This window comes from Macaca mulatta, chromosome 11 (assembly GCF_049350105.2).
Source record: "Macaca mulatta isolate MMU2019108-1 chromosome 11, T2T-MMU8v2.0, whole genome shotgun sequence".
Lineage (NCBI taxonomy): Eukaryota > Metazoa > Chordata > Mammalia > Primates > Cercopithecidae > Macaca > Macaca mulatta.
This window is the reverse complement of record NC_133416.1, coordinates 59,600,564-59,672,304: the sequence shown is the minus strand read 5'-3', so window position 1 is coordinate 59,672,304 and position 71,741 is coordinate 59,600,564. Positions and strand designations below refer to the sequence as shown.

The 71,741-nt window shown below is 42.0% G+C and overlaps 4 protein-coding genes across 4 annotated transcripts in view; all 4 read left to right on the top strand.

Annotated features, from left to right (window-relative positions):
* KRT5 (keratin 5) overlaps positions 1 to 1,623 on the top strand; it is a 5,824-nt gene extending 4,201 nt beyond the window's left edge. The window contains exons 8-9 of the mRNA XM_015151781.3: positions 296 to 330; positions 922 to 1,623. Of these exons, the coding sequence (XP_015007267.3) occupies positions 296 to 330; positions 922 to 1,256 (370 nt within the window). The 3' untranslated portion in view covers positions 1,257 to 1,623. The remainder of the gene's footprint in view (positions 1 to 295; positions 331 to 921) is intronic.
* Positions 1,624 to 22,820: 21,197 nt separating this feature from the next.
* Positions 22,821 to 28,904, top strand: LOC718942 (keratin, type II cytoskeletal 6A). Its single transcript, XM_028829505.2, has 9 exons — positions 22,821 to 23,433; positions 24,327 to 24,541; positions 24,891 to 24,951; positions 25,110 to 25,205; positions 25,330 to 25,494; positions 25,995 to 26,120; positions 27,530 to 27,750; positions 27,975 to 28,009; positions 28,123 to 28,904. The coding sequence occupies exons 1-9, from the start codon at positions 22,894 to 22,896 to the stop codon at positions 28,356 to 28,358; spliced, it is 1,695 nt and encodes a 564-aa protein (XP_028685338.2). The 5' UTR covers positions 22,821 to 22,893; the 3' UTR covers positions 28,359 to 28,904.
* Positions 28,905 to 43,483: 14,579 nt separating this feature from the next.
* LOC719283 (keratin, type II cytoskeletal 6A) lies at positions 43,484 to 48,828 on the top strand. Its single transcript, XM_015151780.3, has 9 exons — positions 43,484 to 44,108; positions 45,044 to 45,258; positions 45,608 to 45,668; positions 45,827 to 45,922; positions 46,047 to 46,211; positions 46,713 to 46,838; positions 47,457 to 47,677; positions 47,902 to 47,936; positions 48,050 to 48,828. The coding sequence occupies exons 1-9, from the start codon at positions 43,569 to 43,571 to the stop codon at positions 48,283 to 48,285; spliced, it is 1,695 nt and encodes a 564-aa protein (XP_015007266.3). The 5' UTR covers positions 43,484 to 43,568; the 3' UTR covers positions 48,286 to 48,828.
* Positions 48,829 to 65,309: 16,481 nt separating this feature from the next.
* Positions 65,310 to 70,831, top strand: LOC100424162 (keratin, type II cytoskeletal 6C). Its single transcript, XM_015151779.3, has 9 exons — positions 65,310 to 65,917; positions 66,853 to 67,067; positions 67,401 to 67,461; positions 67,617 to 67,712; positions 67,836 to 68,000; positions 68,502 to 68,627; positions 69,470 to 69,690; positions 69,907 to 69,941; positions 70,056 to 70,831. Exons 1-9 carry the CDS (start codon positions 65,378 to 65,380, stop codon positions 70,289 to 70,291), a joined length of 1,695 nt encoding a protein of 564 aa, XP_015007265.1. The 5' UTR covers positions 65,310 to 65,377; the 3' UTR covers positions 70,292 to 70,831.
* Positions 70,832 to 71,741: the final 910 nt, after the last annotated feature.

The following is a 71,741-nucleotide window of genomic DNA, read 5'->3' as shown; positions in this document are numbered from 1 at the left end:
GGCAAAAACTGCTTTTGACATAATCATATTTCCCATATCTCTTGTGCTTTCCCTATGGTGGGTGTAGGAGAATGTGAATTATAATTCTTTCCTAACAACTTGTTTCTAGGTCAATCCCTCTTCATTGGAAAGTCCCTCGGGAGAGTTCTCCCTTCCTTTAACTTAAGCAGCTTTTGGTCATACAGACTCCTGGCTTATGGAATGAACTCGAATCATGAGGATGGGAGTTAGCCACATAGACTAATGCTGTCTTTTTGGGAGCTGTTAACCCTTAATTCAATTTTTCTCCTTTCAGACTCAGTGGAGAAGGAGTTGGACCAGTCAACATCTGTAAGTAGCTTTGAACAGACATTAACAATGACAATAATATGGGATATATTTAGTGCCAACTCAGAATTCTGCTATTTCTAGGTCCAAATCTTTCCCTTCCCAGCATATGGTAATTTATAATAATACACTTAGTAAGGTATGGGTGGTGGAAGGAAAGGACAGATTGGGACAGGAAACAATGTGGTTCATGTCTTATCTCTTAAAGGGTAAGACATGCATCCTATGCTTCTTGGACACTGTTCCCTGACCTGCCCCTAGTACGTAGCTCCCCCTAGTGCCTAGCTCCCCCCAGTACTTAGCTCCCCCCAGTACCTAGCTCCTCCCCTCAGTACCTAGCTCCCTGTAGTACCTCACTCCCCTCAGTACCTAGCTCCCCTCAGTACCTAGCTCCCCTCAGTACCTAGCACCTTGCCTCTTATGCTCACCCACTTTTTTAGGGACCTTAACTAAATGACAGTTCTTCTGGGCCTTGTTTGTTACTCTGTAAAGGGGGCCCTGTAGAGTGCTCCAACACCAGCAGATCAAATAAGTGGGCCATGCAGGATCAGCCTGGCAGACGGTGTCACTGAGTCCTCCCTCCTTTCCCTGTAGCTGTTGTCACAAGCAGTGTCTCCTCTGGATATGGCAGCGGCAGTGGCTACGGCGGTGGTCTCGGTGGAGGTCTTGGCGGCGGCCTCGGTGGAGGTCTTGGCGGCGGCCTCGGTGGAGGTCTTGGCGGTGGTCTTGGCGGAGGTAGCAGCGGAAGCTACTACTCCAGCAGCAGTGGGGGTGTCGGCCTAGGCGGTGGGCTCAGTGTGGGGGGCTCTGGCTTCAGTGCAAGCAGTGGCCGAGGCCTGGGGGTGGGCTTTGGCAGTGGTGGGGGTAGCAGCTCCAGCGTCAAATTTGTCTCCACCACCTCCTCCTCCCGGAAGAGCTTCAAGAGCTAAGAGTCTGCTGCAAGTCACTGCCTTCCAAGTGCAGCAACCCAGCCCACGGAGACTGCCTCTTCTAGGCAGTTGCTCAAGCCATGTTTTATCCTTTTCTGGAGAGTAGTCTAGACCAAGCCCATTGCAGAACCACATTCTTTGGTTCCCAGGAGAACCCAATTCCCAGCCCCTGGTCTCCCTTGCCACAGTTCTATATTCTGCTTCAAATCAGCCTTTAGGTTTCCCACAGCATGGTCCCTGCTGACACAAGAACCCAAAGTATTCCCAAATCTAAATTGTCAAAACAGAATCCCCACCCCAATCCCAAATTTTGTTCTGGTTCTAACTACCTCCAGAGTGTGTTCAATAAAATGCTTTTATAATATAAGCTGGTGTGCAGAATTGTTTTTCTTCTAGGTTTACAATCAGCCTAGAGATACCATGAGGGTCAGTCTACCCAGATGCGATTCTTTTGACAATTCACAGGGAGAATGGAATAACATTTAAGGGAAAGTGGCTATCGGGGGTGGCCCAGAGACTCCAAGAAGTACAGAGATTGTAAAGTCTCTACAATGAAGGAGTCTCTGGAGGGCAATAATGGGCGTGTGCATTGTACTGCAATTTAGATTTTAGAGCCTTTTGTTAAAGAGGGGCCTATGCAAGGTGAGATGATTTGCAAGTAGCAGCGTATTTGGGCTTAAGTAAAGTTTGTAAATGAAGAATATGTTGCCTTCAGGACCTCAAAAGACCTAAAAGATGTTGGGCCTTTTCTAAAAATTGTGGGTACTAAGATGCTCGATAGCTATTTTTTGACAGTGTCAGGGATAGAGTAGCTCTTGGTTTACCAAATAATTTCTGAAATTTAATGGAGGTGGCAGGACTTTGCATGACCTGTGGGACAATGGCACACCCTTTTTTTCTGAGCTCCTTGGTATCTATATGTCCTGAATGAGTGTATCAAATGCATCTCTTTGGAGGAGGATTCAGCAATATAAATCATATCTGTGCTCCTGGAGAAAGTCAGATGCATTTAAGAGCTTGACTGCAAAAATCGCATGACATGGCAGGCTCATTGAGGCACTTCCTGAGTATCTAGGAAAGCTGCATCATGCCCCTTTGGTGGTGAAACGAGTTGTGACTGAGAGGCTGTTGCAATGGGCACTCAACAGAATATTCGACAGCCAAATCCGTAAGAAGGAAGTATCTACCAGCTGCTGATTGGATACATCAATAATTCCAATAATGTTGGGTATGGAGCCTTAGTAGGCATGACCATGACATTATGGTTGTGGTAATCCACTGTGAGGCACCATTCATTTTTTCCAAGTTTAAAAATAGGCCAAATTAGCTTGTTGATGGAAAAAACAATGGACATAAACAACCCTTCTCGAAATAGATCCTATTTAATGGGCTTCACTCCTTAAAGGTCCTGTTTTAATTCACACTGGGGCATATTAACTATTTTAACTAGGGGTTGGGGAGGCCCATGGTGTTCCATTTTGTCAAACCAACTTATAAATGCCAAGGATTTGATTTAATTTTAATTTATGACTTATTGGGTCAGACTGTCCATGCCCTTTACTTTAGAGGATGCTATGTGGGATACTTTAGAGGATTCTATGATTGTGGGAAATCTAAGCAAGTCAGTAGTTTTGCTATTAAAGTGAGGCATGCCTGTTTGTTCTCTATTTTGTATTCAGTAACTTCCCCAAGATTACAGGGGTACCTTGTTTAAATTTGATAGGATCCCCAAGTATAAGTATAATTTGAGCTTCAGTATGGATTAAAGCCGTGAAGAATTGTCAATTATTGTATGTCAGCAGATGTGAAAGAAAGAATTTATGTGGTGAAGACACCAAGACAAGCTGCACGCCTTTTTATCTTTTAGATGTATAAATTATTTAGGCAATTTCGGATTTCCAATTGTATCAAAGTATGGACCTTTGTTTTAATTTTTTGTTTCTTCTCCCTGTTTTCAGGTTTCTCTGTCTCTCTCTCTCTCTCTCTCTCTCTCTCTCTTTCTTGTGGTTTCTGAATATAATTTGGCAGGCAAGGAATTCTCTCTACTCTGCTCATATTTATATATTTATTCCTCCAAAGAGCCTCAAATCTGTATTGTCAGGGTTCAAGGCCTGGAAATATGGAAATAGTTGAATTAACCCTTTGGCTGTGCCATGCATGTTTTTCCATAGAGCCCAGAGGATAAGGATCTTTTCTGGTAACAGAGGCATAGGCGGCGGCAGCGGTGGCAACAGGAGCAACAGCAGCAACGGCAGCCAAGACATTTTACAGGACACTAGTTAGTAAGCCCTCTGGTTTTTGGTTTTTTGTTTTCCAACAGAGTTTTGCTCTTATTGCCCAGGCTGGAGGGCAATGGCGCAAACTCGACTCACCACAACCTCCACCTCCCAGGTTCAAGCGATTCTCCTGTCTCAGCCTCCCAAGGAGCTGGAATTACAGGCATGCACCACCATGCCCAGCTAATTTTGTATATTTAGTAGAGACAGGATTTCTCCATGTTGGTCAGGCTGGTCTCAAACTCCTGACCTCAGGTGATCCTCCTGCCTCGGGCTCTCAAAGTGCTGAGATTACAGGCGTGAGCCACCGCACCTGGCCGCCATCTGTTTTTAGGAGTGTGGCTTCAGCATGCCACATAGTAACTGTTCTTCTTCCACATGAGTGACCACCAGAAGGGACCACATATTAGTCTTTTCCCTGAGAACTCCATAGAATGAGGGCCAGCACCTGCTGGAGACACACAATCAATAGTCACGGGGTAAGAGCCACTCCCCTGAGCTTAGCATCAGTCCCAGTTTGTGCTGGAAGCAAGAAATACAATTCAATATGGGACATACAGATAGGTCTGGGCTGATGAACATGATCCAGGGCCTCCTTAAGAGAGCCCCCAATCCCATACTCCTGTCCTTAAATGCCAATTTTTGAAACTTCTGATTTGGGTCAGTTAAATCTATAACAGAGGCTCAGCAGAACTCAGCAAATGCAGTGCAAAGCAACACAGCTCAAAGTGCAAGTTTGCCAGCAGGCAGCAACACAACTCAAAGGGCCCCCTAGTCAGCACACAGCAGCCCAGAGCAAGACAGCAGAGCTAGACTGGAAGCCAAAGCAAGAAAGAAAAGACTCTGGTGGTAGCAGTCATCATCTAGACATCTAGCAGGCTCATAGTACCGATTGTCATGTCATGACCACCTTCCAGAGGCAAGATGGACAGCCACCCAAAATTTCATTTAGCTATTGAGACTAATGGCATCACACACACACACACACACACACACACACACATACACACTCTCCAAGAGGGGATGAATGGATATTTAACTCAAATAATAAAGCTTTCTGAGGGAAGCAAGACAGGACTTCCAAGCTGGTCCAAAAGTGGCTTGAGTGAGCAGGGATTTTTATGGCATCAGGTTTTTTTAATGGTAATTAGGGGTGGGGCCTGCATGTGGTTTGAAGGTGGAAGTTGCTATCAGTGCCAAAGGATGGAACACCTGGGTTTTCATATCAGCTTTTCCCAGATATGAGCATAATAGGAAAGAGAGGCAAGGGACTTGCTTAGAAGTTGTCAGCAATCAAACATCAGTGCAGTCAAGATGGTTTAATATTTTAAAAAATCATGTAATACACAAAACTATAGAATAAAGGGAGAGAAATCAAATGACCACCCCAAAAAACAAAAAATATTATACTTAATGGTAAATGAAACTTTTCCATTGAGCAAAAAGGGGGTAAGGATAACTATTATCACCACAATTGTTCAACTTTATACTGGAGATCTTAGCCATTGCAATAAGGCAAGACAAAGAAATAAACATCTTCAGGATCAGAAGAAAAGCAAACTGCAGGTGCTCACATATGACATAATCGTATATATAGAAAATCAAAATAATCTACAAACTACTAGAATTAATAAGTGAATTTATCAGGGTCACCAGAAAATCAACATACCAATATCAATTATGTTTTTGTACACTAGAAAACAACAATTAGAAAATGAAATTTGAAAGATATTTTTAGCAGCATGAAAAATCTAATACCTAGAAATAAACCTAACCAAAGATAAAACTAAAATGATCCATTGACAATATTAAAGAAGACCTAATGAACAAAGGTACATAATATCTTCATGGATTGGAAAACTTAATAATGTAAATACATCAGTTTCTCCCAATTGAACTCTGGGTTTAATGCAATTTCAATCAAATTTTAGCAGATGTTTTGTGGAAATTGATAAGTCTATTCTAAAATTTGTATTGAAATGCAATGATTTGAATGTATTGCCTCCAAAATTTGGATATCGCAATATGATGATACTAAGAAACGGGGCTTTTCAGAGTTCAGAGGCTTCACACAGGGTTCAGTTAGGTTGCTCTTCTGCTCTTCTGCCATGTGAGGAGATAGCATTCCTCCCCTCCAGAGAATGTAGTGCTCATTAGACAACCAAACCTGTCAGTGTCTTGATCCTGGACTTCCCAGCCTCCAGAACTGTGAGAAATAAATTTTTGGTTTTTTAAACTACCCAATCTCAGCTATTCCATTATAGCAGCACAAAATGAATTAAGACAGGAAATGAAAAGGAGCTAAAATAGTCCAAACAACCTTAAAAAAGAAGAACAGTTTTTACACTGCTGTTGGGAATGTAAATTAGTTCAGCCATTGTGGAAGACAGTGTGATGAGTCTTCAAAGACCTAGAACGAAAAATACCATTTGTCCTAGGAATCCCATTACTGCGTATATACCCAAAGGAATAGAAATTATTCTATTATAAAGACACATGCACATGCACGTTTACTACAGCACTATTCACAATAGCAAAGACATGAAACCAACACAAACGCCCAACAATGATAGATAGGAAAAAGAAACTGTGATACATATACACCACAGAATACTATGCAGCCATAAAAAGAAATGAAATCATGTCCTTTGCAGGGACATGGATGGAGCTGGAAGCCACTATCCTCAGCAAACTAACACAGAAACAGAAAACCAAACACCACATGTTCCCACTTATAAGTGGGAGCTGAACAGTGAGAACACATGGAGACAGGGAGGAGAACAACACATGCTGGGGCCTCTCAAAGGGGTTGGGGGAAGGGAGAGCATCAGGATAAACAGCTAATGCATGTGGGGCTTAAAACCTAGGTGATGGGTTGATAGATGCAGCAAACCACTGTGGCACATGTTTACCTATGTAACAAACTTGCAGATCCTGCACATGTATCCCAGAACTTTAAATTCAATTAGAAAAAATGATGAATAAAGTTGAAAGACTTATAGTTCCAGATACTGAAACTTATTAAAAAGTTGTAGTAATTAAGAAAGTATGGTACTTGGGAAATGATTGACAAATGGACCTATGAGATAGTATATAGTATCTAGAAGCAAACTACATATTGACTCAATTGATTTACAACAAAGGTACTATTACAGTGCAATAGAGAAAGGATAGTCTTTTTGATAAATGGTACAAGGTTAGTTGGCTGTCTATATGGGAAAAATCTATTATGATTTCTACTTCATCCCACAGAAAAAAATCAATTTCAGTTGTATTATAGTCCTATATGTGAAAGGTAAAACAATAATTCATTCAGAAGAAAACAGAAGATATCTTTATGCCCTGAGGATAGGCAAACATTTCTTAAATGAGATAGAAAAAAAGCTTACCTTAAAAAATTGAAAAACTTTGTTCATAAAACAACATGAAGAGAGCAAAACAGTAAGCCACAGCCCTGGAAAATTTTGAATATATAAAAATAGTGTATTATATATAGACATAATTTATATATATATATGAAATTGTATTCAGAATATACAAAGAACTACAAAACACTACCCACAACAACGTTATTCTCAAGTGTACTTAAGACATACACAAAGATAAGTAATATGCTAAGCCATAAAACAGTCTCAATACACTTCAAAATATTGAAGACATATTGACTATGTTCCATGATTATGGCATATTAAATTAGAAATCAGTAATGAAATATAGCTCAACAATTCAAAAATATTTAGAAACTGAGCAAAACTTTTAAGCAACCTATGGGTTAGTTAATGGGGATGATTTGGAGGAAGGGTCTTAAGCTTGGTCCTTGTCTATTGTCTGCCCCTTATAGGAGAAATCCAAAGCAGTAGCCCAACAACCTGTGCCCTTGCCTGTGATTCCACATAAAGGCAGGATGACTTCACAGTCAGGGTTGACAGATTTAGCAAACAAAAATATAGGATGTGCAGTTCAGATTGAATTTCAGATAAACAACAAATAATTTTTTAGTATAAGTATGTTCCATGCAACATGTGGAACATACTTACTCTATATTTCTTGTTGTTTTTCTGAAATTTAAATGTAACTGGGCATTCTCTATTTTGTCTGAACAACTCTATTCACAAGTGACTTGGATGGCAATGCCTTCTTCAAGTCTCAAGCCAGCTGGTGTCTAGTTGGCCTCTCAGAGCTGACCTTCACTCGAGGCTGGTGAGGTACCTTGCCAGTAGCCTGCTGTCTTGGAGCTTTTCAGTTGGGGAAGGAGAACAGACTTTGCCTGGCACACCGGAAACTTGTCCTAACAGCTTTTGGGGCTTATACAACATTGGTGATCGTCCACCCAGAGTGTCCTACAGAATCTCTGACTGACAGAGGAGGGTGTGGAGCATGGTGAGTTGTCGGTGTGGAGAGGGGCAGTTCCTCGAAGATGAGGAATGTTTGTGGGATGAGAATGTTTCTAAATCAGCACATGGTCAGCAAGGCAATCTAACAGAAAAGTTCATATTCTCAATCTGCTTTATTCAACAGAACAAAAGAAGGCAAAGAGAGCAAAGAAAAGCAGTGCAGAAATGCAGAATGCATCAGAAGGTACGTCACACTCCATTCAGGGACACTGCAAGGGAAGATTAGGACAACTTATTTGTCAGATGGGAACTCCTGAGTGTAGTTATGATGGGCAGGACTACTGGGAATTGAAGAGAGGACTCCTCCTCTGCAGGTGGACCCAGACTGAGCTTCAGTTTTTAGTGGGGGGCATATGTCATTTTTGTCCCAGAATTATGGCAGACTCATGTATCTGTAATAAGATGGAAGCATGAGAAGGACATTTGCATGTCTGCATGACGATAACTGTTGGTCTTTTGATGGTGATCAAGGGGAGCCCCGTGGAGCAGGTATCGGCAAGGAGGGGAAACAAAGGGCAGAAAACCTCAGCTCCGACTTAAAGAGCAAGAGAGACCAGAGGGACTTTTAGTTTGGGGTCTGGCACGTCAGGAGGTTGAAAGCCATCACTGCATTCTAACAGAAAGTAAAAAACTGAACAAATGAAAAGCAACAACTCTCCTCCATCTGTCCGAGAACTGAGGTTACAGGGCAAACCACTCACTGCCTTCCAACTGGAGAGTTAGAGAGGCAATTACAGAGAATCCTAACTTACTAGAGTAGTAACCCATGAGGAGAAATCCCCACAGGAACCAGTAGTTGGGTAGAAAACCCTCAGCTGTAATTGGTAAATTGCCGGAGGCTCCGGGTGAACAAGTCTGAGTGCTGAAAATTCCAGGGGAGCCCAGTCTTAGAGGGGCATACTTTCTCATTAGTTTTACCTCCAGGGGCTCCACCAGGTCCTCACAGAGAAAACGTGAGAAAAATCTCATGCTTCCAGTAGAGGGAGTAGAAAAAGAATCATTTTGAAATAGCCAGAGCATTCTGTTCTTTTTTTTTTTTTATCACACAGGCCTTTTTTTTTTTTTTTTTGAAATTTATTTGACTTTATTTGCATCTGCATTTCCCAATTTTTCTTACATTTCTTACAAATTAACCTCCAGGTTTCTATAGCAGCGATTCTCAAACACGAGCATACTTTAGAATCTTTCAGAAGGCTGGTTAAAACACAGATTAATGAGCCCCACCCGCAGAGTTTCTGGTTCAGTAGGCCTGGGATAGGCACAGGGAATCTGTATTTCTTTTTTTTTTTTTTTAATTAATTAATTTATTTTTTATCATTATTATACTTTAAGTTCTAGGGTACATGTGCATAACGTGCAGGTTTGTTACATATGTATACTTGTGCCATGTTGCTGTGCTGCACCCATCAACTTGTCAGCACCCATCAACTTGTCATTTACATCAGGTATAACTCCCATTGCAATCCCTCCCCGCTCCCCCCTCCCCATGATAGGCCCCAGTGTGTGATGTTCCCCTTCCCGAGTCCAAGTGATCTCATTGTTCAGTTCCCACCTATGAGTGAGAACATGCGGTGTTTGGTTTTCTGTTCTTGTGATAGTTTGCTAAGAATAATGGTTTCCAGCTGCATCCATGTGCCTACAAAGGACACAAACTCATCCTTTTTTATGGCTGCATAGTATTCCATGGTGTATATGTGCCACATTTTCTTAATCCAGTCTGTCACTGATGGACATTTGGGTTGATTCCAAGTCTTTGCTATTGTGAATAGTGCCGCAATAAACATACGTGTGCATGTGTCTTTATAGCAGCATGATTTATAATCCTTTGGGTATATACCCAGTAATGGGATGGCTGGGTCATATGGTACATCTGTCTGATTGGGGTGCCTGAAAGTGAGGGGGAAAATGGAACCAAGTTGGAAAACACTCTTCAGGATATCATCCAGGAGAACTTCCCCAACCTAGTAGGGCAGGCCAACATTCAAATCCAGGAAATACAGAGAACGCCACAAAGATACTCCTCGAGAAGAGCAACTCCAAGACACATAATTGCAGATTCACCAAAGTTGAAATGAAGGAAAAAATCTTAAGGGCAGCCAGAGAGAAAGGTCGGGTTACCCACAAAGGGAAGCCCATCAGACTAACAGCAGATGTCTCGGCAGAAACTCTGCAAGCCAGAAGAGAGTGGGGGCCAATATCCAACATTCTTAAAGAAAGGAATTTTAAACCCAGAATTTCATATCCAGCCAAACTAAGTTTCATAAGTGAAGGAGAAATAAAATCCTTTACAGATAAGCGAATGCTTAGAGATTTTGTCACCACTAGACCTGCCTTACAAGAGACCCTGAAGGAAGCACTAAACATGGAAAGGAACAACCGGTACCAGCCATTGCAAAAACATCCAAAATGTAAAGACCATTTAGGCTAGGAATAAACTACATCAACTAATGAGCAAAATAACCAGTTAATATCATAATGGCAGGATCAAGTTCACACATAACAATATTAACCTTAAATGTAAATGGACTAAATGCTCCAATTAAAAGACACAGACTGGCAAACTGGATTAAGAGTCAAGACCCATCAGTCTGCTGTATTCAGGAGACCCAACTCACACGCAGAGACATACATAGGCTCAAAATAAAGGGATGGAGGAAGATTTACCAAGCAAATGGAGAACAAAAAAAATCAGGGGTTGCAATACTAGTCTCTGATAAAACAGACTTTAAACCATCAAAGATCAAAAGAGACAAAGAAGGCCATTACATAATGGTAAAAGGATCAATTCAACAGGAAGAGCTAACTATCCTAAATATATATGCACCCAGTACAGGAGCACCCAGATTCATAAAGCAAGTCCTTAGAGACTTACAAAGAGACTTAGACTCCCATACAATAATAATGGGAGACTTCAACACTCCACTGTCAACATTAGACAGATCAACGAGACAGAAAGTTAACAAGGATATCCAGGAATTGAACTCATCTCTGCAGCAAGCAGACCTAATAGACATCTATAGAACTCTCCACCCCAAATCAACAGAATATACATTCTTCTCAGCATTCTGTTGTTAAGGCAGTCTGCGGTCGGGAAAAACTATTTAACCACAGCCAGCCCTGCTGAGGTTTTATCAGAGCCTGGTCTAACTGGAGAAAGGGACATACCCAACCCCAGCTCCCTCCAGCTATGCTGGCCCTACTTAAAGAGGTGAAAAAAACCTCAGAAGCACTTGTGAAGTTCACAGCCAAGGGGCACAGGCTCACTAAAAGACTAAGACCTAATCCTAATCATAGAACACCTCCCCTCACCTCATACCTCATCACTACATTACTAAAGCCTTATTTACCAGTTTCTTCCACCCATTTTCAACAAAAAAATTACAAAGCATACTTAAAGGTAGAAAACACGTATTTTTTTGCGGCGCTATTCACAATAGCAAAGACTTGGAACCAACCCAAATGTCCATCAATGATAGACTGGATTAAGAAAACGTGGCACATATACACCATGGAATACTATGCAGCCATAAAAAAGATGAGTTCATGTCCTTTTGTAGGGACATGGATGAAGCTGGAAACCATCATTCTCAGCAAACTATCGCAAAGACAAAAAACCAAACACCGCATGTTCTCACTCATAGGTGGGAATTGAACAATGAGAACACTCGGACACAGGAAGGGGAACATCACACACCGGGGCCTGTCGTGAGGTGGGGGTGGAGGGAGGGATAGCATTAGGAGATATACCTAATGTAAATGATGAGTTAATGGGTGTAGCACACCAACAGGGCACATGCATACATACATAACAAATCTGCACATTGTGCACATGTACCCTAGAACTTAAAGTATAATCATAATTTTTTAAAAACACAGTTTGAAAAGACAGAGCAAATGCCAGAACCACACTCAGTTATGGCAGGGAGGTTGGAATTATTAGATCGGGAATTTAAACAGCCATGATTAACAAGCTAAGAGCACAAATGAACAAAGTAGACAACATGCAAGAACAGATGGGTAATGAAAGCAGAGAGACAGAAATTCTAATAATAAAAAAAAAATGCTAGAGATAAAAAAACATTATAACAGAAATGACAAACGCCTTTGATGGGCTCATTAGTAGACTAGACACAGCTGACATTAGAATCTGAGCTTAAGGGTATGTCCATAGAACTGTTTTTTCGAAACTGAAAAGCAAAAATAAAAAAAGGCTGAGAAAAAAGAACAGAGTATGCGAGAACTGTGGGGGAAACTATAAAAGATGTAACTTACATAAAAGGAATACTAGAAGAAGAAATAGAGAAAGGAACAGAATAAATATTGGAGACAGTAATGACTGAGAATTTCCAAAACTTAGTGTCAGACATAAAAAAACACCCTGTGTATATTATGTTCAAACTGTAGAAAATGAAAGATAAACAACATAAAATCTTGAAAGAAGATTTTCCCCATGGGTGGGGGGGAACAGCTTATCTATAGTGGAACAAGGATAATAATTAAATCTCACTTCCTCACAGGAACCTTGCAAGCAAGAAAAGACTGGAGTGAAATATTTACTGTTGGGTGAGAAAACACCAACACAGAATTCTATATCTTGCTAAATTATCCTTCAAAAGTGAAGAAAAAATAAAGACTTTCTCAAGACAAACAAAAATTAACAGAATTTGTTGCCAGTAGTCCTGCCTTGTAAGAAATGTTAAAAGAAGCTCTTCACAGAGAAGGAAAATTATATAGGTCAGAAACTTGGTTCTACATAAAGAAGGGAAAAACATTAGAGAAGAAATAAGATCTAACAGATAAATGTTTGTTCAAAATAATAATAGCAACAATGTCTTCAATGTTTGTACTTTATGGGTAAGTGAAATGAATGACAGCAATGATACAAAGGATGTGAGGAAGGAATTAGCAATACGGTCACCCCTTGGTATATGCCAGGGATTGATTCCAGGATCCTGCACATATACCAAAATCCTGGCATAGTCAAGTCCCACAGTCAGCCCTGTAGAATCCTCTACATGAAAAGAAAAGTTGCCCCTTCATGATACTTGGATATTGCATCTTGTGAATTCTACATATAAGTGGATCCATGAAGTTCAAACCATGTTGTTCAAGGGTAAACTGTACTTGGTTATTACAAAGAACTTGCAATACCCATGAAGCAGTATAGTGTTATTTGAAAGTAGACTTGGATTTGTTGTAAATGTATATTGCAAACTCTAGGGCAACCACTGAAAGAGGTTAAAAAAAAGAAAAATAAGAAGTATAACTAAAGATACACTAAAAAGGAGAGAAAATGGAATCATATAAAATGCTCAGTTAAAACCACAAAAGGTGAAAAAAGAGTGGGAGACAAAAAAGGACCAAAGAACAAGGGTAACAACTAAAAACAGTAAGAAATATGGTAGATATTAATCCAACTACATCAATAATAACTTTAAATGGTGATGGTCTAAATACACCAATTTAAATATAGACATTGTCAGAATGGATCAAAAAACAAAACCCAACTGTATGCTGTCTAAAAGAAACCCATTTTAAATATAAAGACATACATGGTTAAAAGTAAAAGGATGGAGAAAGAACATACCACGCTAACGCTAATTAAAAGAAAGCTGAAGTAGCTGTACTAATTTTGGACAGGACAAACTTCATAGCAAGGAAAGTTATCAGTTCGAAAGAGAGGCATTACCTAATGATAAAGGTGTCAATAACAATCCTTAATTCCAAGATATAAATATCCTTAATGTATATGTGCTTAACAACAGAGCATCAAAATATGTGAGGCAAAAACCAATAGAATGGGGTGGAGAAACAGATGAATCCACTATTCTAATCAGAGACTTCAACACTATTTTATATTAGAACATATTTATATTGATTTTTTATTAGAAAATCAGTAAGGACATAGTTGAACTCAAAAACACCATCAGTCACCTCGATATAATTGACTTCTTTAGAATACTTCATCAAACAAGAGCAGACTACACATTCTTCTCAAGCTCACATAGAACATTCACCAAGATTCTGGCCATAAAACATACTTCAAAACTTTTTAAAAATATATAAATCATACAATGCATGCTCTCATACCACAATAGAAGTAAGGTGGAAATCAATAACAGAAAGATAGTTTAAAAGTCCCCAAATAAGGCCAGGCATGGTGGATCATGCCTGTAATCCCAGCACTTTGGGAGGCTGAGACGGGAGGATCACAAAATCAGGAGTGAGAGACCAGCCTGACCAACATGGTGAAACCCCATCTCTACTGAAAATATAAAAATTAGCTGCGCGTGGTGGCGCTTGCCTGTAATCCAAGCTACTCAGGAGGCTGAGGCAAGAGAATTGCTTGAACCCAGAAGGCGGAGGTTGCAGTGAGACGAGATCGCGCCACTGCACTGCAGCCCAGGTGACAGAGTAAGACTCCGTCTCAAAAAACAAAAAAACAAAAAAACAAAAAAAAAACCCAAAAAAGTAAACATACTTTTGCCATACAATCCAGCAGTTTCACTCCTTCATATTTACTCAAAGAAATGGAAAACTAATGCCCACATAAAAATTTGCACATATATATTAATAGCAACTTTATTCCTAATTTTCAAAACCTAGAAGTAACCAAGATGGGTGCTTAAATAGATAATTGGGTGAATAAATAGACAATTTGTGGTACATCCATACAATAGAATTTCATTATTCAATACTAAAAAAAATGAGCTATCAAGCCGTGAACAGACCTAGAGGAGCCTTAAATGCATATTGCTAAGCGAAAGCAGCCAATCTGAAAAGGTTACATACTGCATGATTCCAACTATATGACATTTTGAAGAAGGCAAAACTATGGAGACCATCAAAAGCCCACTGGCTTCCAATGGTTAGGGCGGAAGAAGAGCTGAGTAAGTGGAACAGGAGGATTTTTAGAGCAATGAAACTATTGTGTATGATACTTTAATGGTGGATTGTTGCAGGCAGAATGAGTGAGGGTCGTGATCAACTCAGTATACCACTGGAGGCTATATGAGTAAACAGCAAACTGTTCTCATGAATGCAGGTTGTTGGCAAACTGACAAACAGCATCTGCCACCCAGAAGGAATGCTGAGGGCAGTCAAACCCCAAGCGCAGTGTTTCTTGTGATTAGGCATAATTGATGCCTGTTAACAGCAATGTGAACCTGTGATAAATTAAGCAGCTGATCAATCATTACCTCCTCCTCCCTGCTCTTTCTACCCAAAAAATACGAAGGACTGTGGAAGCTCAGTGGGCTGCCTTTGCTCACTAGAAGTAGGGAGCTCTCTTCTTCTTCCCTGGACTCCTTCTTTAAAACAGTTTCTTTTGTCTTAAGTTTTCATTTATACATTTGTCCCCCTTCATTCAGTCCCATAGTAACTGTGGTAAACCGCCGCAGTGGATACATATTATACATTTTTTAAAGACCCATAGAATGTACAAAACCAAAAGTGAACTCTAATGTAAGCTATGACCTTTGAATAACAATGACACATCAATGTAGACTCACCAGTTGTAACCAATGTGCCACTCTGGTGGAGGATGTGGATAATGAGAAAGCCATGCATGTATGTGTGGGTGCGGGGGTTATATGAGAACTCTTTGTACTCTGCTAAATTTTGCTGTGAACCTGAAGTTGTTCATAAAGTCTATTTTTAAAAATTGTACAATTAATTTGGAAAGCTAAAACACACTGGCCCTTGATGTCACAATTCAATTTCTAAGTACTTGTTTAAGCAAAATGAAAACATCTGCCCACAGAAATATTCACAAATATGTTCATAACTGCTTTATTCACAGTAACCCCAAACTGGAAATATCCCAGGAACTCATCTGTAGGAATGAGTAAGCAAACTGTGGTATATTCATACAGCAGCACACCACTTAGCTGTAAAAAAGCATAAACTACTGATGCGAACAACAACCTGGGTAAATTTCAAAAACATTTTGTTGAGTGAAAAAAGCCAGACACACACAACATGTATATACATGGCACATGTGCATTATGTATACACTGTATGATTCTTTGCTGGCAAAATCAAAACAGTGTTTGCTTGGTGCAGTGGGATTCATAGGGAAGGTGCACAAAATAATTTTCTGGAGTAATGGGAATATTCTATACCTTGATAGTGTGTGATTTATAGAGATGCATGAATTTTTCAAAATAGATTGAACTCTATACTTAAGAGCTGTACATTTCTCTGTATGTAAATTCTACCTCAATAAACGAAACTGTTTTCTTAAAAAGAGAAAGTGGTTGGGCAAGGTGGAACTTCCCTTTAATCCTAGCACTTTGGGAGGCTAAGGCCAGGATCACTTGAGCCCAGGACTTGGAGGCTGCAGTGAGCTATGACCATGCCACTGCACTTCAAGCCAAGCCACGCAACAGGGCAAGACCTCCATCTCTAAAAAATGAAATAAAATGATATTAAATAAAATAAAAATAAAGAGAGAAAGAAGATTTCGCTTTTCCTCTTGCGATAGTGGAGATAGCAAAGAAAGACGTGTGTTAGGAATGGAACTTCCGTTGGATGGATTAGCCAATCTACAGTTTCTGCCACAGGTCCAAACTTTCCTAGCCATGTTGTGTGTGCTTCTGCGCCTATCTGGAAAAACCCAGGCTATTTCCCTGAAACAGCTGAAGGAAGGGAAGAGGAAAAGGAGAAGGAAGTTAAATTTATCAGATCCCCCTGAGGCCTCACTTGCAACATGAGTTCCACAGACTTCTGCCAGAATATCAATGATCTGTCGCTAATCCTGCCCCTAGGCTTAAAGTGAAATTATATAAGATTAACAGATGGAAGCAGCCATGAAATTCCAGGAAATCTCAGAGGAGACTGGTTTGCTTTCTAGGGTATTTGTACTCTAAGAGTAAAATGATTTGAAAGTAAATTTTATGGGTGTGAATTACTCCAAATCACTCCAAATGTGGAGGAATTACCTATTACCTCATAATTAATCAGATATTTTTCTTGAAATATTTTCCTGAATTCACCAGATATTTTCCAGAAATAAGGGTTGTTTGACCAGAAGGCCAATGGAGTGAGACAACCCTCTATAAGATTGCACTTCATCCTATCTCTTACATTATTTAAGCCAGGCCCTGGGTATGTTACAGGGGGATAGTTGAAATATTTTTTCCCAATTATACTTTTAAAAAATTACACAGTATAGTGAGGGGAGCCATGAAGGGTGAGGAAGTAGAAACCAGAGTTCAAAGTGGAGATGGATAAGAAGGGAGATGGGAACTGGGGAAGGCAGTGGAGAGAAAAGGAAACTAGTCCATTGGAAACGCTTCTTGGAGATTTTACTGGTCTCTCTGGAATGCTGGCAGGGCTCCCTTCAACCTTGTTCTTATCAAGGACCTCAGCCACGTGACAGAAGGAGAGCCTGGTCCTTCACCTGCACACAATCCCCTGCTCATCGAGGAGGGCCCCTGCCTCATGCAGTTGTGCAACCTGTCCCTTTCCCACCTTCTCATCTTCCCCGAAGCACTTATCTGCACCTCCAACCTCCCTTCTTGCCTCCCATCATCAAAATGTCTCATTCATAAGATACACACTGCTCTTCCTCCTCTAACTAGCGTTCCCACATGGATCAGGAAAGCCAAAGGTTGTCTCCTTCTTCCAAATATGCCTGCCAGTGCCCAGCCCAGTTGTGCACTTTCCAATGATGTAAAAGTCCAAGTGCACCTACTTACCCAATACCAGCATGCACAGGGTAAATCAAGACGGATTGGGCACATGCAAAATACATCACTTGGTAACCACATTTTCTATGAACATGCGTCAAACTCAATGTGTAGGGAGTCATCAGAGTCATTTCTGTAATTGTACAAACACTCAATATTTGCCCCTCGAAGCACAGAACATGCATCAATCGTACAGGCTAATGATTGTTTCCAGTTCACTCCAGACTCCTTGCCAAAATCTCCTCTTTTTCTTTTTTTTTTTTTTTTTGACACAGGGTTTTGCTCTGTTGCCCAGGCTGGAGTGCAGTGGCATGGTCATAGCTCACTGCAACCTCTGGTTCCCAGGCTCAAGCAGTCCTCCCACATCAGCCTCCCAAGCTACTGGGATTACAGGCATGCACCATAATCCCCCACTAATTTTTGTACTTTTTGTAGAGAGTAGAGATGAGGTCTCACTGTGTTGCCCAGGCTGCTCTCAAACTCCTAGACTCAAGTGATCCACCCGCCTCAACCTTCCAAAGTGTTGGGATTACAGGCGTGAGCCACCGTTTCTGGCATATAATCTATTTTTGATGGTTGAAGTGGCAGCTATAATGCTTCCCTCCATCCCTCAAGTCTGTGAGAAAGAGGTTCTTGATGTATCCTCAACGAGAAAGTCACATGACGTCACATCTGGGGATTTGGGACCACACTTTTAGGGGCAGGTTGTCTTGTGCAAAATGTTATTCAAGTGACCTCTGGACTGCACAATTGACCTAAGGTAGAGCCCTGTCCCGCTGGAAAATAGAGTTGTGAGACTTCCTGTGGCTGTAGAGAAAGCCACTCATGGATCATGTTCAGATATGCAATGCTGTCAGTGTTCTCTGCAAAAAAAAAAAAAAAAAAAAAAAATACACAGACCATGTGTGTGAAAATTGAGAAACAGAAGGGAAGCTCCAGAGCTAGGTGCATATTGCATATTCATAAACAACATGATTACTAAGTAATACAATTTTGAGGCTTTCAAGACTTTCTGAACCACTAGGTCTACCATAGAAGGCTGCACGTCTCACACCAGCCTTCGTGCTACTGTCTATGTTACTTACATGTGTGGCTGCTGGTGTTTCTCTTTCAGTGGGTGCTCCCTAGGGACAGGCCTAGCTCCCTGGGATTCCCTCTGAGAAGCATCATCCTGCAATGTGGCTTGCAGGATTAAGCACTGAGTCTTAAAGCTTTTGATGATGATGACAATAGCCTCTCCCTCATTCTCATCTGCCGACTCCACCCTGGGAGGCAGAACGCCTAGGCAAATCCTCTTTGAGGCAGACTTTCCAGGAGCTCAGACTTCAGGAGCTCCCTCCTGCCCTCCCTGCAGACTGGGAACAACTCAAGAGTGCAGGTTAATCCCTGGGCCTGGAACAAAGGCATTCTGCATTCCAAGGCAATCAGAGGCAGCTCCCACCTGAAGGGAGGCTCTCCCGGCAGAGGGAAGAGGCTGGGTTCAGCTGTCCCCTGGGGAGGAGTCTGGCTGTCATCCTGCTTACTCATACTGCGTGCTTTGGTTTCTCTCACATAGTTGCCTGAATGATCACCCTTTGTTGTAATCTTATTATGAAGGTTGTGCCTTCCCCACTCGGCTCCTCTAGGGAAACAGAACACCTCTGGGCACCACCATGGGACATAAGCCATGGTCACCAGAGAGGTTTCATCTGAGAATAACCATCCAGGGTAGATGGGGTGGCCTGCCTATGAACATGACCCTTTCCTGGGTGCTAAGGCAGAGAAAGAGTAGAGAGGGCGGGACTCACAGGGGAGAAAAGAAACAGGGCCCAGCCTAGGGCAGCTGTCTGAAAGCAGGCCAGGAACAATAGGCACCTCCCACACCCGGACAAAGAAAAGACAGAGACAGTCAATGGCAAATAAGCCAGGTGCAAACTACCCTTTAGGGGTGGTGGGGGCTGGGAAGAAGTGGAATCAGAAATAGATCTTCCGGGGCAGCAGGATTCCCTCCTCTCTAACTCTCCCTCCACTGCAGGCCGGGCGCGGTGGCTCAAGCCTGTAATCCCAGCACTTTGGGAGGCCGAGACGGGCAGATCACGAGGTCAGGAGATCAAGACCATCCTGGCTAACATGGTGAAACCCCGTCTCTACTAAAAAATACAAAAAACTAGCCGGGCGAGGTGGCGGGCGCCTGTAGTCCCAGCTACACAGGAGGCTGAGGCAGGAGAATGGCGTAAACCCAGGAGGCGGAGCTTGCAGTGACGGCCACTGCACTCCAGCCCGGGTGACAGAGTGAGACTCTGTCTCAAAAAAAAAAAAAGAAGCCCCTCATCACCTCTCATGAGTCCTCCCAGCTGACCTCACTCTCTGGGGTCACTGGACTTGGTTCCCAGAGCATGCCTGGCAGGTGGGAATGGGGATTTTTTTTTTTAAAAAAAAGCTCTTAGTAGATACATTAGAGAATGTCATATAAATCTAGCAAAAGGAGATACATTTGTGTCAGGAAATTAAACACGGCACTTTGTATCGCTGGTGCTGTCTGATGTACATGACAAGGCTGCGATTGAATAAGAAGTTGAAGTTAAATCGTCCTCCAATAGACTGAATGAATTACACTACATGTTTTATTCAGGGATGAGTTCACCCCCACACTTAAAAAGACAGGAACACATTAGTGAAAAAGGAACTGATGCAGTTGGGTGTGCTGGTTAATGGCAGCTGCCCCTGTGTGCATACCCCAGAGAACAGCCTGAGACCCAGCAGAGGATGGGAGGGGGAGCCTGACTCCAGAAGAGGGAGAGCAGCCTTCTGGGCTCCCGTCAAGGACTCAGAGGTTGGATCCTCTCTCCAACCACGTTTCCTTCCAGTTACTCAGACAACATGCTGCCTCCCCCACCGGGTGGAGCTCTGTCTGTCCCACGCTGCTGCTCAGCAGAGTGGCTGCAAGCTTGCAAATTGCTTTTCTGATCCTGTTGCTCTTCTGCCTTCTGCGGCTCTGTGTGGCCTCTGGGAGCAGGGCAAACCTCTATACATGGCTTCCTAAGTCCTTACTAACGTGGCACAAGCCTGCAATGTTGGTTTTATTTCTCTTACCGTTCTCTAAACCACCTCCTTCCCCCACACACGTACCCTGCACTTGTGTCCCCATTCTTGATGCTTCTTGTGGGCCTCTACGTACAAAATGTCTTCATACTTCCCTATGATAATATTAGCTCACCTTCGGTGAGAAATTATATGCCAGACACCATGCTAAGACCTTCAATTAATTATCTCACTTAAGCCTTACAATAGCACTCTGAGGCCAGTGCTATGTTCACTCCCAGTTTACAGGTGTAAAAACAAGGCACAAAGGGGTTAAGAAAGTGCATAGGGACACCCAGGCGCTTGGTCACCAGCCTGAGCACTCTGACTCCAGAGTCCATGCTCTTAACCGGGGGTTGGCAAATGTTTTCTTTAAAGGGACAAACTGACTATTTTAGGCTTTTCAGGGCATACAATCTCTGTTGCAACTACTTAATTCTGTCATTGTAGCTTGAAAGCAACCGTGGACATTGGACATTGACACAGACATAGGACACTGGGTAAATGCATATAACTCCCACCTGACTTGCCAACCCTTCTTACCCATCCTAGCATCATTCATGCCAACCCTAAAGCCTCTATCCCAAGAGAGTGGAGTGGGTCGGAGCACATACCAGAAGGAACACTTCTTTCCCAGAACTGGGTGGAAGCACATTCTTGGTCAACCATTGTGCAACCAGGGTGGAGGGAGGGGAGCTGCTTCCGTTGTCTTGAGAAGGTATCTCATTCTTGCCAGACGCTGAGTTAGCACCTCCTTTAGACAGGGAACACCCTGTTCTCCTGGATGCTGTGTCCCCCCCTCTAAATGTTGGAGAAATGGGACTGCTTTTAAAATAGTAACAAGAGCTTTCCTGAGGCTCTTCTTAGCGTGGGAGTTTGTCCTTCCTCCTACGGTTGCTCATTTATCCATAGGTTCTCACAGAACAAGATTGCCCAGGATTGCTCTCCATTCTCCTCATACACAGTGCTTCATGCATGGACTGGACAAAGTGAAGCTCATTCCTCTCTAAACCAAGCACACTCACCTTTGACGGTCTGCCCACCCTCTCAGAAGGTGCATATGGATTTGAGATTTCAAGCACTGAGATCAGAAATTAAAATGTGGAATTGACATGTTACATCATCACACTTGTAAGGGCACATTTTTATGATTCACTGCTTCCATACGCCCCTCGACTTTCCCTACACACCCCATTCAACGGTCTGACTCTTGATTCTTAAGAAATGTCAAAATCTGTGGGAATAAAAATCCAGTGAATTCCTTAATGATTTTTGTTCCACTCATTTTCAGTTGTTTAAATTAAGCTCTATGTAAATATTCCAAAACAGCAGGTGCAGAAGGTGTCTATGAATTTCAGCTGGAAAGGCAGATTTACATGAGACTAAGCTCAATGGGAAAGCAAGCACTGGAGAGGGAGGTGCAGACATGGAAAGAAACTCCTTGCAGATGTAAGGTCTCTGGGCACCGTGGGCAATGTCTTCTCCCATCGTCTTAGGTAAACGCCACATGGGCAGGTGATCACACAGCACACAGCGCAAATGCTGCTGCTACAGTGTAAAGACTCAACACCTCTGTCCCTCTTGCCTGACAAAGGAGGGTTAGATCTCCAAAGTAGACCCCATTCCTATGTCCAGGATGCCAGGGAGGACAGCCAGGAGCTCCAGAAGAACTGGTCCAAATGCAATGGAAAAAACACAACAGGCCACTTCTTGCTCAGGCCATCGGGCAAATGCCCATACGCCCTCAGGAAGGATCCCACTCAGTGGGTGAGGCTGGTGCCAGTGGAGGAGAAAACCTGTGTGGGAAGGGGGCACACAGGGAGTGTCTGATGAAGAAGAAGGAGGGGACAATTATCACAGATCAGCTCCTTGTCTCCTTTGTTTGAGGACATGACTAACTCATGACTTCAGTGAATGTATACCCAGGCTTATTGCGTTAGGATCAAGTCAAGGCTGGAAGGCAGGAGAATTTCTCTATGACTAAAGGAAGCCAAAAAGCAATCTTCATATTTCATACCTTTCTAGAAACTGGGTGTGATCTCACTGTTGGTAAAGCCCAGCCCTTCCCAACCTGCAAGCTCACCTTCCAGGACTGGGCCCAGCCCATGCTCTCCATATATAAGCTGCTGCCCGGAGCCTGATTCTTAGTCCTGCTTCTCTTCCCTCTCACCTCCAGCCTCTCACGCTCTCCTCAGCCCTCTCATCTCCTGGAACCATGGCCAGCACATCCACCACCATCAGGAGCCACAGCAGCAGCCGCAGGGGCTTCAGTGCCGGCTCAGCCAGGCTCCCTGGGGTCAGCCGCTCTGGCTTCAGCAGCGTCTCCGTGTCCCGCTCCAGGGGCAGTGGTGGCCTGGGTGGCGCGTGTGGAGGAGCTGGCTTTGGCAGCCGCAGCCTGTATGGCCTGGGGGGCTCCAAGAGGATCTCCATTGGAGGGGGCAGCTGTGCCATCGGTGGCGGCTATGGCAGCAGAGCCGGAGGCAGCTATGGCTTTGGTGGCGCCGGGAGTGGATTTGGTTTCGGTGGTGGAGCCGGCATTGGCTTTGGTCTGGGTGGTGGAGCCGGCCTTGCTGGTGGCTTTGGGGGCCCTGGCTTCCCTGTGTGCCCCCCTGGAGGCATCCAAGAGGTCACCGTCAACCAGAGTCTCCTGACTCCCCTCAACCTGCAAATCGACCCCACCATCCAGCGAGTGCGGGCCGAGGAGCGTGAACAGATCAAGACCCTCAACAACAAGTTCGCCTCCTTCATCGACAAGGTGAGCCAGGGCCATGCCCTCCATGGGGCACTTCAGGGTCCCCAGACCAGAGGACCAACACATTCTTGCCAGGGAGACCTAGGAGGGAGGGAGAAGGGGACTCAGTGCAAGTGGCTGCCCGTGCACAGCAGGTATCAGGGATGGGCATCACTCCCACATGGGATCTCCAGATTGGTTCTCACTCCTGCCTAGGGAGAGCCATAGCTTTTCATAACCCTGAAGCACAGATGATGCCATCAGAGAGTGGAGTAGGGTAACTCTTCCCTCTGAAGTATCTAAGAAAATGCCAGGAGTACACGGGCTAGTAAATTACACTCTGTGGTCTGGGTAAGATGAAAAAAAATTGGAAACAAAAAAGGATATTTTGGCTAGATTAAGAAAAAAGAGACTTCAGACACTTACACGTTATGTGGAAATGTTAATTAATCCTCAAAACAAAGAATGACCATAACATCAGGATGTTTCAGAGGAGACACTTGCACAAATGGGTAATGAGACTGGAATCGAATCACTGGGCAACATTTAACACATCTTCTAACTGAGGTCCTATCAGTAATAAAAACTGTGTTAAATTTATCAGATGAATAATATTTTATAACTATGTTTGTGGTTGTGGCTGGGAAAGGAAGGAAAAGACATGTTGAAACTCACTAATATGTTCAGTAACTTAGAGAGTGAGAACATCTCAAAGGTCCGTGGGACAATTTCTCTAGTGAGATTGGTGGGGTGCAAAGGAGAAGGGATTGGGGGAGCAGAGCCCAGCCTGAGCCTCTCTACATGCACTGTAGTAGCCCAGCACCATGGGGACCTCCTGGACCTGCCAGTAAACCAGGTATCAGACACTTTTTCTTCCTTCCTTTGCCTGGAAAATGACCGTCTTGCTTCCCCTCCAGGTGCGGTTCCTGGAGCAGCAGAACAAGGTTCTGGAAACCAAGTGGACCCTGCTGCAGGAGCAGGGCACCAAGACCGTGAGGCAGAACCTGGAGCCATTGTTCGAGCAGTACATCAACAACCTCAGGAGGCAGCTGGACAGCATCGTTGGGGAACGGGGCCGCCTGGACTCGGAGCTCAGAGGCATGCAGGACCTGGTGGAGGACTTCAAGAACAAGTGAGTTAAATAGGAGAAATGGACTCAATTTCCTGCAGCACACACTTCAAGACCATTGGGTGACCAGGGCCAGATGGGGGTGGCATTCCTAACAACCCATGTCCATGGAAACTGAAAGCACAAATTAGTCCCTAGGAGCAAACCTGCAAGAACCACAAATGGTTATGAGAGGATGGCGAGATTAAAGAAGTGACAAATTTAGGAGAAGCAAAAATCGTCCCTTAGGTGCTCTGTGTCAGGAAAGCTCAATTAGAATATATTCCATTTTGGAAAATGTTGGATCCCAGGCTGCTTTTCTGTTTCATCCTACCCACTGGCTCTAATATATCCCATGCCTTCCTTCCTGCAGATATGAGGATGAAATCAACAAGCGCACAGCAGCAGAGAATGAATTTGTGACTCTGAAGAAGGTGAGCAGATGAAGTCAGGGGTTCAAATTCACTTAGAAGGACAGAAGTGGTTCTGTGTCGTCACTCACCTGGGAGAGGAGAATCAGTAGGGGGACTAGAAGATGGGTAGATTGGGAAGCTGTGCTCAGGTAACTCCAGATTGTTGGCTCTTTCCCCAGGACGTGGATGCTGCCTACATGAACAAGGTTGAACTGCAAGCCAAGGCAGACACTCTCACAGACGAGATCAACTTCCTGAGAGCCTTGTATGAAGCAGTAAGCATCTCCACCGTCCTTCTGTTTACTCTGATGGGGTCTGCAAAGGGGAGAAGATGTATAGGGCTGGGTATCTCTGTAAATGTCAGAAGTGAAGTTGATCTTATGACCTTCTGTTCTGCAGGAGCTGTCCCAGATGCAGACCCACATCTCAGACACATCCGTGGTGCTGTCCATGGACAACAACCGCAACCTGGACCTGGACAGCATCATCGCTGAGGTCAAGGCCCAATACGAGGAGATTGCTCAGAGGAGCCGGGCTGAGGCCGAGTCCTGGTACCAGACCAAGGTGAGCAGAGGGTGGGTAGCCACTGAGGAATCCCTGTGTCCAGCCCTGAATGCCAGAGAACTGCAGACTTCATTGGGGACATCCCCTTACAGGAAGCCAGGGTCCTCTCACAGGACGTGCACCTGCACTATTAGAGTAGACATTTGCGAAACTTATCCCAAGTCAAGGAGGAAAACGAGCCCAATGCAGGAGGAAAACTACCATAGGCAAGGACCTAGTCATCTCTGCCTTTAGCTTCATCCTGATTGCTGACTTTTAGAAAATGGTACAGAAAATTTCTACTCCCTAAAGAAACTAGGCAGGCAATGGTGCCATAATGAGGATGGTCTGTGACTCTAGTGTTTAGTATCCACCCACCACATAACATCAGCTTTTCCTCAAGTTCCTTGGGGAGAAGCCATTAGGTTCACTTCATGACATGCATGATACACAAGTGAAAGTCATCGCTAGCCAGGTAAGAACCCGTAGACACTGTCTCTCTCTCCACCTCTGGACTGCAGTACGAGGAGCTGCAGGTCACAGCGGGCAGACATGGGGACGACCTGCGCAACACCAAGCAGGAGATTGCTGAGATCAACCGCATGATCCAGAGGCTGAGATCTGAGATCGACCACGTCAAGAAGCAGGTAAGGTGAAGGGCAATGGAGGACCGAAGCATTTTCTTGTCATTTCCTCAGGCAGTCATCAGCCATTATATTAGGGAAAATCCCCCTGGAACTAATGAAAACCAGGGAGAGGAGACTATCAGTTCCTACCCTTAGTGGGTACCCACTGGTTAGGAGACACGGATCCTACCTAGGGCATGACACAAACAGGTGAGAGAACCAGTCAGGGTGCTCAAGCTGCAAAAACATGGTTTACATCAGGAGTGTCCAATCTTTTGGCTTCCCTGGGTCACAGTGGAATAAGAAGAACTATCTTGGGCCACACATAAAATACACTAATACAAACAATAGCTGATAAACTAAAACAAAACAAAACAAAAAACGTACAGTCTTGTCTGTTGGCTCATGCCTGTAATCCCAGCACTTTGGGAGGCTGAGGCTAGTGGATCATGAGGTCAGGAGTGAGAGACAAGCCTGACCAACATGGTGAAACACTGCCTCTATTCAAAATACAAAAAAATTAGCCAGGCATGGTGGAACGTGCCTGTAGTCCCAGCTACTCAGGAGGCTGAGGCAGGAGAATCGCTTGAGCCGCAGAGGCGGAGGTTGCAGTGAGCCGGTATCACGCCACTACACTCCAGCCTTGGTGACAGAGCAAAACTCTGTCTCAAAAAGAAAAAGAAAAAGAAAAACACTCTCATAATGTATTAAGAAAGTTTAAATATTTGTGTTGGGCTGTATTTAAAACCATCCTGGGCTGCATGTGGCCCGTGGGCTATAGGTTGGACAAGCTTGGAAGGAATTGGATGTATTTCCATAGGAAGACTGACTTGGAAACTGCAAAGGAACAAATTGAAAAAGAAAAGGGCAGGTAAGAAAGCACAAGAAACGTTGTTTTAAATCTGCTCGAGACTCAAGAAAAAAGAGAGAGTAGAGGAAGGGCGAAGGACAAAAAAGTGTTACCCAAGTAGATGAGAGATTCTGAGTGGGAGGAAGGCAAGGTCTCAGCAGTCTTATATGAAGACTCATCACCTCACTTCAGGATGGTCTTAATTTCGTGTATGTTAGTGTGGCATCTATATGAGGTAATCATAACTGGTCTTGATTTGACTGTGGAGACAACAATCCAAACAAACCAACAGGTCCATTTCTTCCAGTGTCTGTGTCCACTGCAGTGTCTCCCAGTAGTAAATATCCACATTCTCCTGCAGAGTGGTTCACAAAAAGGGTTATGAGTTTTGTTTTTTTTTTCAAATGAACCAGACTGGACAAAAACTGTAAAATAAAAAAACAATAGACAGGAAGAGTCAGAGCTCATTCACCATCAATTCTGGGCCCCTGAGCCCTTCTTCACTAGAAAAGAACCAGCCAGGTTTAGTCTCCTCTGGAAGACTGGATGATAAGTTCCTTCTATTTCTTTCCTCTTCCAGTGTGCCAGCCTGCAGGCCGCCATTGCTGATGCTGAGCAGCGTGGGGAAATGGCACTCAAGGATGCCAAGAACAAGCTGGAAGGGCTGGAGGATGCCCTGCAGAAGGCCAAGCAGGACCTGGCCCGGCTGCTGAAGGAGTACCAGGAGTTGATGAACGTGAAGCTGGCCCTGGACGTGGAGATTGCCACCTACCGCAAGCTGCTGGAGGGCGAGGAGTGCAGGTGGGTAACTGACGCGGCTTCCTCCAACAGTTGAGTCCATCTTCAAGGTGCCTGGCACTGAGCACAACTCTAGGGTGCACTGCCCATAGCCATAATTGCTTTTCTTGAGAGGAAACTAAAAGAGCTGTTTCCCATGGACTCTTCTACACACCGAGGCTGCCCACACTGGTCCAGGGAAAGAAGGGCTCTCTGAGGTCTCACCCTCCCTGTGTTCCTCTCCACAGGCTGAATGGCGAAGGCGTTGGACAAGTCAACATCTGTAAGTACCTTTGCTTGCCTTCCTCCCCTGCCCTTGCACTCTTCTGACTGGGCTCAGGCTGACAAGATGAGCTCACCGTGGCTTCTTGTGCCCTTGTCCCCTCCCCACCACAGCTGTGGTACAATCCACCGTCTCCAGTGGCTATGGCGGTGCCAGTGGTGTCGGCAGTGGCTTAGGCCTGGGTGGAGGAAGCAGCTACTCCTATGGCAGTGGTCTTGGCGTTGGAGGTGGCTTCAGTTCCAGCAGCGGCAGAGCCATTGGGGGTGGCCTCAGCTCTGTTGGAGGCGGCAGTTCCACCATCAAGTACACCACCACCTCCTCCTCCAGCAGGAAGAGCTACAAGCACTGAAGTGCTGCCACCAGCTCTCGGTCCCACAGTTCTCAGGCCCCTCTCTGGCTGCAGAGCCCTCTTCTCAGGCTGCCTGTCCTCTCCTGGCCTCCAGTCTCCCCTGCTCTCCCAGGTAGAGCTGGGGATGGATGCTTAGTGCCCTCACTTCTCTCTGTCTATACCAGCCCCATTTGAGCACCCATTGCTCACCATCAGATCAACCTCTGATTTTACATCATGATGTAATCACCACTGGAGCTTCATTTTGTTACTAAATTATTAATTTCTTGCCTCCGGTGTTCTATCTCTGAGGCTGAGCATGATAAGAAAATGATATCTGATCCTTTTCATTGCAGAAAATTGCCTGGGGCTTATTTCAGAACAACTTCCACTTACTTTTCACTGGCTCCCAAACTCTCTTCCTTGCAAGTTTGTGAACCCACACCCCTGCAGTATCCATGAAAGCACAAGTGACTAGTCCTATGATGTACAAAGCCTGTATCTCTGTGATAATTTCTGTGCTGTTCGCTCTTTGCAATCGCTAAATAAAGCAGATTTAGAATACAATGTATTCTTTTACTTTGCCTTGCTTTGTGACCCAAGTTTTGGGCTTAAACTTTTTTATCAGATAAATGAATATTTATTTTTAAAAGATAATCCATTCTTTATATACATAACTCACCTCCTTTAGAGAGGGTCATCAAACTTCAGCTTAGTATCGTGACATTTGGAGTGTGTTTCTAGATTAAATTCCATCTAAACTTTTGGCAAATGGAGTGGGAGGCATCTGGTCCACCAGTATTATCCACTCTAACTGTCCATACCAGGAACTAACATCCCATTCCCTCTGCCTTGGTTTCCAGGATCACTTTTCCCCTTATGCCAGGGCTCAGCCTAATTGTCCAGTTAAGAAACATATTCTTGGCCAACTAGAGCAAGTCATTTGACAAAAGAATCAGATATGTGATTAATCATTATAATTGCCCTCATGAGCAAGAAACTTGCCTGACAACATGTATCAAGCATAATTAAAATGTGCACACACTGAACTGTAATTGTACTTCTAGAAATGTATCCTGAGGAAATAGAACAAATTCAGAAAGGTGTACGCACATGGATGTGCATCACAAGAATCTTCACAACAGGGAAAAGTTGGAGACATTCAAGCTCAAAGACTCAGGCCAAAACTCCCAGCTGCTTATTCCCTGAAGAGTGAAGACAGTAGAAGAGGAAAATTTTCTTCTTCTCATAGGAGAAGGCTCTGATAGAGATCCACAGATATTGGGCCTAAGGCTCTGATAGAGATCCTAAGAAACTAAATCCATGTTGCTCAGAAGAGAAGGTCCTATTCCTCTCTTTGGTGTGAACTCTCCTGGTTTAACTTCTATGAATGGGGAAGGGAAAACTCAGAATGAGGTTCAAGGTTGGTCTATTGACTTGTCCTGTCTCAGGGCCACTTCAGTCCTTGTTGCCTCCATGAGTGACAATTATCTTCCTAACTCTAAGATTCTCATATCACTGAAGAAATTTACTTGGATTGTACTGGTGTTTCTGGATCCTGCTGTATTGGTATCCAACAGTGTTCATCTCCAAAAGTTCCCCCAGCAATATGGGAAGCTTCTCACACTGGCACTTCCTCACATTCTCTCCAGAACTTTCCTGACAGCAGAAAGGTGAAGACTGACTTCCAAAATCTAAGCACTCTTACCACATATATATGTATCCTTGAGAAATAATGAAAAAGAAAATAATTGACAAGAAAAATTATCTAGAATATAGCAATACAGCAAAAGGAAGTTACAAATTATCCATATAGGTTTAAATAAAATTAAAATCTTATGGCGCATGGACATTAAAAATGCAATAAAGAAATACTACAAACAACTCTATCGGAAATTTGATAGCTTAGTTTGAGAAGAATTGTTACTAATTCTTCTTTAAATGTTCAGTATAATTCAGTAGTAAGGCCATCTGCTCCTGGGTTTTTCTTTGTTAGAACACTTTTTATTACTGATTCAACCTCATTACCTATTATTGATCTGTTCAGGTTTTCTAATTCTTCTTGGTTCAATCTTGGTAGGTGTTTGTGTCCAGGAATTTACCCATTTCCTCTAGGTTTTCAAATTTATTGGCATATAGTTGTTCGTAAGTAGTCACTAGTGATCCTTTGTATTTCTGTGTTATCCATTGTGACGTCTCCTTTTTCATTTCCGATTTTATTTGCGTCGTCTCTTTTTTCTTAGTCTAGTTAATAGTTTGTCAGTTTTGTTTATCAGCTTTTTGTTTCCTTGATCTTTGGTATTTTTTAATCTCATTTTTGTTTATTTCTGCTCTGATCTTTATTATTTATTTCCTTCTACTAATTTTTGGTTTGGTTCATTCTTGTTTTTCTGGTTCCTCGAGGTACAACATTAGGTTGTTTATTGGAAACCTTTCTAGTCTTTTGATGTAGGCACTTATTGCTATAAACTTGTCTCTATATTAACTCTTCTCAACCTATTCCAAAAAAATTGAAGCAGAGGAAATTCTTCCTAACTCATTCTACAAGGCCAGTATAATCCTGATATCAAAACCAGATAAGGACACAACATGGAAAAGAAAATTAAAGGCCAATATCCCTGATGAACACAGAGGCAAAAGTTCTCAACAAAATACTAGCATACCAAATCCAACAACACATCAAAAAGAGAATACACCATAATCAAGTGGCATTTATCCCAGAAATGCAAAGATGGTTCAACATATGATTAAATGTCATACATCACATTAATAGAATGGACAGAAGCCGTATGATCACCTCAACAGATGCAGAGAAACTTTTGATAAAATTCAACATCCCTTCACAATAAAAACTCTTAATAAATTAGGTATAGAAGGAAAGTATCTCAATATAATAAAGTCCATATAGGACAAACCCATAGCTAACATTTTACTAAACAAGGAAAAGCTGAACGTTTTTCCTCTAAGAACTGGAACAAGACAAGGATGTCCTCTCACCACTTTCATGCAACATAGTATTGGAAGTCCTAACTAGAGCAATTAGGCAACAAAAAGAAATAAAGGGCATCCAAACTGGAAAGGAGGAAGTCAAATTTTCCCTGTTTGCAGATGACATAATATTTTATATAGAGAAACGTAAAGACTACAAAAATGCTTAGAATTGATAAACAAATTCAGTAAAGTTGCAGGATACAAAATTAATAAGCAAATACCAGTAGCATTTCTAAACCCAAAAACAAAGCTAGCTAAAAAAAATCAAGAAGGCAATCCCATTTACAATAACTATAAAAATGAAATAAAATTTCCAGGAATAAATTTAACCAAGAAGGTGAGAAACTTCTGCAAGGAAAACCACAAAACTCTGATGAAATAAACTGAAGAACATACATACAAATGGAAAGATATCCCATGCTCATGGATTGGAAAAATTAATATTGTTAAAATGACAATATTACCCAAAGCAATCTACAGATTAATGCAATCCCTGTCAAAATATCAATGAAGTTCTTTACAGAAATAGAAAAGAAATTCTAAAATTTGTATGGAACCACAAAAGACCACCACCCGATGCCCAATAACCAAAGCAATCCTGACCAAAAAGAGCAAAGCTGAAGTTATTATACTACAAGATGTCAAAATATATCACAAAGCTGTAGTAAGAAAAATAGCATGATACTGGCATAAAAACAGACACAGAGATCAACGGAACAGAATAGAGAACCCAGGAAATAATCTACATATCTATAGCCAACGGATTTTCGGCTAAGTTTTCAACAACACTTGTTAGGGATAAAAAAAACCTTTTCAATAAATGGTGCTGGGAAAACTGAATATCCATATGCAAAAGAATGAAACTAGAGTCCTACCTCTCATTTTATATAAAAATCAACTCAAAATGAATGAAAGAGCTAAATGTAAGACCCAAAATGATAAAACTACAGAAGAAAACATAAGGGAATAATTCAGAACATTGGTCTGGGAAATATTTTATAAATAAGACCTCAAAGGCACAGGCAATGAAAGCAAAAATAAACAAATGGGATTGTATAAAACTGAAAAGCTTCTGTACTGCAGAAGAAACAATCAACAGAGTGAAAAGACAACCTACAGAATGAGACTAAAATATTTGTTGAGTCTTCATCCAACAGTATCCAGAATATATAAGGAACTCAAACATCTCAACAGCAAAACAGCAAACAATTCAATTTAAAAATTGGCAAGTGATCTGAACAGACATTTATCTAAAGAAGACATACGAATGGCAAACAAACATATGATAAAATGTTCGACATCACTAATCATCAGGGAAATGCAAATCAAAACTACAATGAGCTATCATCTCACCCCAGTTAGGATGGTTATTATCAAAAAGACAGAAAAAAAAAAAAAAAAAGCTGACAAGGATGCAGAGAAAAGAAAACTCTCATACATTGCTGGTGAGAATGTAAACTACCACAGCAACTATGGAGAACAGTATGGAGGCTCCCAAAACACTACGAATAGAACTACTATATGATCCAGCAATCTCACTACTGAGAATTTATCCAAAGGAAAGGAAATCATGATATCAAAGAGATATCTGAACCTCATGTTTATTGCAGCACTATTCACAATAGTCAAGATACAGAATCAACCTAGGTGTCCAACAACAGATGAATGGATAAAGAAAATGTGGTATATACACACTATGGAATACTATTCAGCCATAATAAAGAGTGAAATCTTGTCATTCATGGCAACATGAATGGAACTGGAAGATATTATCTTAAGTGAAATAAGCCAGGGACAGAAAGTTAAACACCACACATTCTTGCTCATATGTGGAAGCTTAAAAAACTTGATCTTAGAAAAGTGAAAAGTAGGACAGAGGATACTAGAGGATAGGAAGGGTAGGAGGAAGGGTGGGATAGAGACAGATTTGTTAAAAGAGGTAAAATTATAGCTACTTTGGAGGAATAAGTTCTAGTGTTCTATATCACTGTAGGATGACTATAGTTGACAATGTATCTAGTTTCAAACAGCTGGAAGGAGGATATTGAAAGTTCTCAACACAAAGAAATGCTAAATGTTTAAAACAATAGATATGCTAATTACCTGATCTGATCACTATATATTACATGCATAGAAATATCACTATGTACCTCATGAAGATGTACAATTATTATTCATCTATTAAAATTAAAATTTTAAAGGACTTTCATGTTATAAACAACTTGTAAACTTAGATTAAATGGGCTAAATCTTGAAGACACAAAATACCGAATATCTCACAAGGATAAACTGACAATCAGAATATCCATATATCTATCAGATAAATTGAAACAATAATATATAACCTTTCAATAAAGAAAGGATTGGGATATTTTCATTGGTTCACTCTAGGAGCATTTAAAAACTGAGGTGACAATACTCTACAATCTCTTTCAGAAAATAGAAACAAGGCAGCACTTTCTAATTCATTATATGGAGGCCGGTATAACACTTACATTAAAACTAGATAAAGACATTTCAAGAAAGAAAACCTACAGATCAATACCTATTATAAACATAGACACAAAAATGTTCAAGAAAATATTACCAAAATGAATCCAACCAAGTATATAAAGAATTATATAATACGAACAAGTGGGATTTATTTCAGATATGTAAGCCTAGTTTAACACTGAAAATCAATCAATGCAATTCACTACATCAAAGGAATAAAGAAGGAGAATCAAGTGATTATAACAATTGATGCAAAAAAGGTATAAAACACAACCTAACACTCATTCAAGTTAAAAAAAATTAACTCTCAGAAAGTAAAGAATAGGGACAACTTCCTAAACTTGGGAAAGAATGTCTAGAGAAATTCCACAGCTAATAACATCACACTTAATGGTGAGAGACTGGACCCTTTTCCCCTAGACTAAGAACAAGGCGAGCATGTCCTCTCCCACTGTTACTCATAATGTACTGGAAGTCTAACTAGAGCAAGAAGATGTGAAAAAGAAATAAAAGTTAGACAGAAATGAAAAAATAAAACTGTCTTTATTCTCATATGACGTTATAATCTACGTAGAAAATTCTAAAGAATCTGCCAAAAACTTCCAGGAAATAATCAGCAAAGATGGCAAAACTGCATTCAAAAAGGTTACTATAAAAAGTAAGTACATTCTTTGCTTTTTTGGTTTTGTTTCAATTTTGTTTTTGTTTTGAGACAGAGTTTTGTTCTATTATCCAAGCTAGAGTGCAGTGGCATGATCACAGCTCACTGTAGCTTTGACCTCCCTGGTTCAAGTGAGCCTCCCACCTTAGCCACACAAGTAGCTGGGACTACAGGTGCATGCCAACATGCATGGCTGATTTTTTGTATTTATTGTATAGATGGGATTTCACCATATTGCCCAGGCTGGTTTTGAACTATGGGGCTCAAGCAATATACCTGTCTCGGTCTCCCAAAGTGTTGGGATTACAGGTGTGAGCCACTACACCTGGCCAAAAAGTAAATACATTCTTATATACCAGCAATAAAGAACTGAAATTTGAAATTAAAAATCAATATTATTCACAATAGCACAATTAGATTAAGTACTTAGGCATAAATCTGACAAAATATATAGAAAAGAAGCTGTAGGTAGAAACTACTAAATAATGATTAAAGAAATCTAAGAGGTAAATAAATGAAGGAGTATTACATATTCAATATTATTAATTGAATTGACTCAATATTATTAAGCTGTCAATGCTTTCTAACTTGATGTATAGATTTAACATAATTTCAGTAAAAATCCTAGCAGGCTAGTTTCAACAAACTGAATAAAGATTGTATGTGAAGAAAATAGATCTTTGCAATGTGAATAAGTGAAACAACTGTAGTGATGAAATAATGATATACATTTGCCAAAACCCACAAATTTTTTGTTTTAAAATTAATATTATTTTAATTGAAAAAGTAAGAATATACATTTATGAAGTTCAATATGATGTTTACATATGTGTATACACAGACACACACACAATGTGGAGTGATTAAAACAGGCAAATTAGCATCTCATGTCATTTTTTGTAGGGTGAAATATTTGAAATTTACCCTTCTAGTTATTTTGAGATGTGCAGTATGTTATTACTATGGTCACCCTGCTGTGAAACAGATCTCAAGACTTATTCCTCCTGTCTAATTGACCCTTTGACAAAGCTTGTACCATTTGTACCCTTTGACCCAGTCTCCAGTAACCATCATTCTATTCTCTAGACCTTTGACCCAGTCTCTAGTAATTATCGTTCTGTTCTCTATTTCCATGAAATTTGACTTTTTAAGATTTCACATGTAAGTGTGGTCATGTGGTATTCCTATACCTGCCTTTTTTCATTTACCATGATGTCCTCCATCATGTCTTTTGTATTAGTCCATTCTTATCCTGCTTTGAAGAAATATCCAAGACTGAGAAATTCATAAAGAAAAGGGATTTAATTGACTCACAGTTCTGCATGGCTGGGAAGGCCTCAGGAAACTTACAATCATGGTGTAACGCACCTTTTCACAGAGTAGCAGGAGAGAGAATGAGTGCAAGCAGAGGAAATGCCAGATGCTTATAAAACCATCAGATCTCATGAGAACTCACTCACTGTTATGAGAACAGTATGGGGGAAACTGCCCCCACGATCCAATCACTTCCCACTGAGTCCCTCCCACAATACGTGGGGATTATGGGAACTACAATTCAAGATGAGATTTGGGTAGGGACACAACCAAACCATATAATTCCACCCCTGGTTCCTCCCAAATCTCAGGTCCTCATATTTCAAAACACTATCATGTCTTCCCAAAAGTCCCCCAAATTCTAAACTCATTCCAGCATTAATGCAAAAGTACAAGTCCAAAGTCTCATCTGAGACAAGACAAGTCCCTTCCACCTGTGAGCTGGTAAAAATCAAACACAAGTTAGTTCCTTCCAAGATACAATGGGAGTATAGGCATTGGGTAAATACACCTATTCTAAGTGGGAAAAAATGGCCAAAACAAAGGGGCTACAGGCCCCATGCAAGCCCAGAATCCAATAGGGCAGTCATTAAACTTTTAAGTTCCAAAATGTTCTCCTTTGACTCCATGTCTCACATCCACGTCACACTGATGCAAGAAGTGGGCTACCATGGCCTTGGGAAGCTCTGCCCCTGTGGCTTTGCAGGGTACAGCCTCTCCTCCTGGCTGCTTTCACAGGCTAGCATTGAGTGCCTGTGGCTTTTCCAAGCACACAGTACAAGCTGTCAGTGGATCTATCATTCTCAGGTCTGGAGGACAGTGGCCTGCTTCTGACAGCCCCACTAGGCAGTGCCCCAGTGGGGACTCTGTATTGGGGCTCCAACCCCATATTTCCCTTCCACACTGCCCAGGCAGAGATTCTCCATGAGGGCTTCACCCCTATAGCTAATTTCTGCCTGGACATCCAGGTGTTTCCATACACCCTCTGAAATCTAGGCAGAGGTTCCCAAACCTTAATTTTTGACTTCTGTGAACTCACAGGCTCAACACCACATGGAAGCCACCAAGGCTTGGTGCTTGCATCCTCTGAGGCAATGGCCTGAGTTGTACCTTGACCTTTTTTAACCACAGCTGGAGCTGAAGCAGTTGGGATGCAGGGCACCATGTTCCAAGGCTGTATAGAGCAGGGGGGCCCTGGGCCCAGTCCAGGAAACCATTTTTCCCTCCTAGGCCTCTGGGCCTGTGATGGAAGGGGCTGCTGTGAAGGTCTCTGTCATGCTCTGGAGACATTTCCCCAATTGTCTTGATGATTAACTTTCACCTTCTTGTCACTTATGCAAATTTCTGTAGAGGGCTTGAATTTCTCCCCATAAAATGGGTTTTTCTTTTCTGCTGCATCATCAGGCTGCAAAATTTCCAAACTTTTATTCTCTGTCACCTCTTGAATGCTTTGCTGCTTAAAAATTTCTTCCACCAGATACCCTAAATCATCTCTCTCAAGTTTAAAGTTCCACAAATCTCTAGGGCAGGGTCAAAATGCCTCCAGTCTCTTTGTGAAACATAGCAAGAGGGACCTTTACTCTAGTTCCCAACAAGGTCCTCATCTTTATCTGAGACCACCTCAGCCTGTACTTAATTGTTCATATCACTGTCAGTAGTTTGATTAAAGCCATTCAACAAGTCCCTAGAAAGTTCCAAACTTTCCCACATTTTTGTGTCTTCTCAGCCCTCCAAACTGTTCCAACCTCTGCCTGTTACCCAGTTCCAAAATCACTTCCACATTTTCAGGTATCTTTATAGCAGCAACCCACTTTCTGTGGTAACAATTTACTGTATTAGTCCTTTCTTTTGCTGCTATGAAGAAATATCTGAGACTGGGTAATTCATAAAAAAAGAGGTTTAATTGACTCACAGTTCTGCATGGCTAGGGGGTTCTCAGGAAACTTGCAATCAGAGGCACCTCTTCACAGGGCAGAAGGAGAGTGAATGAGTGCAAGCAGGGGAAATGTTAGATGCTTATAAAACCATCAGATCTCATGAGACTCACTCACTATCTTGAGAAGAGCATCGGGGAAGCATCAACTCCCATAATCCAATCACTTCCCACTGAGTCCCTTCCATGACAAATGGGGATTATGAAAACTACAATTCAAGATGTGAGTTGGCTGGGGACTCAGCCACACCATATTATCTTTATTTCTTAGAGCAGTTTTAGGTTCACAACCAAATAGTCCAGAAGATACAAAGATTTAGCATATATCTCCTGCCCATACAAATTCAGAGCTTCACCCATTCACAACACCAAACAGAGAAGTATATTTTTTGCAACCAATGAATCTACATTGGCATGCCATTATTATCCAAAGTTCATAGTTTACATTAGGGTTCATTCTTAGTGTTGTACATCTTGTGGATTTTGAACAACGTATTATGACATTTATCTACCATTATTATATCATACAGATTAGTTTTGATCTTAGTGTTGTACATTTTATGGATTTTGAACAATGTATTATGACATTTAGCTACCATTATTGTATCATACAGGTTAGTTTCACTACCCTGAAAATCCTCTATTCTAAGCGTATTCATTCTTCCTTCCCCACGAACAGCCAATAATCTTTTTACTGTCCTCATAGTTGTGCCTAAAGTATGCCATCTAGCAGGAATCATACAATACGTAGCCTTTTCAGATTGGCTTTTTTCACTTGGTAACATGCATCTAAATTTCCTACATGTCTTTTCATGGCTTGACAGCTCATTTCTTTTTAGCGTTGAATATTCCATTGTCTTGATAGGCCACAGTTTGTTTACTATCCACCTACTAAAAGACATATTGATTGCTTCCTAGTGTGAACCCCAAATATCTGAGACAGGTCTCAGTCAATGTAGGAAGTTTTTTTTTTTTTTTTTTTTTTGCCAAAGTTAAGGATGTGCACCATGACACAGCCTCAGGAGGTCCTGACAACATGTGCCCAAGATGGTTGGGGAACAGCTTGGTTTTATACATTTTAGGGAGACATGAGACATCAATCAATATAAGACGGTACATTGGTTCAGTCTGAAATATGGGACAACTTGAAGCTGGGAGGGAGGCTTCCAGGTTATAGGTAGCTAAGAGACAAACAGTTGCATTCTTTTGAGTTTCTCATTGGTCTTTCCAAAGGAAGCAATCAGATATGCGTCTATCTCAGTGAATACAGATGGTTGACTCTGAATAGAATGGGAGGCAGGTTCCCTAAGCAGTTCCCAGCTTGACTTTTCCCTTTAGCTTAGTGATTTGGGGATCCCAAGATTTATTTTCCTTTCACACTAGTTTGGGCAATTGGTAATAAAGCTACTATAAATATCTGTGTGTTAGTCCTTTCTCTCACTGCTATAAAGAAATACCTGAAACTGGATAATTTATAAAGAAAAAAGGTTTAATTGGCTCACAATTATGCAGGCTCTATAGGCCTCTGCTTCTGGGAAGGCCTCAGGAAACTTACAATCATGGTAGAAGGTGAAGGAGAAGCTGGCATGTCTTACGTGACTGCAGCAGAAGGAAGAAAGAGAGAAAGGGAAACTGCTACACACTTTTAGACAACCAGACCTCATGAGAACTCACTCTCTATCATGCAAACAGAAAGGGGGAAGTTTGCCACCAACATCTAATCACCTCCCACCAGGTTCCTCCTCCAACATTGGGGATTACCATTCAACATAACATTTGGGTGGGGACACAAATCCAAACCACATCAATCTGTGTGCAGGTTTCTAAATGGGCATATACTTTCAATTCATTTGGGTAAATACTAATGAGTTCAGTAAATGAATTGTATGGTAAAAGTAGGTTTAGTTTTGGGAGAAACTGCCAAACTGTCTCCCAAAGTGGCCATGCCATTTTGTATTTCCACAAGCAATGAATGAGAGTTCCTGTGGTTCCACATCTTCATCAGTATGTGGTATTCTCAGTGCTCTGGATTTTAAACATTTGAATAGGCGTGTAGTGTTATCTCATTGTTTTTTTAAATTTTAACTTACCTGATGACATATAATGTTGAACATCTTTCATATGCTTATTTGTCATTTGTATATCTGCTTTGGTTATGCATCTGTTAAACACTCTGGTCCATTTTACAACCAGGTTTTTTCTTATTGTTAATTTTAAGAGTTCTTTGTATAGTTTCGGTAACAGTACTTTATCAGATATGTCTTTTGCCAACATATTCTTACTCTGTGGCTTGACTTCTCATTCTCTTGGCAGTGTTTTGTGCAAAGTCTCAAGCATTGAAATTTTAATGAAGTTCAGCTTATACACACACACACACACACACACACACACACACACATATATATATATATATAAAGAGATATCCTTTTGGTTATACACACACACATATATAGATAGATAGATGATTGATTGATTAATAGATAAGGGAGAAAGAATTATTATTATTAACAATCGGCTGTTGTTGTCTTGGAGGTTAACAAGTCCCAAGATGGCAATTTGGAGAGCTGATGTTCCAGTTCCAGACTCAATCTCAAGGATTCCAAAGATTTGATGGTGTAGCTTCAATCCAAAACACCACAGGCTTGAGACCCAGAACAAGCAGATATTTTAGATAAAGTCTGAGGGCAGTATAAAAACAAAAATCCAATGTTCCAGTTTGAAGATAGTCATGCAGGAAGATTATCCACTTACTCAGTCTTTGTATTATATTTATGCCTTTAACTGACTAAACAGGCCCACCCACGTTAGGAAGGGTAACCTGCTTTACTCAGTCTAACAATTCAGATTCAGATTTTAATCTCATACAGAAGCATCTAAAGGGATACATCCAGAATAGTGTTTGAGCAAATATCTGGGCACCCTGTGGCCCAGTCATGTTGACAGCATTTTGTTGCCCATTGACATCATTTTGTTGGTAAGGCAAAGAAAGCAGAGAGCCTGTGATTTATGAGCCACTCTGCAGCGATCTTTGTTGGCTTGGTTGAATTGATGTTTAAAAGAATTATTCACACAGCCTTGTGTCATAATGAGAATTCCAACCCACCTGAATATGCCCTTGGTCCCTTCTCCCATAATATGTCCTGTAAATGGTAGCCCCTAGCCCCAGAGGATGCTCATCTCATTAAAAATGAGCACCAGTTGGAAAGGAACCATCCCAGGATCCACAAAAGATCTATGCATTTAAAACTGAAAGGAGTGAGACAAAAAAAGGCACTTAAAGAATGTTCAACAGAAAAAAGGCACGATAAAATGCTAGCAAAAAAATTTCAATGAAATGATCACCTCCATAAAATAAGAGAACTAAGGGACAATATGTTGAAACAATAAAGAACAATAGAAACAAAGACCAACTGAAAGCAGCACAAAGAGGAAAGAAAGATATTGCTGAAGGCACAGTAATTGACATATAGGAAAAGATGGAGAAAAGCAAAGAGAAAAAAAGAGATCACAGAGTGGTAAAAGAATAAAGAGAAAAAAATAGATTTGGAAGGCAAAGTAGAGACAACACAAACTTAATTGGAAGATAATACATGTATATTGTTTAATATGTATATAATTTTAAAATATTTTATATATGTATGGAAATTTAATATAAAAAACTCACAGACAAACCTCTCTCTCTCTTTTGCTATAATTCACCTATATGTACTTTTCAAGGGGGCTTACTCTTTACATATAAAACTCCCCCTCCTCTCTCACCCTCTGTCTTCTCTCTCATACACATATACACACACACACAAATACACACATCTCACATATTCCCCAGAAAAAGCTCAGAAACATATCCAAGTAAAGTTACCAGAAGGATACACAAGGACTTGGTAACAGTGCTTACTTCCACATAAAATGTTTGTGTGACTGGGGAATGGCTTTAGTATGCATTTTCTCCTTAAACATTTATTACATATTCAATTTATAAACATATAAATAAGTGTGTAAATAACAATTTTCAGTATTTTTGTTTTTCATTTTATTTATTTTTTTGAGACAGAGTCTCGCTCTGTCACCCAGGCTAGAGTGCAGTGGTGAAATCTCAGCTCACTGCAACCTCTGCCTCCCAGGTTCAAGGGATCTTCCCACCTCAGCCTCTGGAGTAGTAGCTGGGATTACAGACTTACACCACCACACCGGCAAATTTTTGTATTTTTAGTGGAGATGGGGTTTCACCATGTTAGCCAGGCTGGTCTCAAACTCCTGACTTCAGGTGATTCGCCCGCCTCAGCCTCTGAAAGTGCTAGGATTATAGGTGTGAGCCACAGCGCCCGGCCAATTTTCAATATTTAAATAGGCATTCTATTACATCCACATCTGGAAAGTCTAAATATATGAGAGTCTTATTAAGCTTCAAGTTTTAATGATCAGTTTGCAGGAAATATAGAGGACACAGTAGCATCTTAAATGAAACACTGTGAGTAAGCAATGAGGAAACTCCAAAGACTGAAATACTACTCAGGACAATTAATCTGGTCTCATCAACAAATGAATTGTAAACCATAAGGCAATAAATAAACAAGGACATTGGAGAATTGAATAGACATATTGATGTTAATAAATACATAAATTGGCTGGGTGTGGTGGCTCGTGCCTGTAATCCCAGCACTTTTGGAGGCTGAGGCGGGTGGATCACCTGAGGTCAGAAGTTCGAGACCAGCCTGGCCAACATGGCAAAACCCCATCTCTACTAAAAATACAAAAAATTAGCTGTGCTTGGTGGCGAGCGCCTGTAATCTCAGCTACCCAGGAGGCTGAGGTGAGAGAATCTCTTGAACCTGGGAAGTGAAGGTTGCAGTGAGCCCAGATCGCACCACTGCACTCCAGCCTGGGCGACAGAGCAAGACTCTGTCTTAAAAAAAAAAATTACCCTTCCCCACTGTCCCCTCTACATCCCTTCTCTGTGCTCTTTTCTTCCTAGTCAAGCATTACTTTCTTTCTAGCTCAGTGATGCCACTAGAGGCGATGTCTTCTATCTCCTTTTGTGTTATTTGTCATCTTTATTAGAGTCAACTCCTTGAGGGTGAAGACTTAATAAATACATAAACTTTTAAAATACAAAATAATATTTCAGTTATATTTTTTAAAGACCTATCATTTAGAGATTAATATTGCATTAATATTGAATTAAATCCCAAATATTTTGGGGATTTAAAAAAATTTAACATTGATAAGGGAATTGGGTGGAAATATACAAGATATAAGACTGGACATAACGTAATCATCATGGAAACAGTTAATAGGTATATACAGGCCCATTGTGTTGTTCTGCTACTCTACATGTTTGAAATAGCACATAGAAGGAAAAATAATTACAAGGAAAACGGTAATATTTCTGTTAAGGAATTTGCAATACAGTGCTTGTGATCTCCAATATATCTGCTGGAAGAAAGTCAGACTGGGAAGAGGAAAGCTCTCGGAGCATGTTGATAAACAGCCTAGCATGCAGAACCTTTGCTAGAGACAGTGACTAACTCCAACTTCATGAACTGAGAATGCTCTTATTATGCTGAGATCTCGAGTCAAAGCTGGAGGCAGGAACATTTTCCCTGACTAAAGGAGGTGAAAAATGCAATCTCGGCATTTCATAACTTTTCTAATCCAGGTGTGATCTCACTATTTGTAAAGCCCAGCCCTTCCCAACCTGCAAGCTCACCTTCCAGGACTGGGCCCAGCCCATGCTCTCCATATATAAGCTGCTGCCCGGAGCCTGATTCCTAGTCCTGCTTCTCTTCCCTCTCACCTCCAGCCTCTCACGCTCTCCACAGCCCTCTCATCTCCTGGAACCATGGCCAGCACATCCACCACCATCAGGAGCCACAGCAGCAGCCGCAGGGGCTTCAGTGCCGGCTCAGCCAGGCTCCCTGGGGTCAGCCGCTCTGGCTTCAGCAGCGTCTCCGTGTCCCGCTCCAGGGGCAGTGGTGGCCTGGGTGGCGCGTGTGGAGGAGCTGGCTTTGGCAGCCGCAGCCTGTATGGCCTGGGGGGCTCCAAGAGGATCTCCATTGGAGGGGGCAGCTGTGCCATCGGTGGCGGCTATGGCAGCAGAGCCGGAGGCAGCTATGGCTTTGGTGGCGCCGGGAGTGGATTTGGTTTCGGTGGTGGAGCCGGCATTGGCTTTGGTCTGGGTGGTGGAGCCGGCCTTGCTGGTGGCTTTGGGGGCCCTGGCTTCCCTGTGTGCCCCCCTGGAGGCATCCAAGAGGTCACCGTCAACCAGAGTCTCCTGACTCCCCTCAACCTGCAAATCGACCCCACCATCCAGCGGGTGCGGGCCGAGGAGCGCGAGCAGATTAAGACCCTCAACAACAAGTTCGCCTCCTTCATCGACAAGGTGAGCCAGGGTCATGCCCTCCACGGGGCACTTCAGGGTCCCCAGACCAGAGGAGGAACACATTCCTGCCAGGGAGACCTAGGAGGGAGGGAGAAGGGGACTCAGCCCAGCTCTGCAGAGAGTGCACGTGGCTTCCGGTGCACAGCCGCACAGCCGGCAACAGGGACGGGCATCACTCCCACATGGGATCTACGGATTGGTTCTCACTCCTGCCTAGGGAGAGCCACAACTTTTCACAACCCTGAAGCACAGATGAGGCCATCGGAGAGTGGAGTAGGTTAACTCTTCCCTCTAAAGTGTCTAAGAGATTACAAAGCAAATGCCAGGAGTATATGGGCTGGTAAATTACACTCTCAGGTCTGAGTAAGAGGAAAAAAATTTAGAAAGAAAAGAAAAAGATAATCTGGCTGGATTAAGAAAAAATGGGCATAGAAACAACTATAAAACCTGGAGAAATGCTAATTAATTTTAAAAACAGAGAATGATCATAACATCAGAATATTTGAGTGGAGAAACCACACTAAATCGGAAATTAGACTGGAATCTAATCATAAGGCAACATCTAATATCCTTCCTAACTGAGGTCCTATCAGTAATAAAAACTGTACAACACATCAGGTAAATAGTATTTTTAAACTAGATTTGTGACTGTGCTTGGAAAAAGAAAACGAAGAAATGTTGAAACTCACTGATACAATTAATAGATTACAGTGTGAGAACACACACCTCAATGGTCTGTGGGACAATTTCTCTAGTGAGATTGGTGGGGTGCAACGGAGAAGGGGTTGGGGGAGCAGAGCCCAGCCTGAGCCTCTCTACATGCACTGTAGTAGCCCAGCACCATGGGGACCTCCTGGACCTGCCAGTAAACCAGGTATCAGACACTTTTTCTTCCTTCCTTTGCCTGGAAAATGACCGTCTTGCTTCCCCTCCAGGTGCGGTTCCTGGAGCAGCAGAACAAGGTTCTGGAAACCAAGTGGACCCTGCTGCAGGAGCAGGGCACCAAGACCGTGAGGCAGAACCTGGAGCCGTTGTTCGAGCAGTACATCAACAACCTCAGGAGGCAGCTGGACAGCATCGTTGGGGAACGGGGCCGCCTGGACTCGGAGCTCAGAGGCATGCAGGACCTGGTGGAGGACTTCAAGAACAAGTGAGTTAAATAGGAGAAATGGACTCAATTTCCTGCAGCACACACTTCAAGACCATTGGGTGACCAGGGCCAGATGGGGGTGGCATTCCTAACAACCCATGTCCATGGAAACGGAAAGCACAAATTAGTCCCTAGGAGCAAACCTGCAAGAACCACAAATGGTTATGAGAGGATGGCGAGATTAAAGAAGTGACAAATTTAGGAGAAGCAAAAATCGTCCCTTAGGCGCTCTGTGGCAGGAAAGCTCAATTAGAATATATTCCATTTTGGAAAATGTTGGATCCCAGGCTGCTTTTCTGTTTCATCCTACCCACTGGCTCTAATATATCCCATGCCTTCCTTCCTGCAGATATGAGGATGAAATCAACAAGCGCACAGCAGCAGAGAATGAATTTGTGACTCTGAAGAAGGTGAGCAGATGAAGCCGGGGGTTCAAATTCACTTAGAAGGACAGAAGTGGCTCTGTGTCATCACTCACCTGGGAGAGGAGAATTGGTAGGGGGACTAGAAGGTGGGTAGATTGGGAAGCTGCGCTCAGGTAACTCCAGATTGTTGGCTCTTTCCCCAGGACGTGGATGCTGCCTACATGAACAAGGTTGAACTGCAAGCCAAGGCAGACACTCTCACAGACGAGATCAACTTCCTGAGAGCCTTGTATGAAGCAGTAAGCATCTCCACCATCCTTCTGTTTACTCTGATGGGGTCTGCAAAGGGGAGAAGATGTATAGGGCTGGGTATCTCTGTAAATGTCAGAAGTGAAGTTGATCTTATGACCTTCTGTTCTGCAGGAGCTGTCCCAGATGCAGACCCACATCTCAGACACATCCGTGGTGCTGTCCATGGACAACAACCGCAACCTGGACCTGGACAGCATCATTGCTGAGGTCAAGGCCCAATACGAGGAGATTGCTCAGAGGAGCCGGGCTGAGGCCGAGTCTTGGTACCAGAGCAAGGTGAGCAGGGTGTGGGTAGCCGCTGAGGAATCCCTGTGTCCAGCCCTGAATGCCAGAGAACTGCAGACTTCATTGGGGACATCCCCTTACAGGAAGCCAGGGTCCTCTCACAGGACGTGCACCTGCACTATTAGAGTAGACATTTGCGGAACTTACACCCAAGTCAAGAAGGAAAAAGAACCCAACGCAGGAGGAAAGCTACCATAGACAATGACATAGTCATCTCTGCATTTAGCTTCATCCTGATTGCTGACTTTTAGAAAATGGTACAGAACATTTGTACTCCCTAAGGAAATTAGGCAGATAGTGGTGCCACAATGAGCATGGTCTGTGACTCCAGTGTTTAGTAACCACCCACCACATAACATCAGCTTCTCCTCAAGTTCCTTGGGGAGAAGCCATTAGGCCCACTTCATGACATATATGATACACAAGTGAAAGTCATCGTTAGCCAGGTAAGAACCCGTAGACACTGTCTCTCTCTCCACCTCTGGACTGCAGTACGAGGAGCTGCAGGTCACAGCGGGCAGACATGGGGACGACCTGCGCAACACCAAGCAGGAGATTGCTGAGATCAACCGCATGATCCAGAGGCTAAGATCTGAGATTGACCACGTCAAGAAGCAGGTATGGTGAGGGGCAATGAAGTAGAGAAGCATCATTTTTTGCTAGACCCATTAGGCAGTCATTAGCTATTATCTGAGATAATTCTTGAAAAGTAAACCAACACTAGGGTGAGGAACATATATAGTTCTTGCCCTCATTGAGAACTCAATAGAGAAGTGAATCCCACTCAAGAGGATGAGCCTCTGAGGCATGAGCAAGGCCAGGTCTCAACAGTCAAGTAAAAAGTCATCACCTCACCTACAGATAGTCACAATTTTGTATATTTTAATGTGGCATCCAGATGTATTCCTCAAAATTTTTCTTGTTGTAGTTTTGAAAACAGCACTCAGTACAAATCTGGGCCTTCATCTTCCATATACCTTGTTTTTGGGTCCATTGTATTGTCTCCCATCAGATACAGAGCACATTCTCATGCAGGTGCTTAATACAAGGGGCATAGGACTTTGTCACTTGACTCCCAGACTAGACAAATATTGCCAAATGGAAAAACACTGGACAGGAAGAGTCAGAGCTCATTCTCTGTCAATTTTGGGTTACAGGACCCTTGTTCACTAAACAAGAGCCAGCCTCCTCTGGAGGAGGAGGCAATAAGTTCCTTCTCTTCCTTTCCCCTCCTAGTGTGCCAGCCTGCAGGCCGCCATTGCTGATGCTGAGCAGCGTGGGGAAATGGCACTCAAGGATGCCAAGAACAAGCTGGAAGGGCTGGAGGATGCCCTGCAGAAGGCCAAGCAGGACCTGGCCCGGCTGCTGAAGGAGTACCAGGAGTTGATGAACGTGAAGCTGGCCCTGGACGTGGAGATTGCCACCTACCGCAAGCTGCTGGAGGGCGAGGAGTGCAGGTGGGTAACTGACGCGGCTTCCTCCAACAGTTGAGTCCATCTTCAAGGTGCCTGGCACTGAGCACAACTCTAGGGTGCACTGCCCATGGCCATAATTGCTTTTCTTGAGAGAAAACTAAAAGAGCTGTTTCCCATGGACTCTTCTACACACCGAGGCTGCCCACACTGGTCCAGGGAAAGAAGGGCTCTCTGAGGTCTCACCCTCCCTGTGTTCCTCTCCACAGGCTGAATGGCGAAGGCGTTGGACAAGTCAACATCTGTAAGTACCTTTGCTTGCCTTCCTCCCCTGCCCTTGCACTCTTCTGACTGGGCTCAGGCTGACAAGATGAGCTCACCGTGGCTTCTTGTGCCCTTGTCCCCTCCCCACCACAGCTGTGGTACAATCCACCGTCTCCAGTGGCTATGGCGGTGCCAGTGGTGTCGGCAGTGGCTTAGGCCTGGGTGGAGGAAGCAGCTACTCCTATGGCAGTGGTCTTGGTGTTGGAGGTGGCTTCAGTTCCAGCAGCGGCAGAGCCATTGGGGGTGGCCTCAGCTCTGTTGGAGGCGGCAGTTCCACCATCAAGTACACCACCACCTCCTCCTCCAGCAGGAAGAGCTACAAGCACTGAAGTGCTGCCACCAGCTCTCGGTCCCACAGTTCTCAGGCCCCTCTCTGGCTGCAGAGCCCTCTCCTCAGGCTGCCTGTCCTCTCGTGGCCTCCAGTCTCCCCTGCTCTCCCAGGTAGAGCTGGGGATGGATGCTTAGTGCCCTCACTTCTTCTCTCTGTCTATACCAGCCCCATTTGAGCACCCATTGCTCACCATCAGATCAACCTCTGATTTTACATCATGATGTAATCACCACTGGAGCTTCACTCTGTTACTAATTTATTAATATCTTGCCTCCGGTGTTCTATCTCTGAGGCTGAGCATGATAAGAAAATGATCTCTGCTCCTTTTCATTACTGAAAACTGCCTGAGGCTTATATCAGAACAACTTCCACTTATTTTCCATTGGCCCCCAGACTCCCTACCTTAAAAGTATTGTGAACTCCCCCTGCAGTATCCATGGAAGTGCAAGTGACTAGTCGTATGATGTATACAGTCTGTCTCCCTGTGATGAATTCTCTGCTCTTTGCTCTTTGTAATTTCTAAATAAAGCAGGTTTTAAAGTAATGCATGGTACCAATATTTCTTCAGCTTTTTCAGTTGACAAATGCCTTTTTATTTTTAACTGATAATCCATATCCCCATGTGCTTAAACCTTCTCCTTTAGAGAGGTTCAATTAACAGCACTATGGTATCCTGATATTCAGGTCTCTTCTCAGATCAAATTCCTCCTAAATGTTTGGCAAGTGAAGTGGGAGGCATTTGGTCCACCATGATTGTCTACTCTCGTTTTACTGTATGTAGGAACTGGCAGCCCAGTGCCTCTGACTTGGTCTCTAAGACTACTCTTCCTTATACACCGGCGCTTGGCCTAAATGCCCAGGCGGAGAAACATTTTTGGCCAAATAGAATAAAAGTCATTTGAGAAGAAAATAAGATACTTTATTTATACTTAGAATTGCCCCATGACTAAGAAAATTATTTGACAAGGTGTATCAACAGCAATCAATATGTGCCTACTTAGAACTGAAATTACACCTCTGGAAATGTATCCTGAGGAGAACATGCAAATGCAGAAAGCTATACGCACATGGATATGCACCACAGTAATCTTCACAACAGGGAAATGGGACATTAAAGCTGATACAATTAAAATCCAAACAGCTGGGGGCGGTGGCTCACTCCCGTAATCCCCACACTTTGGGAAGCTGAGGTGGGTGGATCACCTGAGGTCAGGAGTTTGAGACCAGCCTAGCCAACATGGTGAAATCCCATCTCTACTAAAAATATAAAAATTAGTTGAGCATGGTGGTGGGTGCCAATCCCAGCTACGCAGAAGGCTGAGGCAGGAAAATCACTTGAACCCGGGAGCAGGAGGGAGGTTGCAGTGAGCTGAGATCACGCTGCTGTACTCCAGCCTGGGCATCAGAGCAAGACTCTGCCTCAAAAAATAAATTGAAAAATAAAAAATAAAAAACCAAACAGCCAGGCACAAAACTCACATGCTTATTCCTTGAAATGGGAAAGCAAAACAAGAATGGAAATTCCCTCCCTTTCGTACTCTAAGCCTCTCACAGAGATTCCATGAAACCGAGTCTGTTTATCAGAAGAGACAGTTATATTCCTCCCTCAGGAGTGAACTGACCTGTCTGTGAACTGGACTGGCATCTCTGAATGGCTAAGGAAAGTCTCAGGATATGAGCGGATGGTCAGCTAGCGTTGCCTTTGGGCCACCTCAGTTCCTGTTTTCCTCAGGAGTGACAATTATCCCCCTAACATTCTGGCTCCCACATCACTAGAGACATTTTATTTGGTTGGCAAATTCACAGAAGGTGTTTCAGGATCCTGCTGTGTCAGATTCCCACTGTGTTCACCCTTAGGCTTTTCCTCAGCAACATGGGCAGCTTCCGACATTGATGTCTCCTCATTGCCCTCCAGATCTCCCCAACAGCACGCATGTCATTACTGACCCAAGCCCACTGACCACACATACAGTTATATACTCATGAGGTATAATGAAAAGGAAAATAACTGACAAGGTAAATTATCTAGGATGTAGAAGTATACCAAAAGGAGGTTTAAAACAATGTGCATAAATGTGTATCCATATAAAAAATAAAAATCTTATAGTATATGGACATTCAAAGCATAATAAAGGAAAACTACAAATGAACAAACTTGAAACTACGATGAAATGCACCAAATTCTTGAAAGACACAGGTTACCAAAATTCACACAGGGAGAAATAGATTGGAATACTCACATACCTATTAAATAAGTTGAATCAATAATTTACAGCCTCTCTAAAAGAAAGTACCGGGCCCAGATATTTTTATTGGTTAATTCTATTAACATTTAAAAATGAAATGATACCGATTGTCTACAATGTCTTCTGGGAAACAGATGCAGAGAGAACACTTTATAACTCATTCCACAGAGGTCGGTATTACTCTAACACCAAAACTAGATAAAGACATTTTGAGAAAAGAAAACTATAGACCAATACCTTTTATAAACATAGATGCAAAATTGTTCAACAAAATATTACCAAATTTAATCCTACCAAGTACTTAAAAGTTATACACCATAACGAACCAGGATTTATCATATATATGTGAGGCTAGTGTAACATTCAAAAGCCATCAATAAAATCTACCATATCAGAGGACTAAAAAAGAAAAATAATGTAACTATATCAATTGATGCAGAAAAAGTTGATTATATAACCCAACATCAATTCATGTTTCAAAGAAAACAAGCCTGTCAGCAAACAAGAAATGGAGGGCAACTTCCTCAACTTGGTGAAGAACATAAGAAAAATAAAAAATCCCATAGTTAACATCATACTTAATAGTGAGAGACTAGGCCATTTTCGCATAGTTCGAGAGCAAGGCAGACATGTCCCCTCTCTCCACTGTTACTCGCATTGTACTGGAAGTTTAACTGCAGCAGTAAGATGAGAAAAAGCAATAAAAGTAATATATATTAGAAATTTTTTTAAAAAACTCTCTTTGTTCTCATATGACATTTAGTCAATGCAGAAAATTTCAAAGAATCTACCAAAACTTTCCTGGCAGCAATAAGCAAAGACAGCAAAGTTGCAGGCCACGAGGTTACTAGACAAAAGTAAGTACTTTCTTATATACCATCAATGAGGAACTGAAATTTGAAATTAAAAATCAATACCCTTCAAAATAACACCAAAAGATTAAATGCTTAGGCATAAATCTAACAAAATATAAAGAGACTCCGTAAGTGGAAAACTACTAAATAATGATGAAATAAATCAAAGATATAAATAAATGAAGAGACAATCCAGATTGGTATATTGGAAGACTCAGAATTATTAAGCTGTCAATTCTCTCTAAACTGATACATAGATTCAGCACAATCCCAATTAAAATCCCAGCAAGCTATTGTGCAAATATCAATAAACTGGATAAAGTTTATATGAAAAGGCAAAAGATCTTTGCAAGGTGATAAGTGAAACAATTGTAGTGGTGAGGTCACATTATGCATTTGTCAAAATCCATAGAATTTTGGGGGCATTTTAAAAATTAATATCATTTTAAATTGACAAAGACAAAATTGCATAAATTTATGAGGTACAATATGATGTTTTTATATATATACAAAATATGAAATGATTAAATCAAGCTACTTAATATATCTATCACCTTGCTTTATTATTTTCTGTGGTGAGACATTTGAAATTTACTTTCTTAGCTATTTTGAAATATGCAATATATTATTGTTGATGATTGTCACCCTGCTGCACAATAGATCTCAAAACTTATTCCTCTCATCTAACTGAAATTGTGCTCTTTGACAAGCTATTCCCATTCTATCCCATCCTCACCCCCTCCCCCAGTCTCTCATAACCATCATTCTACTCTAAACTTCCATAAGTTCCTCTCTTCTACATAACACAATAAGTGAGACCATGTAGTATTTGTCATCCTATGTCCGGCTTACTTCACTTAGCATAACGTCTGCCAGGTTTATCGATATTGTCTTTATTTTTTAGAGCAGTTTTAGGTTCACAGTAAAATTGTCCAGAGGTACAAAAGCTTACCATATACCCACTGCCCACACAAATTCATAGCCTCACTCACTATCAACAGCCCCCACCAGAGTGGTACATTTGTTACAATCAAATCTACGTTGACGTCATTATTAACCAAAGTCCAAGCTTACAGTAGGGTTAACTCTTGCTGTTGTACATTCTATGGTTATGAAAAAATGGATAACATGTATCTACCACTATAGTATCATACAAATTCATTTCACTGCCCTAAATAATCTTCTGTGCTCCACCTATTTATCTTTCCCAACTAAGTCTTGGCAGCCAATGATCTTTTTACTGTCTTCATAGCTTTTTTCCTTTTCCAGCACGTCATATAGTTGGAATCATACAGTATGCAGCCTTTTCAGGTTGGCTTCTTTCACCTAGTAATATGCATTTAAGTTTCCTCCATGTGTTTTCATGGCTTGATAGCTCATTTCATTTTAGTATTGAATAATATTTCATTGTCCTGATGGGCCACAGTTGACTTACCATTCACCTACTGAAAGATATGTTGGTTGCTTCCTAGTTTGGGAAATTAGGAATAAAGCTACTATAAATATCTGTGTGCAGGCTTTTTGATGGGCATAAGTTTTTAACTCATTTGGGTAAACACCAAGGCATGCAGTTGCTGAATTGTGTGATAAGAGTATGCTTAGTTTTGTAAGAAATGGCCAGACACTCTTCCAAAGTAGCCACACCATTTTGCATTGCAATGAATGAGAGTTCCTGTTGCTCCACATCCTTGCCAGCATTTGGTATGGTCAGTGTTCTGGATTTAGCTATTCTAATAGGCACATAGTGATATCTCATTGTGCTAAGTCGCATTGCTCTGATGACCTATGCTCATTTACCATTTGTATATCTGCATTGGTGATGGGTCTGTTAAAGACTTTGGCCCATTTTATAATCAATGGATTACTTATTATTAATTTTAAGAGTTCTTTGTACAGTTTGGATAACTGTCCTTTATCGAATATGTCTTTTACCAATATTTTCTTCCAGTCTGTGACTTGAATTCTCATTCTCTTGGTAGTGTGTTTTGCAGAGCAGAAGTTTTATTAATAATTTTAATGAAGTCCATTTCATCAATTATCTCTTTCATGGTTCCTGACTTTGGTATTGTATCTAAAATGTCATTGTCATACCTAAGGTTATCAAAGCTTTCTCCTATGTTATCTTTTAGGAGCTTTACAGTTTTGCATCTTGCATTTAGGGTTACGATCCATTCTAAGTTAATTTTTGTGGCGAGTATACGCCCCATATCCAAATTTGTTTTTCTACATGTAGATATCTAGTTATTCCACACTAATTGTTGACAAGGCTGTCTTTGTATTGCCTTTGCTTCTTTGACAAAGATCAGTTGATTGTATTTATGTAGATCAAATTCTGAGCTCTCTATTTTGTTCCTTCATCTATTTGTCTATTCTTTCACCAATACCACAATGTCTTTGTTACTGTAGTTTCATAGTAAGTCTTAAAGTAGGATGCTTGTAGTCCTCTGACTTCCTTCTCCTTCAATATTGTGTTAGCTATTTCGGGTCTTTCGCCTCACCATAAAAACTTTAGAATCAGTTTGTTGATATCCACAAAGTAATTTGCTGGGATTTTATGGGGAAAACTCATAGAATTTTATACTGTGGGATTTTTATTAGGGAAAACTCATAGAATTTTATACTGCAGAGTAAACCTTAATGTTTGAAATTAAAGAATATGATTTATGAGATTGAGAGATCCTAGAATGGAATGTACAATGTGGCAAAAGGATCTAACTATATTACAAATGTATGAAATCATCTCCCTGAAGTGGATGGGGAGAAAAAAGGCTGACATTAGGAACTCTGGAAGTGAGTGGAGTCTATGAGACTAAAGGCAAAGAAACTTGTAAGAACCGTATGTCAGTATTGTATTTGAATTGATAAGGTTGCTTCCCATGGTGGGATGACTAACAATTCTGAAACCACTAGGCCTGTGTTTTAGTCAGTGTTCTCCAGAGTAATGGAAACTATAAGATATATATATACAGACACACATATATATGTATATCTCTATCTCTCTATCTATCTACCTATCTGCATCTATCAATCTACTTACCTATCTATCTATTTGGAGAGAGAGAGAGAGAGATTATAATGAATTGGTTGATGTGATTCAGGTGGCTGACAAGTCTCAAGATCTGCAGTGGACAAGCAGGAGACCCAAGAAAGCAAGTGTTCTAGTTTGAGTCTAAAGGCAGAAAAAACCTAGCTCAAATGCTATTAGGCAAAAAGAATTCTCTCTTACTAACCTGTTTCTTCTATTCTTCCCTTTAACTAATTTAATGAGGCCCACTCACATAAGTAGGGCAATTTGCTTTACTCAGCATATATATTCAAATATTAATCTCATCCAGAAACATACTCACAGACACACCCTGAATGATGTTTTACCAGATATCTGGGAATTCCCACAAAAATATTCCACAATAATTTAAAAACATTTTTCTATTTCACAACATACTTTTTTTAAAAAAACAAGTTCAATAGTTTTGGGGGAACAGGTGGTGTTTGGTTGCATGGAAACATTCTTTAGTGGTGATTTCTGAAATTCTGGTGCGCTCATCACCCAAGCAGTGTACACTGTACCCAGTGTGTAGTCTTTTATCCCTCACCCCACTTCTACCCTTCTCCCCAAGTTCCCAAAGTTCATTATATCATTTGTATGCCTTTGCATCCTGATAGCTTAGCTCCTGCTTATAAGTGAGAACATGCAACATCTGGTTTTCCATTCCTGAGTCACTTCACTTAAGATAGTGGTCTCCAACTTTAGCCAGGCTGCTATGAATGCCATCATTTCATTTCTCTTTATGACTGGTGGAGGTGGCAGGGGAGTGAAGTAGACTCTGTGAGAGTCTTTGGTTGTCGATACGTTTAGTGTGTTGGTTTTCTCGAATGCTGGTTATGCTAGCAGTGAAGTTGTCACGGGGACAGACCAGAATGTTGCAGGCAGTGTAATGAGCTATTGTTTTCTCCTTCTTTGGAGCAGGGTTGTTCTGTCTTAAGTTGCTGTACTGTCCTGAGTTCGTTGGCCTCCAGCCAGGAGGTGGCACTTTTGAGAAAGCACTAGTTGCAATAGTAGAAGGGGAATATAAGCTTTGCCCTAAGTTGACCAGGATAAGTATTCAGGTTTCTCAGGTTATGGCTGGGGTCATAAAGCTCTCAAGAGTTTATGTCTTTTGTGATTAGAGTTCTTCATCTGTCTTGTGGAATTTGCAGAAGCCTGCTGCTTTTTTCAAAAAATCTGTGATTTCTTTCTGTTTTCCTGGTATGCTTCTGCAGTGGTTCCTGGAGCAAAAGTTTACAGTGTGAGTCTCCACATGATGTTCTGTTCATCAAAGTGGGAGCTGCAAGTCAACCCCGTCTCCTATCCACCATCTTCCCTCTAATTTTAATTCTATTCCACAGCATATGTTCTGATGATTAATTTTATGTGGCAACTTCAATGGATGTTATGTGTTCCATTCATGTTATACTGTCCCATCACAATATATACTGAGGAACAGAACAATTAAGTAAATGGATAGCAGATAGTTGCAGCCAGGGTTTTTGCTGTTGTTATATGAGGTTGTAGATAAGCAAGGGAAGATGCTAGAATGATCCATGTGGTAATGAAGTCAAGTTGAGACTTGAATAATAGATACAAATGGTTACAGATAATTATATATAGAAATATGTTTATTGTCAGCTAACAGGGCCCAGAAGTAATAACACCCCAGTAGCAATGAGCACATCTTGTACCTAGATCTTGGTTGCTAAAGCTATTACCCACTGCTACCCACTGTTAGCATGATGGTTAATTTTATGTGTCAGCTTAACTGGGCTACAGGTGCCCAGATATTTGGTCAACACTATTTTAAGTATTTCTGTGAGGATGTTTTGGATGAGATTAAGATTTGAATCCATAGACTGAGTAAAGCAGATTGCCCTCCCTATTGTGGGTAGGCCTTATTCAATCAGCTGAAGGCCTGAATAGAACAAAAGTCTGACTGACACTCCCTCTAGTAGGAGAGAATTCTCCTACCTCATGGCCTTCAAACTGGGACAATAGCTCCCTCTGGTTCTACAGCAGCTTCCAGCCTTCAAAGTCAAACTGATACATCAGCTCTGCAGATTTTGGATTTGCCATTCTCCGTAGTTATATTAGTGAATTCCTTAAAATAAATCTCTTTATATATTTATCTCCTATTGGTTCAGTTTATCTGAAGAACCCTGACTAGGAGCAAGTGGTCCTTGGAGAAATGGCTGATTTTAGGACTATGGCAGGAGACATAGAAGATGATCCTGGAGCATCTTGCCATGTCAGAAAGTAAGGAAGCTTTTTAAATAACGAAGAAGCAAACAAAAATGAAAAAACACAAGGTGTCAATTAAAAGTGCTGCCAATGGCCACATTGGAAAAAGTTGAGCGATGAAGTAAATAAATAAATATATGTATTGGATTACAGTGCAAAGTACAAAATAAACCTATAATGCTATAAATAAATGACTGAGTAAATCAGTAAGAGAGGATAGACAACTGTCACATTGAAGAATTCCAAACAATTTATGTAAGTACTCCCCCAGAATGAGGTAGTGTATAACTGTTCCCTGCTTGTGTGGGCTGTGATTAATGACTTCCTTACAAAGAGCAGAGTATGAAAAGGAGGTGCAGTAGTCCCCCCTTATCCATGCGGATAGTTCTAAGTCCCCTAGTGGATGCCCAAACCTCAGATAGTATCAAACCGTTCATATACTGGGTTATCTCCTATGCACACATACCTATAATAAAGCTTAATTTATAAATGAGGCACTGTGAGAAACCAACAATAACTAATAATTAAGTTATTGTTAGTATTTTAAGTAAAATAAGGGTTCCTGAACACAAGCACTGTGATACCCTGACAGTTGATCTGAAAATCAAGCCAGCTACAAACAGTCTCACGGACCACAGCACAATCAAATTAGGAATCAAGACTAAGAAATTCACTCAAAACCAGACAAGTTACATGGGATTTGAATAACCTGCTCCTGAATGACTTGGGTAAATAATAAAATTACGGCAAAAATCAAGAAGTTCTTTGAAACTAATCAGAACAAAGATACTGAATTTCTGGGATGCAGCAAAGGAGGTATTAAGAAGGAAATTTATAGCACTAAATGCCCACATCAGAAAGTTAGAAAGATCTCAAGTTAACAACCTAACATCACAACTGAAAGAACTAGAGAACCAAGAGCATACAAATCCCAAAACTAGCAGAAGACAAGAAATAACCAAAATCAGAGCTGAACTGAAGGAGATTGAGATATGAAAAACCATTCAAAAGATCAAAGTCAGGTGTGGAGGCTCACACTTTAATCCCAGCACTTTGGGAGGCCAAGGTTGGGGGTTCAAGACCAGCCTAGCCAACATGATGTGATCCCCATCTCTACTAAAAAATGAAAATAAATAAATAAATTAGCCGGGTGTAGTGGCCCATGCCTGTAATCCCAGCTACTGGAGAGGTTGAGGCATGAGAATTGCTTGAACCTGGGAGGCAGAGCTGGCAGTGAGCCAAGATCATGCCACTGCACTCCAGTTGGGTGATAGAGTAAGACTCTGTCTAAAAATAATAATAATAATCCAGGAACTGTTTTTTTTTAAATTAATGAAATAGATATACCACTAGCTAAACTAATAAAAAAGAAAAGAGAAGACTCACAGCTGAATTCTACCAGATGTACAAGAAGAGCTGGTACCATTCCTGCTGAAACTTCCAAAAAATTGAGAAGTGACTCCTCCCTAACTCATTCTAGGAGGCCAGCATCATCTTGATACCAAAACTTGGCAGAGACACCACAAAAAAAGAAAAGTTCCGGACAATATCAGTGATGAACATTGAAACAAAGATCCTCAACAAAATACTGGCAAATCTAGCAGCACATCGAAAAACTTATCCACCATGATCAAGTAGGATTTATCCCTGGGATTCAAGTTTGTTTCAACATATACAAATCAATACATGTGATTCATCACAACAACAGAACTAAAGACAAAAGCCACATGATTATCTTAATTGCTGCAGAAAAGGCTTTCAATGAAATTAAACACCGCTTCATGCTAAAAATTCTCAATAAATTAGGCATTGAAGGAACATACCTCAAAATAAAAAGAGCCTTCTGTGGCAAACCCACAGCTAACATCATACTGAATGAGCAGAAGCTGAAAACATTCTCTTTGAAAAGCTGTACCAGACAAGGATTCCCTCTCTCACCACTCCTATTCAACATAGTATTAGAAGTCTTATCAAGGGCAATTAGGTAAGAAAAGAAACAAAGGCATCCAAATAGGAAGAGAGAAAGTCAAACCATCCCTGTTTGCAGATGGACATGATTCTATATCTAGAAAACCCCGTAGTCTTGGCCCAAAAGCTCCTTTAGTTGATACACAACTTCAGAAAAGTTTCAGGATACAAAATCAACATACAAAAATCATTAACATTCCTGTACACCAACAACAGCCAAGTCGAGAGCCAAATCAGGAAAGCAATCCCATTCCTAACCAGGGAGGTGAAAGGTCTCTACAATGAAAATGACAAAACACTGCTTAAAGAAATGAGAGATGACACAAACAAATGGAAAGAACATCCCATGCTCATGGATAGGAGGAATCAATATCATTAAAATGGCCATACTGCCCAAAGCAATCTGAGCAGATTCAATCACACTGAATTATATTCAATGTGATTCCTATCAAACTACCAACAACATTCTTTACAGAACTAGAAAAAAATTATTTTAAAATTCATATGGAACTAAAAAAGAGCCTGAATAGCCAAGGCAATCCTAAGCAAAAAGAGCAAAGCTGGAGGCATCACACTACCCAATTTCAAACTATACTACAGTAACCAAAACATGGTACTGGTACAAAAACAGACACATGGAACAGAATAGAGAATCCAGAAATAAGTCTACACACATACAACCATCTAATCTTTGACAAACCTGACAAAAACAAGCAATTCTATAAGTGGTGCTGGGAAAACTGGCTAGCCATATGCAGAAGGCTGAAATTGGACCCTTTCTTTACACCATATACAAAAATCAACTCAAGATGAATTAAAGAAAAATGTAAAACCCAAAACTATAAAAACCCTGGAAGACAACCTAGGCAACACCATTATGGACATAGGAACAGGCAAAGATTTCATGACAAAGACACCAAAAGCAAATGCAACAAAAGGAAAAATTGACAAATGGGGTCTAATTAAACTAAAGAGCTTCGGCACAGCAAAGAAAACTATCAACAGAGTGAACGAATAACCCACAGAATGAGAAAAAATTTTGCAAACTATGCATCTGACAAAGGTCTAATATCCAGCATCTATAAGGAACTTAAACAAATTTATAAGAATAAAACAACCCCATTAAAGAGTGGCAAAGGACATGAACAGACACTTTTCAAAAGAAGACATACATGTGACTAACAGTCATATGAAAAACAGCTTAACATTACTGATAATTAGAGAAATACAACTCAAAACCATAATGAGATACCATCACACTCCAGTCAGAATTTAAAAGTCAAAAAATAACAGTTGCAGAGAAAAAGGAATGGTTTTGCACTGTTGGTGGGAGTGTAAATTAGCTCAACCATTGTGGAAGACAGTGTGGATTCCTCAAAGACCTAAAAACAGAAATACTATTTGACCCAGCATTCCCATTACTGGGTATATACCCAAAGGAATATAAATTGTTATCTTGATACTGTTATAAGTATGTTGCAAAATAAAGCAAACAAACAATATGTTAATGTCAGTTAGAGCCAAACTTTTCAGTGTGAGACAATTTAAATGTAGGTATACATTATTCTATTAGATTGGAGCAAAAGTAATCACTGTTTTTGCCATTACTTTTGCACCAACCTAATATAATCTTCTATTTGAATTGAAATATCAATATAAGCTTCTGATTTGCTGTCTTTTTAAACATATTTTACCTTTTCCTAACTCTGTCCATTGAAAAGACTTCACAACAAATGCAACTCAGTAATAAAAAGGTCTCCTAGCATCCAAATTCTAGTTGATATATATCATTTCCCAATAAGAGCAACTAGATCTACAAGGAGAAATAAGTGATTTCATGTCCATTGCATGATCAGTACAAAGTAAGCCTGAGACATCTGGTCCTAGAAAACCAGGAACCTATCAAAACCAAATGAGGTCCTGTTAAAGGACACAGAAGCCAATCTGAAGAGCTTCCATTGCTTCAGATAGGACCATTTAAGTGCCAAAAGAATTAATGACTGCAATGAACTAAACATATCAAATATATTTTTTGTAAAATTGTGAATTTATAATTATATCAAAACAAAAATACCTTCTTGATTACCTTTGAAGATTGCTAGAGAACCAATCCATTATCTGAAAACTGATAAATGAAGAGAGTCAAACACTTATTCTAAGTTTCTTGCAGGAATTAAATGTTAGGTTACCTGAAAGGTAAATGACGAAGAGGTCTTCTTTGTAGAGGAATCCCAATTAATGAACGCAGAAGGCATGATAAAATCAGAAAGATGACATTTTGCAACCTCTAATGAAGTAGTGAATCTGGAAATTGATGAAATTAATGAGTATTAATATATCAGATGAAAAATATATTGTGTGCAGTGCTTTATAATGGAGGGATTAGGTTGAAACCACTGAAATCCCCTGATCAGTCTTAACATCACAAAAAGTAGGCAATTAGTATTACATATCTTACAATATGGTGCAAGAGGGTCAACTATTGCATAGTCTTGCCTGCTACAACGGGAACAAATCTAATCGAGTCTTCACTACAACTACCAACAAATAGGAAAAACTGGGGGGAGAAGGCATTATGTGATACCAACAGGAAGCAATGAGTCAAATCCAGAATATGAACATTCTAAAGAAACAAACAAACAAAAATTCCACAAATCAATGGCAAATAAAGGAAAAAGACAGGGTTCATTACAGCATTACAGAATAAATAACCTTAAAAGACATGGCAGCCAAATGCAATATATGAACCTAGTTAGGATGTTGCTTGGAGCAAGCCAGCCACAAAGAGAAATTTTTGAGATAATCAGAGAAATAAGAATATGAAGGAGGTATTGGATAGATTTAATACTGTTACACAACTAGATTATAAATTCACTATTACTCAAATATATATAAAAATATTGACAAGTGAAATGACTTGATGTCTAGATTTCCTTTAAGATACTTTAAGAAAAGAAGTAGGGTAGTTAGATATAAAAAGACTAGGGGAGTTAAATGGAACAATAATGAGAAAAATGTTGATAATTGTTTAATCTGTGTGATTCATTCATGGAGGTTTATATACTGTTCTCTTTACCTGTTGGAAATTTTCAATAATACAAAGTTTGTTTTAGCAATGAAGTGGCTTATTACACTGAGAAAAAACACAAATATAGTTTGAGGTTAAATTTCTAGCGATAGTAAAAATGACATTTTATAGAAAGTGTTCAAGTTACTCAAAAATAGCTCCAGGGAAGACGGAGGCCCTAGAGAACAATGAGACATCTATATTAAGAAAGTGCAAGAGAGGAAAATAATAATATTTCTAACTTAGGTTATTAGATTAACATTTTACATAATATGATATTTTAAATATAAATAAGTGGCTTCTGAACTTAATCTAGTGGAAGAAAGGGAAGCACTTCCTCTTCTCAGAAATTACCTAAAAACAACAAAGAGAACAAAAAACATAAAGGCAGACACCAGAAGTAAAAGATCTTAAAATCCCTAAGCCAAATGATATACTAATAATAATAATAATAATAATAGAATGTCCTCACATAAATAGAGAAATACAAGCAAGGTTGTTAGGAAAACTCAGAGAGCAGATGCCATGGCTGCCGATCTCAGAAAAAGCCAGTGAAGAACACTCACAAATAAACAGATCAAAATCAAACAACACAGTAACCACAAAGGAAAACCAAACACAGCCTAACTGAGGTTTTACTACATGCCAGGCACAGTTGACTCATTTCCCTCAACTAAATCAGTGTAAAGGGCATGTCCTCATGTGAAAATCCGAGAATCCCTTATTTGCAACTATCACAACTGGGTGTGTGAGCATGAGCCAGGACCCTGCTTGTCATGAAGTTTCAAGAAACTACAAAGGCAAAGTTGAATAAGAAGAGAGACAAGGTCTACTGGCAGCATTTTGTTGTGAGGCAAAGAAAACAGAGAGGTTGTGAATTGTGGGCCACTCTGCAGTGATATTTATTGGTTTGGCTGAATGAAAGAATACAAGAACTATTCACACAGCCCTGTGTCATAATCAGAGCTCCTGTTAGCCTGGATATGGCCGTGGCTTCTCCTCCCAGAATACTTTCTACAAATGGCAGGTCCAGAGGGGGCTCATCTCATTAAAAATCAGCACTAGTCAGAAAGGAACCATTCCAGGACTCGCAAAAGATCTGTGCATTCAAAATTGAAAAAAGTAGGAAAAAAAAAAAAGACTCATAAAGAACACTCAACAGAAAAAGGCACAACAAAATACTGAAAAACACTATGAAGTGGGAAAAAGAAGAGAAAATACAGTGAGACAGTAAAAGATAAAATATTCATTTGTGGAGTTCAGAAAAGAGGTAAAAAAAACATCAAAGCCATGCTTAGAAATGAAGGCCAAATTGGCCAGGTACAGTGGCTCGCACCTATAATCCCAGCACTTTGGGAAACCAATGCGGTGGATCACAAGGTCAGGAGTTCAAGATCAGCCCCGCCAACATGCTGAAACCCCGTCTCTACTAAAAATACAAAAATTAGCCAGGCATGGCGGTACGTGCCTGTAATCCCAGCTACTCGGGAGGCTGAGGCAGGAGAACTGCTTGAACCTGGGAGGCTGAGGTTGCAGTGAGCTGAGATCATGCCATTGCACTCCAGCCTGGGTGACAGAGCAAGACTCTGTATAAAAAAAAAAAAGAAAAGAAAAGAAAAGAAAAAAAAGAAATGAAGGCCAAACTGAAAGCAGCATAAGGAGGAAAGACATTGGTGAAGAGACAGTAATGGACATTTGGGGGAAATGTCCCAGAATAACTGGGAAAAGCAAACCACTATGAAAAAGAGATTAGAGCCTGTTAAAAAGAGAATCAGAAAACATAGATGTGGGAGACAAAGCAGACACAACGCAATCACAATTGGAAAAGACAATATTTTTATGTTTTGTATATATGAACACATGAAATATTTTATATACATAAAACACTCAAACACATACACACAAAACAGTCATGTATTTATTTATATACCTTTCTACAATGCAGGCTCCCTCTCTACATACGCCAGCTCCCTCCACCTCTTCCTCACTCATACAAACGCACATTGACACAAACACATATGCACAGACATGTCACCCATGGCCCAGGAAAAGCACAGAAAAATATCCAAGTAAAGATACAAGGATACACAAGGAACTGCTAATATTACTTCCTCCACAGATAGGAATTGGGTAACTGGGGAATGGCCTTGAGCTATATTATTTTGTTGTTTAGCATGTTTTACAAAAAAATTTTTAAAACATGTATCATGTATTCAATTTGTAAACATGTAAATAATTGTGCAAGTAGTACTATTCAAAATTTAAATGGGCAATCTACTACATCTACATCTAGAATGTTTAAACATAGAGAGAATCTTAATAAGCTTCTAATTTTAATACGTAATATGAAGGTTAGAGTCACATATTAAAGGAAACAATAGGGGTATGCAATTAGAAAAACCCCAAGAAGCCGGGCGCGGTGGCTCACGCCTGTAATCCCAGCACTTTGGGAGGCCGAGGCGGGCGGATCACAAGGTCAGGAGATCGAGACCACGGTGAAACCCCGTCTCTACTAAAAATACAAAAAATTAGCCGGGCGCGGTTGTGGGCGCCTGTAGTCCCAGCTACTCGGGAGGCTGAGGCAGGAGAATGGCGTGAACCCAGGAGGCGGAGCTTGCAGTGAGCCGAGATCGCGCCACTGCACTCCAGCCTGGGCGACAGAGCGAGACTCCGTCTCAAAAAAAAAAAAAAAAAAAAAGAAAAACCCCAAGAATGAAAAAGTACAACGAACAGTTGACCTGTTTTATTTAACAAATAAAATAAAGAAATGAAGGGAGATTTCTAAATTTCAATGATTTAAAGGATATATCACTCAAATACTACGTTTATAGAGCTTATTTCGACCCTGATTGGGACGCCAAAATATAAGAAATAGATATCAAAAACAGGACTGTTTGAAGACTAAATAGACATTTGTTCATTTTAATTAGTATGTAAATTTTAACATACAAAAAAAGCTTTTTGGTTTTTTTTTAAAGGACCTATTATTTAGATATTAATATTGAATTATTTGTTGAAGACATAATATGACTTCTGGAATTTGCTTTCAAACAATTTAGAATGGAAGAGGAAATTGGGTTGAAGTATGAAAGAAATTAGGCGGGCCATGAGTTAATCATCATGGAAGCAGGTGACAGGTATATACAGGCCCATTGCAGTGTTCTGCTTCTCTACCTGTTTAAAATTGCACCTAAAAGGTGAAACAATTATGGGGAAATGGTAATTTTTCTGTTAAGCCATTTGCAATACAGTGCGTGTGATCTCCAATATATTTGCTGGAAGAAAGTCAGACTGGGAAGAGGAGAACACTCGGGGCATGTTGATAAACAGCCTAGCATGCAGAACCTTTGCTAGAGACAGTGACTAACTCCAGCTTCATGAACTGAGAATGCTCTTATTGTGCTGAGATCTCGAGTCAAAGCTGGAGGCAGGAACATTTTCCCTGACTAAAGGAAGCGAAAATTGCAATCTCGGTGTTTCATAACTTTTGTAATAATGCAGGTGTGATCTCACTATTTGTAAAGCCCAGCCCTTCACAACCTGCAAGCTCACCTTCCAGGACTGGGCCCAGCCCATGCTCTCCATATATAAGCTGCTGCTGGAGACCTATTCCTTGTCCTGCTTCTCTTCCCTCTCGCCTCCAGACTCTAACGCTCTCCACAGCCCTCTCATCTCCTGGAACCATGGCCAGCACATCCACCACCATCAGGAGCCACAGCAGCAGCCGCAGGGGCTTCAGTGCCGGCTCAGCCAGGCTCCCTGGGGTCAGCCGCTCTGGCTTCAGCAGCGTCTCCGTGTCCCGCTCCAGGGGCAGTGGTGGCCTGGGTGGCGCATGTGGAGGAGCTGGCTTTGGCAGCCGCAGCCTGTATGGCCTGGGGGGCTCCAAGAGGATCTCCATTGGAGGGGGCAGCTGTGCCATCGGTGGCGGCTATGGCAGCAGAGCCGGAGGCAGCTATGGCTTTGGTGGCGCCGGGAGTGGATTTGGTTTCGGTGGTGGAGCCGGCATTGGCTTTGGTCTGGGTGGTGGAGCCGGCCTTGCTGGTGGCTTTGGGGGCCCTGGCTTCCCTGTGTGCCCCCCTGGAGGCATCCAAGAGGTCACCGTCAACCAGAGTCTCCTGACTCCCCTCAACCTGCAAATCGACCCCGCCATCCAGCGGGTGCGGGCCGAGGAGCGCGAGCAGATTAAGACCCTCAACAACAAGTTCGCCTCCTTCATCGACAAGGTGAGCCAGGGTCATGCCCTCCACGGGGCACTTCAGGGTCCCCAGACCAGAGGAGGAACACATTCCTGCCAGGGAGACCTAGGAGGGAGGGAGAAGGGGACTCAGCCCAGCTCTGCAGAGAGTGCACGTGGCTTCCGGTGCACAGCCGCACAGCCTGCAACAGGGACGGGCATCACTCCCACATGGGATCTACGGATTGGTTCTCACTCCTGCCTAGGGAGAGCCACAACTTTTCACAACCCTGAAGCACAGATGAGGCCATCGGAGAGTGGAGTAGGTTAACTCTTCCCTCTAAAGTGTCTAAGAGATTACAAAGCAAATGCCAGGAGTATATGGGCTGGTAAATTACACTCTCAGGTCTGAGTAAGAGAAAATCATTTAGAAAGAAAAGGAAAAGATAATCTGGCTGGATTAAGAATAAAAAGGATATAGAAATGGCTATAAAACCTGGAGAAATGCTAATTAATTTTAAAAACAGAGAATGATCATAACATCAGAATATTTGAGAGGAGACACCACACTAAATGGGAAAGTAGACTGGAATCTAATCATAAGGCAACATCCAATATCCCTCCTAACTGAGGTCCTATCAGTAACAAAAACTGTACAACACATCAGGTAAATAGTATTTTTAAACTAGATTTGTGACTGTGCTTTGAAAGAGAAAACGAAGAAATGTTGAAACTCACTGATACAATTAATAGATTACAGTGTGAGAACACACACCTCAATGGTCCGTGGGACAATTTCTCTAGTGAGATTGGTGGGGTGCAAAGGAGAAGGGGTTGGGGGAGCAGAGCCCAGCCTGAGCCTCTTTACTTGCACTGTAGTAGCCCAGCACCATGGGGACCTCCTGGACCTGCCAGGAAACCAGATATCAGACACTTTTTCTTCCTTCCTTTGCCTGGAAAATGACCATCTTGCTTCCCCTCCAGGTGCGGTTCCTGGAGCAGCAGAACAAGGTTCTGGACACCAAGTGGACCCTGCTGCAGGAGCAGGGCACCAAGACCGTGAGGCAGAATCTGGAGCCGTTGTTCGAGCAGTACATCAACAACCTCAGGAGGCAGCTGGACAGTATCGTCGGGGAACGGGGCCGCCTGGACTCAGAGCTGAGAAACATGCAGGACCTAGTGGAGGACCTCAAGAACAAGTGAGGACTCAGTTTCCTGCAGCACACACTTCAGGACTATTGGGTGACCAGGGCCAGATGGGGGTGGCATTCCTAACAACCCATGTCCATGGAAATGGAAAGCACAAATTAGTCCCTAGAAGCAAACCTGCAAGAACCACAAATGGTTATGGGAGGATAGGGAGATTAAAGAAGTGACAAATTTAGGAGAAGCAAAAACCGTCCCTTAGGCGCTCTATGACAGGAAAGCTCAATTAGAATATATTCCATTTAGGAAAATGTTGGATCCCAGGCTGCTTTTCTGTTTCATCCTACCCACTGGCTCAAATATATCCCATGCCTTCCTTCCTGCAGATATGAGGATGAAATCAACAAGCGCACAGCAGCAGAGAATGAATTTGTGACTCTGAAGAAGGTGAGCAGATGAAGCCGGGGGTTCAAATTCACTTAGGACAGAAGTGGCTCTGTGTTGTCGCTCACCTGGGAGAGGAGAATCGGTAGGGGGACTAGAAGATGGGTAGATTGGGAAGCTGCGCTCAGGTAACTCCAGATTGTTGGCTCTTTCCCCAGGACGTGGATGCTGCCTACATGAACAAGGTTGAACTGCAAGCCAAGGCAGACACTCTCACAGATGAGATCAATTTCCTGAGAGCCTTGTATGAAGCAGTAAGCATCTCCACCATCCTTCTGTTTACTCTGAGGGGTCTGCAAAGGGGAGAAGATGTATAGGGCTGGGTATCTCTGTAAATGTCAGAAGTGAAGTTGATCTTATGACCTTCTGTTCTGCAGGAGCTGTCCCAGATGCAGACCCACATCTCAGACACATCCGTGGTGCTGTCCATGGACAACAACCGCAACCTGGACCTGGACAGCATCATCGCTGAGGTCAAGGCCCAATACGAGGAGATTGCTCAGAGGAGCCGGGCTGAGGCCGAGTCCTGGTACCAGAGCAAGGTGAGCAGGGTGTGGGTGGCCGCTGAGGAATCCCTGTGTCCAGCTCTGAATACCAGAGAACTGCAGACTTCATTGGGGACATCCCCTTACAGGAAGCCAGGGTCCTCTCACAGGACGTGCACCTGCACTATTAGAGTAGACATTTGCGGAACTTACGCCCAAGTCAAGAAGGAAAAAGAACCCAACACAGGAGGAAAACTACCATAGACAATGACATAGTTATCTCTGCATTTAGCTTCATCCTGATTGCTGACTTTTAGAAAATGGTACAGAACATTTCTACTCCCTAACGAAACTAGGCAGGCAGTGGTGCCATAATGAGGATGGTCTGTGACTCTAGAGTTTATTATCCATCCACCACATAATATCAACTTTTCCTCAAGTTTCTTGGGGAGAAGCCATTAGGTTCACTTCATGACATGCATGATACACAAGTGAAAGTCATCACTAACCAGGTAAGAACCCGTAGACACTGTCTCTCTCTCCACCTCTGGGCTGCAGTACGAGGAGCTGCAGGTCACAGCGGGCAGACATGGGGATGACCTGCGCAACACCAAGCAGGAGATTGCTGAGATCAATCGCATGATCCAGAGGCTGAGATCCGAGATCGACCACGTCAAGAAGCAGGTATAGTGAGGGGCAATGGAGGAGAAAAGCATCATTTTTTTTTATTAGGTCATGAGGCAGCAGTCAACCATCATTTAGTAAAATTCTTTGGGAATCGAGTGATAAGCAGAGAAGGAAAGACATGCAGTTCCTAGGCTCAGTGAGAACACTCTGGCTCAGAGACATGGATCACACCCAAGGACACGAAACAATCACCTGGGCAGAAGCACTTTCACCTGGTCAAAGATGTAAAAGTATAGTCTAGAGGCATTGGAAAGGCTTATGTAAGAAGACTGATTGACTTTGGAATTGCAAAGGACCAAGTTGGGTGAGGTGTCAGGTCAGAAAGCATGAGTAACATTGCTGCAAATCTGCTCAAGGTTCACGGTGAAAAAGAAAGTGAAACCAGGGCCATGAGGAAGGAAAACATGGCCCAAGCGGGTGAGAGAATGTGAGGCAGGAGGAAGGCAAGGTCTCAACAGCCTCATGTGAAAACTCATCACCTCAGTTGACAATGTTTGCAAATTATTGTGGCATCCATACAAGATCATCAAAAATGGTTTTGGTTTTGCTTTGGAGACAACACTTAATGTACTTGATCTTGTGTCCACTCTGGCATCTTCCATGGGTCATCACCCACATCTTTAGGCAGGGGAGTTAACACAAAGGGGCACAGGATTTTATCATGTAACTCCAGATGTAAAAGGTTTGAAGATAGTAAAAAGGCTAGACAGGAAGTGTCAGAGCTCATTTACCATCAATTCTGGGTTCCTGGTACCTTCTTCGCTGGAAAAGAACCAGCCAGGTTTAGTCTCCTCTGGAAGACCAGATGACAAGTTCTTTCCATTCCTTTCCCCTCTTAGTGTGCCAACCTGCAGGCTGCCATTGCTGATGCTGAGCAGCGTGGGGAGATGGCACTCAAGGATGCCAAGAACAAGCTGGAAGGGCTGGAGGATGCCCTGCAGAAGGCCAAGCAGGACCTGGCCCGACTGCTGAAAGAGTACCAGGAGCTGATGAATGTCAAGCTGGCCTTGGACGTGGAGATCGCCACCTATCGCAAGCTGCTGGAGGGCGAGGAGTGCAGGTGGGTAACTGACGCGACTTCCTCCAACAGCTGAGTCCATCTTCAACGTTCCTGGCACTGAGCACAACTTTAAGGTGCACTGCCCAAGACCATAATTGCTCTTCTTGGGAGAAAACTAAAAGTTTTCCCGTAGACTCATCCACCCACCAAGGCTTCCCATGCTCCTCCGGGGAAGGGCTCTCTGAGGTCTCACCCTCCCTGTGTTCCTCTCTACAGGCTGAATGGCGAAGGCGTTGGACAAGTCAACATCTGTAAGTACCTTTGCTTGCCTTCCTCCCCTGCCCTTGCACTCTTCTGACTGGGCTCAGGCTGACAGGATGAGCTCACCATGGCTTCTTGTGTCCTTGTCTCCCTCCCCACCACAGCTGTGGTACAATCCACTGTCTCCAGTGGCTATGGCGGTGCCAGCGGTGTCGGCAGTGGCTTAGGCCTGGGTGGAGGAAGCAGCTACTCCTATGGCAGTGGTCTTGGCGTTGGAGGTGGCTTCAGTTCCAGCAGCGGCAGAGCCATTGGAGGTGGCCTCAGCTCTGTTGGTGGCGGCAGTTCCACCATCAAGTACACCACCACCTCCTCCTCCAGCAGGAAGAGCTACAAGCACTGAAGTGCTGCCACCAGCTCTTGGTCCAACAGTCCTCAGGCCCCTCTCTGGCTGCAGAGCCCTCTCCTCAGGTTGCTTGTCCTCCCCTGGCCTCCAGTCTCCCCTGCCCTCCCAGGCAGAGCTGAGATGCCCTCACTTTTCTTCTCATCAATACCTGTTCCTCTGAGTTCCTGTTGCTCACCATCAGGTCAACAGTTATCATCACTCAGACATGCAAGTGTTCTTTTTATGCTCCCATATTATTACAGGTATCTGAGTCTGCCATAATTCTGAGAAGAAAATGACCCATACACCCATGAGAACTGAAACTCAGTCTAAGTCCAGCTGCAGACAAGGAGTCCTCTCTTTAATTGCTAACTGTTCTGCCCATTATAGCTACACTCAGGAATTCCCATCTGACAAATCAGTTGTCCTGATCTTCTCTTGCAGTGTCCCTGAATGGCGTGTGATATACCCTCTGATGCAGTCTGCATTCCTGCACCGCTTTCTCTGCTCTCTTTGCCTTCTTTCATTCTGTTGAATAAAGCAGATTGAGAATGTGAACATGTTGTGTTAGATTGTATTGCCGACCACATCCTGGTTTAGAAACATTCTCACCACACAAATGGTTTCTCATCTTTGGGGAACTGCTCCTCTCCCCACTGACAAGTCATCATGGAGGACAAGTCGGGAGCTCCTCCTCCACAGCCTCCTCCATCAGTCAGCATTGTGTGATTCTGTCGCACACTCTGGTGGACAATCACCAACTACTCAACCCTCACCACTCAGGGCTTTTTCCACAAATGGAGTCTTTTAGAAAGCATCAGAACCAAAAGGGAAGCTAAGTCCTGGAATCTGGATCAGCATAATCTGATAACTAAGATTTATTTATATTTTTTATTTTTCAGCCCCATCACTTGGTGGCTTGGTCCCACACTGATCTCTGAGGCTCCCTCTCTCCCCGGCTCCCCACCACCAGGGAAACACTGCACTGACCCTGTAGATCAGAAACACTTGGTAAGAAGCAACTGCTTGCTCTGACTCTATGATTATTAAGACTATTAAGCATTTGCCACCAATGCTTGCTCTGATATAACTTCTAAAATTCATCATTCAAACTAATAGATACAGTAAAGGGGCATCCTCAAATCTCAGTGTGTGGATTTGAAGCAGTGCAGTGCCGTGTGTGTTGGAATGGTTTTGACACAACTCAAAGATACACGTGCCAAATTTAAGAACTTATCTAGGGGCCGGAGCTGGTGGCTCACGCCTGTTAATCCCAGCACTTTGGGAGGTGGAGGCAGGTGGATCACTTGAGGCCAGGAGTTCGAGACCAGCTGGTCAACAAGAAGAAACTCTGCCTCTACTAAAAATACAAAACTTAGCTGGGCATGGTGGTATGCACCTGTAATTCCAGCTACTCAGGAGTCTGAGGCACAAGAATCACTTGAGCCTGGGAGGCGGAGATTGCAGT

Excerpts from the sequence above, each read along its gene's own strand:
- LOC718942 (XM_028829505.2), top strand. The coding sequence starts at position 22,894 with ATGGCCAGCACATCCACCACCATCAGGAGCCACAGCAGCAGCCGCAGG. Across the intron at positions 23,434-24,326 it reads TCGCCTCCTTCATCGACAAG|GTGCGGTTCCTGGAGCAGCA; the intron begins GTGAGCCAGGGC and ends CTTCCCCTCCAG. Across the intron at positions 28,010-28,122 it reads CGTTGGACAAGTCAACATCT|CTGTGGTACAATCCACCGTC; the intron begins GTAAGTACCTTT and ends TCCCCACCACAG.
- LOC719283 (XM_015151780.3), top strand. The coding sequence starts at position 43,569 with ATGGCCAGCACATCCACCACCATCAGGAGCCACAGCAGCAGCCGCAGG. Across the intron at positions 46,212-46,712 it reads AGTCTTGGTACCAGAGCAAG|TACGAGGAGCTGCAGGTCAC; the intron begins GTGAGCAGGGTG and ends TCTGGACTGCAG. Across the intron at positions 47,678-47,901 it reads CTGGAGGGCGAGGAGTGCAG|GCTGAATGGCGAAGGCGTTG; the intron begins GTGGGTAACTGA and ends TCCTCTCCACAG.
- LOC100424162 (XM_015151779.3), top strand. The coding sequence starts at position 65,378 with ATGGCCAGCACATCCACCACCATCAGGAGCCACAGCAGCAGCCGCAGG. Across the intron at positions 65,918-66,852 it reads TCGCCTCCTTCATCGACAAG|GTGCGGTTCCTGGAGCAGCA; the intron begins GTGAGCCAGGGT and ends CTTCCCCTCCAG. Across the intron at positions 67,462-67,616 it reads AATTTGTGACTCTGAAGAAG|GACGTGGATGCTGCCTACAT; the intron begins GTGAGCAGATGA and ends CTCTTTCCCCAG.